The following is a 61527-nucleotide window of genomic DNA, read 5'->3' on the forward strand; positions in this document are numbered from 1 at the left end:
CAAAACATGTTACTCATAGGTTGGCATTTGTAAGAGCATATATAGGTATGGAAGAAGAAACTGTTTACACACCCCAACAACCCTCGTGTACTTGAATAAATTTACGAGGCTCCTAGGCAATGGCTTCTTAAGAACCAGGGCTCTTAAGACTGGATTTAGCCTTCTGGTGGAACCTCACTCCCTTCCTCAGTTGTATGGAAAACTGTCCTCCTAGGTTTGACAAATAATTATTAACTAAAGCTTTACAATATAAACAACCTTATGGTCCTGCTTCTGGAGGGGAAGGGAGCCAGGGGGTACAGGCTGCTCAGGATCATTGCATGTGTCAGAGTCTGACAGGTACGGTGGGCTGGACCTCTTTGAGTTTGGATTAAATGTGAAATTATTTTTAACCACATACTAAAAGTAGCATTTTCCTTCTACCTTTTTTCTGTGTATGATGCAAATACAGAACATCAAAGTGCATCCTTTTTACTGCGCTGTTGCATGTTATGCTTCTGACGCTGTCATGTTTTGATCTTTCCCTTTGTTTTGTTTCTTAGATCTCATAAGTAAATATCTGACTTAGCCATCCAGACACACAGCAAGCTTTTTCTCAACATGAGCCATAGTCACTGCTGGATGCCATGTTACAGTCATTTTTATTACACACTTGCTTCCAAAACACTCCTGTGGGGCTGGTTATAAACAGAGTGTGCATAGGAGAGTCTGTCTATGCAGTATATCAATCATCATCGCATATCTTACTCATTTCCCATGTCCCTAAAGTGTTGTCCTAAAATATGCCAAATTGGATCTATGTGAAAGTGTGTAAAAAAAATGTGGATTACATCCTGCAAGGAACAACTGATACTCCATGTACAGTGATGTATATGTAGTTTACTTAGGCACTCCTAACGCACCGCTGTGCGTTACTGACCCACAACAGTTCCATCTTTACTATGTTTATCTTTATAATGATATTTTTCTATCCCAGGAGTATTATGTGTTCCCTACAGACAGAAAGGGGATTGGTAAAGAGTGACTGAGGTTCATAGCTGCTGGTCTAAAGCCTGCCTTAGATGCCAGGAGATCCCAGTTTTGGCATTTCCCACTGGCTGCAAAGAGGCTGTCAGAAGCACCAAATCATTAACAAAACTCAGGCTTGGGAACATACATGAAAACTGTGTTGAATGAGTAGGTCTTCAGCGATTTTCCCAAACATGTATAAGAGTATGCAAATAAACAAAAAGGACAAACTAATGTTCTAGTACAAGCTGTGTGGTTTCCTCCTGCAGGAACTCTTACCAGCATCTCCCCAGATTCCTTACATGTAATTATGGCTTTACATTACATTTATTTTCCTGGTGATTCAGGAAAGAGCTCCAACACACACAGACTACATCCAAGTTCATCTGCTGATGTACATCCTGCATCCCAGTTGCCTATGCTGGATTGCCATCGGAGTGTGCTGTGGCTCCAGTCCAGCCAGTTTCTGGGTTTCCTTTCCACCAAGGTATGGGATCAGAGGGAAAGGAGGGCAGACTAAGGTCTTGCCCCAGGAGGGATCAGGGTGAGGGTAAATTCAGCCCCCGACCTGGGGACTTTGATGTTATTTTCATCCAATGAACCAGACGTAGCCACACACTCCATCTGTAGGTAGCTGACCCAACATTTTTCCAGGCACACCATCAGTCTTTTTTGGATTTTGTACATCTGCTCTTGCTGTCACTGGCACAGATGCTGTATGGAATGGGACCCACTTCATCTTCATAAACCCATTTGTGGAAACAGGGAGATGTTAAGATACTGGCTCCTCACTTGGGTCAGATTAGTCCACGTGCAAGACACAAGATGGAAATGACAGGTGGCCTCTAGCATCCTCTCTTGCCACTGATATAACTATCCATGTCCACACACATAGTAATTCTGAAATCTCTCTGTACAGTTCATGATCACAAAAAGTCAAGAGGGAGCTGTTACAGGGAGCAGAACGTGAATACTCAAACTGGTTTGGGGTTGGCCTACAGAGCACCAGTCCAGGTGGCCAAACCATGACAAAACTTGTTTGAAGAGCTGAAGGCAGATGTTGTATTATGTTGACTCAATTCTTTAGATAGGTACCAATCAACTCCTGTGCTGAAAAAACCATAAAGCAGATAATTTCCTTAGCCAAGGGCAAACAGTACTTTTTACTACAGATCTGTGGGGTTCCCAAGCATATAAGCTGTTCTTCTGCTGGAAAGGTTGTATTTTGACATAAGCATTACATAGTGGTTTTCCTGTCATTTAGAGGCAACACACATAGCTAACCATCACAGAGTGATTTAGAAACTTGATTAGACAGTTAGGCGGCTTGCATTTCCTTGGTGAAACGGAAGTTTCGTTGTCTCTCTCAGCATTGATGACTCTTGTTGCACAGCCCACTGCACAGCAAGTGTAAAGTAGCTCTTATCACCAGTCTTCATTTGCTGTTTTTTCCCAGGTAAAAGGGCAAAACCAGTAAATACTGGCTGGCCACTTCATGTCACATGAGCAAAGATGATAGTGCAGTAGGCTGGTTTCTAAATAATAGTTTAATGATTTGACAAATGGCAAGGCAAACAGCAGGCACTTTAAGGTTTAATCCTTACCCACACATGAAACAACTTTCCTTCTTATAACAGATGATAAGAACAGATGATAAGCAGCATGGGTCTGTGACTGCAGAAGCGAGTTTATCCCTGAGTGCTGGCCTCTGCTATCCTCACCTGGGGTTTTCACAGAGCTGTCACCCTCCTGTCCAGACAGCAAGTACCATACCTGTACTTCAACATCACAGAAACCTCAGGCCACATTCCCTCTCCTGCATCTCACAGCGTCTTGCTCAGAGGCAGAGGGAAATCACTAAAGGAATAAGGAAGCTGGTAAAATTCAGAGCTTCCATCTGCTTGTGTTGTTAAAATTATTACTTCAGACAATTTTAAAGTTGTATAAAAACGTACCATCACTGAGTGATGCATACACTCTACTCCCAGATTTGTTTGCTCATCTGCGCCTGAAAGCTGAAGTCTCTAAACATGGTTACTTAAACTGTGCTTTCAAATTTCTGTGTCACACAAAGGTGATTTGCAAATTAGTTTTTTTTAACCATGGAAATAATTCTTCCTACTATAATAAAAGGCTTGTGAGTTATTTTTGCTTTTTATGCTTTAATATTTCTCTGAAAATATCTGGATTGCCTTTTTTTTTTTTTTCATTGTTTTTCAGGAAGATTTCTCTAGGCAAAATAATCACAGTGAATGTTAAGACTAATCAAAGGGGAAAGATACTGGTTCTTCAACCAAAGTCTTTTCATTCCAAGACAGTAATTAGTCAATAAAGTTAAATATGTCAGGTTTTGTTATAACAGTTAATTATAAACCAAGCCCCTCTACAGTCTAAAGAAGCTTTTCCTTATCTCCACTCATCCTCATGGCTCTTGAGATGACCTCTGGAATTTTTCTTCTTTTCTCTCTCCGTAAATACTTCCATACTTCCATCCTAAGAATCAGATTAAATAAAAGCCTTTCACTGTTATTAAAAAGCAAAAATAGCCTGAGATTATTTTCCATGTCTTTTTTGAGCTATCTTTAAGATGTGAGATCAAAATTTCTCACCCTCTGAAATTCCTCATCTTTCCTTTTGGACAGTTCTCTCTCCTGTCTCAGGCTTTCTTTTGAAATGTAGGAAGGGAGGTGGAAGAATCAGGAACACTCATGCACAGCAAGCTATGCCACAGCTGAGGCTTTTCATACATGAAGGTGAGAGGAAGGTGTTTTAAAGCAGAAACTTCACTCTAACGTTTTTTATGTTTTATATAATCTATAATAATATATGATGATATAATGTATCATATATAACAACACGGTAATGTGTAATGTATCATTGCCAGTGGTGCACGGTAGGAGAGCAAAGACAAACCTCCCAATATATGATGTCCATATAATAGCCTCCTGGCATACGTCTGAAATAACACAAACAGAAGTTTCCCTCAGGACTGCTCTCCCCCTCACCCCAACATCCTCCTCCTCCCCTGCATTCACCCTGCAGAGCCTGCTCCTGCCGCATCTCACAGCTCCCCACTTGCTCCATCCCAAAAAACACAAGCACGCCCAGGTCCTCCCAGCCCCTGATTTTCGACCAGGCAACTTTATTATACTCAAGGACCGTATTTTCAAGCCCAAGTGCTTTTGTAGAGTGCAGCTGATCATAATGTCTCCATCAGCCACGTGAAGTTCCGTTTGTCCCCATCACCCCTCCGCACTACGGAGACCTCAAAGCACGGCCAGCCTTGCGGTTCAAGAAAGATCTCCCCGCAGCGAGTGTACTCAAGGGGAAAGCAGCCAAAGTGACGATGAAAACTTGGCCTGACAAAGGCAGGCTGCAAGAACCCAGCGTCTGCCACGGAGAGAGCGCAAGTCTCCCCACGAACCCACTTCAAAGGCGCAGCAAGGTGCCGTCGGAGCAGAACGGCACAAACTCTCCCCCGTGTCCCCGCGGGCGAGCGGCAGCAGCAGCCCCTCCCCAGCCTCTTCTGGCTGCTTTTCCAGCGACAGGCGGGGAGAGGCGAGGCGGGGCGTGCGGCCCGGCCCCGCCAAAGCCACCAGCCCGACCGGGGGGCGGCGACGGCTGCGGCGGACGGATGGCGGCGGAGCCGGGAGAGGGGCTGCGCATCTTCCGCGATGTGAGTACGCGGCACCCCTCTCGTGCACTCCTCCCTGCAGCAGCTGGGGGGTGCGTGTCGTGTGTGTCTTATTTTTTTATGTTTTGCTTTTTTCCCCCCTCCTTTCCTCCCTGGGGTGGAAGGGAGCGAAACACAGCAGAGCAGTGGGTCTTTCGCTTTCCCTTTCTTTCCTCCCTTCCTTTTTCTTTCCTTTCTCCCTTTCCCCTCCCTTTCTCTTTTCCCTTCTCCTTTCCTTCTCCTCTTCCCTTTCCCCTTCCTTTTCTTCTCATTCCTTTTCCTGTTTTACTTCCCCTTCGCTTTCCTTTTTGTCTTTTCTTTTCCCTTCCCCTTTTCCCTTCCCCTTTCCTTTTTGCCTTCCCCTTTTCCTTTTCCCTCTTCATTTTCCCTTTTCCCTTTTCCTTTTCATTTTCCCTTTCCCTTTTCATTTTCCCTTTCCCTTTTCCCTTTCCGTTTTCCCTTTCCCCCTTCCCCTTTCCCTTTTCCCTTTCCCTTTTCTCTTCCCCTTTCCTTTTGCCTTTCCCTTTTTCCTTTTCCTTTTCCTTTTCTTTTCCCCTTTCCCTTTTCCCTTTCCCTTTTCCTTCCTCTTTTCCCTTTCCCTTTTCCCTTTCACTTTTCCCTTTCCCTTTTCCCTTTCACTTTTCCCTTTTCCCTTCCCCTTTCCCTTTTCCCTTCCCCTTTCCCTTTTCCCTTCCCCTTTTCTCTTCCCCTTTCCTTTTTCCTTTCCCTTTTTCCGTTTGCTTTCCCTTTCCCCTTTCCTTTTTCCCTTTCCCTTTCCCTTCCTCTTTTCACTTCCCCTTCCCCTTTTCCCTTTTCCTTTTCCCTTTTCCTTTTCCCTTTCCCCTTCCCTTTTCCCTTTCCCTTTTCCCTTCACCTTTTCCCTTCCCCCTTTTCCCCCCTTTTCTCCCTTTCCCCCTTTTCCTTTTTCCTTTTTCCTTTTTCTCCTTTTCCCTTTCTCTTTTTCTCCTTCCCTTTTTAATGTTTTTAGCATTTAAAATGCTCATGAGGGGAATGAGTTTGGTTCCTCTGCTGGCGTGCATGTGGGAGGAGAGCCCGTTAGCACTTGGGAGCAGTTAGGAGAGGTGCTGGGTGAAAACACTGTCACATTTCAGAACACATTGCTTGGATTTCTGATAGTTTATTTTTTCTCTGGGCTCTTCACTGAAGCGTTGCTCACGCCGCAGGTGTTTTTCCCAAACTGTGCAGGTTCCCTCCCATCCCATTAGACCTGGATGGCTGACTGGCATGGGTGATACAGTTGTGGGGGTCTATTACAGACCTCCTGATCAGGACGAAGGAGTTGATGAGGCTTTCTACAGGCAACTGGAAGTAGCCTCGCGACTACATGCCTTAGTCGTCGTGGGGGACTTTAATTACCCCGATATTTGCTGGAAGACTCACACAGCCAGTCATTCACAGTCTAGGAGGTTCCTCGAGTGCATCGATGATAATTTCTTAATGCAAATGGTGGACGTACCAACTAGGGGAGCAGCGCTGCTAGATTTAGTACTCGCCAACAAGGAGGGTTTGGTTGAAGTGGTGTCGGTCAATGGCAGCCTTGGCTGCAGTGACCATGAAATGGTGGAGTTTAGGATCCTGTGTGGGAGGAATAGAATACCTAGCAAAGCCACAGTTCTGGATTTCCGAAGGGCCAACTTTGGCCTCTTCAGTCAACTGCTAAGGGAAGTCTCATGGGAAAGTGTACTAGGCGGTAAAGGGGCTCAAGATAGTTGGTTAGCATTCAAGGACCGCTTCTTCCAAGCTCAGGATCGGAGCGTCCCAATGAGTAGGAAGTCAAGTAAGGGATCTAGGAGACCGGCGTGGTTAAGCAAGGAGCTGCTGGGCAAACTCAAGTGGAAAAGGAGAATCTATGGATTATGGAAGGAGGGGCTGGCCGCTTGGGAGGAATATAGGACAGTTGTTAGAGGATGTAGGGAGGCAATTAGGACAGCTAAGGCCTCCTTGGAACTCAATCTTGCTAGTCGGGTTAAAGACAATAGAAAGGGCTTCTTCAAATACATAGCAAATAAAACTAAAACAAGAGGCAATATAGGCCCACTGCTGAACGAAGTGGGTGCCCTGGAGACAGAGGATATAAAGAAGGCAGAGGTGCTGAATGCCTTCTTTGCCTCTGTCTTTACTCCTGCAGACTCTCCCCGAGGGCCCCGGATTTCTATAGCCCCAGAAGGAGTCAGGACAAAGGAGGAGTTTGCTTTGGTAGATGAGGATTGGGTTAGGGATCAGCTATGCAAACTGGACATCTGTAAATCGATGGGTCCGGATGGAATGCACCCACGGGTGCTGAGGGAGCTGGCGGAGGTCATTGCTAGGCCACTTTCCATCATCTTTGGTAAGTCGTGGGAAATGGGCGAGGTGCCTGAGGATTGGCGGATGGCAAAGGTCACACCAATCTATAAGAAGGGCAAGAAGGAGGACCCGGGTAATTATAGACCGGTCAGCCTTACCTCCATCCCTGGAAAGATGATGGAACAACTTATTCTTGACTCCATCACTAGGCATATCAAGGATGAGGGGGTCATTAAGAACAGCCAACATGGTTTTATGAGGGGGAAGTCATGTATGACCAACCTTATAGCCTTCTATGAGGAAGTGACTAGGTGGAGGGATGATGGTAGAGCGGTAGATGTAGTTTTTCTTGATTTCAGTAAGGCATTTGATACTGTCTCCCACAGCATCCTCATAGATAAGCTAAGGAAGTGTGGGCTTGATGATCAAGTAGTGAGGTGGATCGAGAACTGGTTGAAAGGAAGAAGGCAGAGAGTTGTGGTCAATGGCGCAGAATCTAGCTGGAGGTCTGTGACTAGTGGAGTTCCTCAGGGGTCGGTGCTGGGACCGGTGCTGTTTAATATTTTCATCAATGACCTGGATGAGGGAACTGAGTGCACCCTCAGCAAGTTTGCTGATGACACAAAACTGGGAGGAGTGGCTGACACACCAGAAGGCTGTGCTGCCATTCAGCGAGACCTGGACAGGCTGGAGAGTTGGGCGGGGAGAAACTTGATGAAATTTAACAAGGGCAAGTGTAGAGTCTTGCATCTGGGGAAGAACAACCCCATGTACCAGTACAGGTTGGGGGTTGACCTGCTGGAAAGTAGTGAAGGGGAAAGGGACCTGGGGGTCCTGGTGGATAGGAGGATGACCATGAGCCAGCAATGTGCTCTTGTGGCCAAGAAGGCAAATGGCATCTTAGGGTGCATTAGAAAGGGAGTGGTTAGTAGGTCAAGAGAGGTTCTCCTCCCCCTCTACTCAGCCTTGGTGAGGCCGCATCTGGAATATTGCGTCCAGTTCTGGGCCCCTCTGTTCAAGAAGGACAGGGAATTGCTTGAAGGAGTCCAGCGCAGAGCCACAAAGATGATTAAGGGAGTGGAACATCTCCCTTATGAGGAGAGGCTGAGGGAGCTGGGTCTCTTTAGCTTGCAAAAGAGGAGACTGAGGGGTGACCTCATCAATGTTTACAAATATGTGAAGGGTAGGTGTCAGGATGATGGAGCTAGGCTTTTTTCAGTGATATCCAGTGATAGGACAAGGGGCAATGGGTGTAAACTGGAACATAGGAAGTTCCACGTTAACATCAGGAAGAACTTCTTTACTGTAAGAGTGACAGAGCACTGGAACAGGTTGCCCAGGGGGGTTGTGGAGTCTCCTACACTGGAGATATTCAAGGCCCGCCTGGACAAGTTCCTGTGTGATGTACTGTAGGTTACCCTGCTCTTGCAGGGGGGTTGGACTAGATGATCTTTTTAGGTCCCTTCCAACCCTTGGGATTCTGTGATTCTGTGATTCTGTGATTCGAGGTGCCCAGGGTTGATGTGCCTCTAAGCCCCTCAGCCGTTTGAGGGGTAGCCCAGCAAGGTGCCATCCTACCCCTCAGGAGTACTGGGCTAGACCACGACCAAGGGCTCAGCATCTCACAAGATGCAGCTGTGAAGTTTTGGTCTAAATATGCCCAGCTCAGAGCATGTCCTTGGTCTGAGGCAAGTCCTGAGAAAAGGCAAACTCCCACCCAAAGATTCCAAGGTATCCCCTGCATCTCACCTGTCCCTGGTGAGATCTATGTATGTTCAGACCAGCTCTACTACCAACTTAGATCTACTTAAGACCAACTCTTGTACCAGGGTTAGTCCACAATATCAGTACTATATTAAAGGATCCTTCATCTAGCTTCTCTAATGTGCCCACATTAACTTCCCCAACATTTTCCACAAATTATTTCAAGGAGCTCCCATCTGCTCATCTCCCAATTTCTCAAGACTCCATGAGAAAGCATTTAAATTAGACTCTTTGTTGCTTTTTATTTCCATTCAACTGTATAAGGAAAATGCAGCTTTTCTCAATGTAAATACCACTTGTAAGAGAAATCGGAGAATTACAGGCATCCATCAGAAAGACAGAAGAGAAACCAAAGTAGCCAGGAAAGACTTAAGAAACATTAGCTTGAGCCAACTCCCCAATTTAGCTCAGCACACTGGGTTAGGAAACTGCTCATTGTCAGAATATCTCCTCCCTGGTTTTGTGTCAAAATCCCTATCAAGTGCCCAAACGATTTTAACATCTTAATTTAAAAAAAAAAAAAAAAAAGGTTTTAAAAACAAATTATGAAAAATAATTAAAATTTAAGATAATGATAAATACATAAAAATTAATTAAAATTAATTTAAAAATAAAATCAAAAAACTACTTCTACAGAAACCTTTGCCACCTTTGACCCATATTTACGGAGCACTTCTAGTTGGTTGAAACTCAGCTGCTACGGCTGACCTAGTCCTGTCCACCCATAAGCCAAGCCAGAACAGCCAGCACTCTTGGTGATCTAGAAGCCTTGCACAGGGTGTGGGCTGCGTCACCTGGTGTGGCTGTATCACCCATGTGGCTCCTTGCTACTCATGGCACAAGTCACTGGTCATCTGTTAATATTGCTCAGGCCCATGCTGGGTATATTTATCTCCCTCCTAAAGCACACCTTGTTCTTTCCCATAGGACATAGTGGGCAGCTCAGCCCAGGCACCTGTGAGGCAAGGAGGACAGTTTCAGTGCTCGCATCTACCTGGGGGCACCTGCTGTTCCCTTTTGTTGAGTGTAACTGGGCAGAAGAAAGCTATCACATCTCAGAAGGAAACCAGGCTGCTTGCCAGTGAGATGGGAGAAAGACCAACAACAGTTCCCCCCAAGAATCCAGTCAAAATTGCCAGGAATGTGGGACTGTGTTTTACCTGTTAAGGATTATAGACAGGTTTTATTTTATTCAAATAATGCTTTTACTGGTCTTTCATTTGCTCTGCATTTAGTCTTTAGCTCTCATTAGGATAAAATTTCCATTTTAAGAGTAGAAGTTTGAAACCCCTAAATAGTCCAATCCTCATACTGAAAATTGAGCTGCATCTTAGTAACTTAATTTCATACTTTATGTGCTGTAAACTTGGTCCAGTGCAAAGTTCAGCTTAGAGACCATTAGTGAAGTCCTGGATATGGGTAACAGTTCTGTTAGCTCCCCAACAATTTTCCCCTATAGAACACAGTCACGAAGATGCTCTAACAGTGCTTGGCACCTCAGTCCTTGGGTTTCTCACTTGGTTTCACCTCTAGGAGCAGAGCAGTTATGGCACGTGCTGGAGAAGCTTTTTAAATAAAACTAGGAGTTTATCTTATACTAAGTGTTTCCACTGCTGTCAGCTCTCAAAAATATACGTGCCCATTTTGAAACTCTTTACTGATATTCGTAGCAACAATAGAAACTATATTTGGGAGATTTGCTTTCTTCCCTTGTGTAAACTGGGAGCATTGCCCAGACAACTCCCCACTGAAGTTCAGGCTGGAGTAGTGATGGAGTCTACATCCAGAGGCACAGCAGTGTGACAGCGGATGGCAACTGCACGTATCTGAAGTGCCACATGGTGACCCATGCCACCCCAGACCTACCTCATCTGGAGAGCAAAGAAACTGGAGGAGACCCCCTCTGTTGTTTCCACTCCCTGTGCCTGATCCCTTCTCCTAAGTGTGGACTAATGTCATGGTACCTGCAGTGGGACTGCAGCAGGGACTGGTGGGCATGCCAGCGTCTCACCAGCATAAGGCAAGGCAGTACACCTGCATACAATCCTGGGTGGGTTGTGGCTGCGTCCCGCCACCGATGGCAGGGCTGCTTGGAAGGCTTTGCAACCTCTGCTCACAGGGTGCACCCCTCGGCATCCTCTTCTCAGACTGCACAAGGAGTTGCAGACTGCCTGCATATTTAAATGGCTTCCCCAGCAGGTGCCATTTACAGTGGGGAGAAAAGGCAGCTTGCACACCATGAGGGTAAGCTGGCATCATGCACAGTTTTCATGGCAGAAGTATTGCAGGGAAGGATCTACAGCAGGCACCCTCATGCTCCTTTGCCTTCCCAGCTTATAAACCTCTGTGTTTTCCTTCTCCCCTTGCTTTTTCATCTGGTTTCTACTTGCTATCAGAGAAATTCTCACATCAGCTCTCACACATTTGATCTCGCTGCCTCCCACACTCAGTGTGATCCCTTAATGCCATCCGGCTCCTCTCCTGACTTACACCTTTGTTCCCTCCACCCACAAACCCCTGAGTCTTTCTCACCATCTCAGATGCTCAGCGCATCCTCCCAGCTCTCATCCTTACTCTGCTTCCTTAAGCCACTTTCTCAACCTTGAATTCAGTATCATGGTAGCCATACAGTATCAGGTTTTGTGCCTGAACATCATCCTTATAAGCCATGCACAAACTAGAAAATAAAAGCCAGCTCTGATTATGGTTCTGGTTTTCAGTGCACATAGCACAGGAGGGGTTAAGGAAAGCAGTGATCTGAAGGAAGGTTGACATCAAAGTACAGTTGCTCACTAAATTATATTGTGTGCTATTAACCCGTAAAAAAAAGAGTGATTCTGTTCTCTCTCTCTTTTTGTTTAGATATTAAGAAGAGCAGACAAGAATGGTAAGACTGTGTCTTCCTCTCTCCCTTTGGAAAAAAACCCGTCCATCATCGATTCAGCATTTTAAGTCATGCTTTAAACATCCTAACATGAAAACCAGACATCCCTCATGCAATGTATTCTGTTGTGCACTGATCCTCCCTATGAATTCTTTAAGGGCAGATCTTGTGCTTTCACAATTTGGTGTGTTTTTGATTTGCACTTTGGGTGGACGTGGGTGTTGTCTTAGTGACATTTTGTTCACAAGGTTTGAAATGCTTGTTAGTAGCTCCATCTCATGACATTTTAAGAACACCATAGGCTATATCCAGCAATCAGACTTGTTTCCTACATTTTGCAGTTATGTATTTGTTTGGCATATCAGTAGGCAGGATAAACCCTTGAGCTCAATATGTAACACAAAAGTTGTGAGTTTTTGTTATGTTCTTCGTCAGAAGTTTTGCCCACATACAGCACAGTACTGTAAGGCTTCACAGATGCTCCCATGCAGCAGGGAAAGGTCCTTGCTGTAAGGACAAGTGTAACTACTGGATTTTTTTGCTGTATACATGGTCATGGTCTGGAACATGACTGACTCCCTTTTTCCTCTCAGAATTGCTGCACAGTTTTGGACAAGTTGCATTTTTGGTTTTGTGCCACATACCCCAGCAGAGAAATGAAGCCTCTAGCCTGTCTCTGCATCACACAGACCACGAGATCTGGTATGTTTGAGGCTATGAAGAGCTTCTGTAGCTCTGCAGTTACCATAATAGTATTTATACTTCAATAACCAGAGTTAGCTCTTGCAGGGCAAGAAGGAAACACAAGTTTCCTTGTAATAAAAAGCAGTTATTTAGTACTGTAATACCAAAATACAGTTGCAGAAGCACTGGCTAGACTTTTGTCTTTTCCTGGAAGCATTGAACAGTGTTAAACCCACGTCTCAAACAGGTTTAACCCTGACAAGTAATCCCCAATCAATCCTCAGAAAACAGGTATTGTGCAGGTTCAATAAAGTGTACTCTCAGGTATTTGAAAGCATATGGACACCATTATGAAAATCAGAATAACTTTCAAGGGAGAACTATTGGACAGTAAGGGGCTTCTGTATGGTTTGGTAGTATGTCTGAGACTGTTGAATAGCTGTTTACTCCTGCTGAGAGGGCAGTCTCACCCGAACATCCCACCCCCAGTTGCCATTCCACCCCCAGCTCGTGCAGCAACTGGCACTTCCCACGAGAGGCTCCGTCAGAGAGTTCAGGAGCCACAAAATCCATCACTCTGGGAGTTTTTTTGGGAGTATTTTTGTTATTCCCCTCAGTCAGCTTGCCAGTGGCTTGCAAAGGCAGTGGTGGTACAAGCCGAATCCCAAGATGAGGGCTGGGATGGCAAGGAGAAAAGGGCCCCTACAGCTTCATGTTCATGCCCTGGAATTTGAGCTCATGCTCTGTTCCAGCTGCGGTGGATCCGCAGCACCTTCATGGTCAGGAAGACTTGCAGGCCTCACAGGGTTTACCCCACAGCTTATTACTTATACATTGCTATAAAAACTAGGGGAAACAGCTCACACAGTCAGTGACAAACATGCTTGTACCAGCACCGTTTGAAACCACATCAGCTGCCGAGACTTTGGTCACTGGCATTCGTACCTATATGTGGATGCGTTACAACATAGTGTTGGGAGAAAAGTGGCTAAGTTCAGCCACTTCAGTTCTGTTAATTTAAGTCCATGAACTTGAAATTGTTTCAGCTCTTACGTGCTTAATTGTGTTTGCTCAACTGCCAATTGCCCATGGGACTTCCACTTTGCTAATCCAGCACTGCACGGGCTTGTGCCACATTAATGGGAAGGAAGTTTAAGGCTGGGAAGTACCTTCTCTGAAAGGTTATTGGATATGAGAGGACTTGCCTAACATGTTTACACTGTTGTCAACACAGATTTCAAGCTTTTGGTAATGACTAGGATACATTTTCAGTGTCACGCTTCTGAGTAATGGGAAAACAAGTATTGGCTTACAGTAACAAATACTAAGTTACTGTCCATGACATGGCCCTGTTAAGCTCTCTCATACACTTTTAATAGGACTCTCTCAGTGCTGCTGTACTTTTTCTCTCTGTGAGATTAAAACAACCCAAAAAAAATTAGCACCAAAAACTTTACTATACACTTCCTTGACAGCATCCATCCAAAAAAATGACTTAAGCTGATAAATAAGAGTATTATAGGAGACAGGAATTTAGGGACTGTGGAACTTCAGGTTAGCCTTCCACAACAAAGGCAGACAGTGGTTCTGCAAAGACAATATAAAATAAGAGATCAAAAGAGCCAAGAAATCCTGCTGAATTGCTGTTACTTAAAAATACTACAGTGATTTATGACAGCAGGGTTTAATTGAGAAGCTCCTTTATCAGTCCCTGCCCTATTTGAAAGAAGCTGTACAAATGTTGTTTCTTTTGTGGTGGTGGCTTCTTTCTTTGCCAGCTCAGGTATGTAAATCATTCTGTTACCTTCCTGTTTCTGGAAATATCACTGTGCACAGCTTCCCAGAGGGTCTTCATACACTCAATCTATAGTTCTTATGTCATGGGTGATCAGCTCCGCACTGTATAGAGAAGATCCACACTCCTCACATAACTGAAAAGGTCGTGCAATTTTCTTGGAGGGAGCACAAGACACAGGGAAGGAATATCACATTTCTAAGAAATACATGGTGCATAATACTGACAAAAGCAGCAGAGAACCCCAAGGGGAAAGAAGTAATTTCATAAAGGTGAGATGTTGCACATTGGCCTTTTTGGAAAGGAGGAGTCTCAGGTTTGCATGTCAAAAGGTAATACTTGTCAGGTTTACTTTACAAAACTCCATGCATTCAAAGGAGAGCATGTGGATTTCACACAGAACTGCTGTGGAAAAATTCCAGCTAAACGCAAAGTTCTTAATTTATTTCATTGCTTTTGCTGTTTAAAACTAAATCAGACTCGTTAGATTCCTCTCAAAAAGTAAAACCTTGTCCCTAGCCTGCAAGGGGGGGAGCAAAGAAATACCAGAAACTGGAGCTACCAAATTCAGTCTTTTGTAATCAAGATTTTTTACCTCCCTGGTTTCATAGGCAGCAGCGGTTGCTATTTGCTTCCTGACCATCTGGATCTCTTGCAGGCACCACTCTGGATCCTGTTTCACAGCCCAGGCTCTGCTTTGGGTGGCATTCCCCATGCCACCTCCCTGGGTCCTTCAGGTGCTGCAGGGCTGGACTCTGTGCTCCAGATTCCAAAAAATTATTTCTATAAAGATCAAATGCCTGCTTTTAAACCTAAACCGTCTCCCTGTTCACTTAGTCTACCTGGGACCACTCGGTTGCATGTACTAAGCTTTCGCAGCATAACAGCTGCAGTAATGGATCAAAATTATTATTTCTGGTTTTATCAACACTTAATACAGACCAGAGTCAATAAAAGTTTAGTGCATTTGCCTAGAATCTTTAAAGCTTCAGTCTATGTCTGAGCCTTTTTTTATGCAACTTTTTATACCTGGGAACTAGTCACATGTTATAAGCATACTCTTTGGCACACTGAACCTTCTTATTTTGGCAGGTCTTCCTTGGTCTGATACCAGCCTATGTATCATATGCCAATGAATCAGGTGTTTTTCAGTGTTTTGTATCTGCTCCCATCCATTTGTGTCTGCTGTCCTCTGTGTGTCCCCACTGCTTCATTCTCTCTGTGTATAAGGCAACCGTAAGCCATTAAAAATGTGTCCTAGAGACTACTTGTGTTTCCGGAGCAGACTGGCTAGGGGATATCACTAGATCGTATTTTATGCATAAAACCATCTATTCAATAGAGAGGTGAGTTTTACAGAAATAAATGTAAGAATGCAATTGCTCCCCTAAAACAGTGTGTAAATATATTCCTAACCTTGCAAGCACTACATAGGGATATTCATTTGATCACTTATGATTTTATCTGCCAGTCAGGAGCGTTTGGCCCCAAGGAGAAGGGGCGACTGTGCTTGGTTTTGAAGAAACCCTGCTTTTGACAGACATCAGAGCAGACACACAGAAGCAAGCAAGAGCTGCAGAACAACTTCTTTGAGATAATGAGCTGAAGGCTGATTTGTCTGACGGATGCATGGCTTCAGAGAAGTCTGTCTTTCACGAATCATCTGTCCCGTCATTTTGCCACACAGGCACAGATTGAAGCATCTGTAATGGAGATTTCTGCTCAGCTGCTCTGAAACACTTAAACCAGGCAGGATTTATGTGGGTGCTCCGAGGGCAGTGAGGGGAAGCAGTGCTGAGGATATGTAATGCAGCCTTTAAAATAAAACCCATTCTTGACACCTGAAACAGAAAACTAGCTATGAAACATGTCTTCAATTACACAGCACAAGGAACATGTCTTAGGGGTTGGGTATGCACTTCATCTGAGCAGTGAGGAAGCACATGGGTGGCCTGAGCCATCAGCAGCCAAGTCCTCAGCTGCACTAGCAAAGCAGTTGCATTCATAGAAAATCAGAGAAATGCCCTGGAGAATCAGAGCTCTTTTTTGGTAAACATAACCATATGAAGTCTGCGTGTAACCAAATAGAATCAGAATAGTTAGGGTTGGAAGGGACCTCAAGATCATCTAGCTCCAACCCCCCTGCCATGGGCAGGGACACCTCACACTAAACCATGTCACCCAAGGCGCTGTCCAACCTCGCCTTGAACCCTGCCAGGGATGGAACATTCACAGCTTCCCTGGGCAACCCATTCCAGTGCCTCACCACCCTCACAAGAAAGAATTTCCTCCTTATATCCAATCTAAACTTCCCCTGTTTAAGTTTTAACCCATTACCCCTTGTCCTGTCACTACAGTCCCTAATGAAGAGTCCATCCCCAGCATCCCTATAGGCCCCCTTCAGGTACTGGAAGGCTGCTATGAGGTCTCCACGCAGCCTTCTCTTCTCCAGGCTGAACAGCCCCAACTTCCTCAACCTATCTTCATACGGGAGGTGCTCCAGTCCCCTGATCATCCTCGTGGCCCTCCTCTGGACTTGTTCCAGCAGTTCCATGTCCAGACATGACACCAGAACTGCACACAATACTCCAGGTGAGGTCTCACAAGAGCAGAGTAGAGGGGCAGGATCACCTCCTTTGACCTGTTGGTCACACTCCTTTTGATGCAGCCCAGGATACGGTTGGCTTTCTGGGCTGCGAGCTCACACTGAAGCTGGCTCATGTTCATTTTCTCATTGACCAACACCCCCAGGTCCTTCTCTGCAGGGCTGCTCTGAATCTCTTCTTTGCCCAGTCTGTAGCTGTGCCTGGGATTGCTCCGACCCAGGTGTAGGACCCTGCACTTGTCGTGGTTGAACTTCATAAGGCTGGCATCAGCCCACCTCACAAGCGTGTCAAGGTCCCTCTGGATGGCATCCTTTCCCTCCAGCGTATCAACCAAACCACACAGCTTGGTGTCATCGGCAAACTTGCTGAGGGCGCACTCAATCCCACTGTCCATGTCAGCAACAAAGATGTTGAACAAGGCCGGTCCCAACACCGATCCCTAAGGGACACCACTTGTTACTGGTCTCCAGCCGGACATCGAGCCATTGATCACAACTCTTTGTGTGCGGCCATCCAGCCAGTTTTTTATCCACTGAGTGGTCCATCCATCAAATTGATGTCTCTCCGATTTAGAGACAAGGATGTTGTGTGGGACAGCGTCAAACGCTTTGCACAAGTCCAGGTAGATGACATCAACTGCTCTACCCCTGTCCATCAGTTCTGTAGCCCCATCACAGAAGGCCTCCAAATTGTTCAGGCAGGATTTCCCCTTAGTGAAGCCGTGCTGGCTGTCACCAAGCACCTTGTTGTTTTTCATGTACCTTAGCATGCCTTCCAGGAGAATCTTCTCCAAGATTTTGCCAGGCACAGAGTTGACACTGACTGTCTGCAATTCCCCAGGCATCCATTTTCCCCTTCTTGAAAATGGGGGATATATTTCCCTTTTTCCAGTCATCAAATAGGTTCAAACCTCCTTGGGTTTTGACAGCCACAGGCTCAGTGATGTGTCAGTCAGTGTTGATAACATTCAAAATGTTATTGAGATTAAATAGCAATGAAGCAAAAGTCAGTGTCTGCTCTTGGATGGTAAAATGTAAAGAAAATAGCTAAAGTGTCCAACCTGTCTGTTGCAGATTATTAGTTTTCTGGGTTGATGTAAAGCAAATGATCCTGAAGAAGAGAGACAGACAGATTTTTTAGGGTTTGTGTCATACCCAGACTGTTCTATGAACAAAATCATAATATGTTCATCTCAGGAAAGTCGTCAAAAAATCACTAGTTTCTTCAGTATGTGTGTAACTTCCATGCAAATCACTAATTCCCAGCAAAGGCTAAAGCTGCAGAGGCAGTTTGATTAAACAATCAATTGTATCTGTATGAATCAAAGGAAACAGAGCTATGAAAAGAAGCTCGTTTCAACAAGCTCAGTGTTTGATATTCTTTCTTCGTAGCCAGTGCCAAGCAGCAAATGTATTTGGATTTTCAATTAGGTAGTCACGGCAGTATTGTGCTGTCCTTGGTTTTAGCTCTTGTACATCTTGACGTTTTATTTTGATCATAATGATGATTACCTCCAGCTACAATCTGTCTTTTCGTATTGAACATTTCAAAATGTTTTGGTGAAGCAGACAGTTAGTTTGTACAGTTTTCAAACCCCTTGAAGATTACGTATGTGAAGCCATATATTCAAGTCAAAGAAATGATGAAATAATAGCAAGTAAAAGAGTGAAGAAACCCCTGAGCTCTACTCTTCAAATCTGCATGCTGTAGTATAGCATATAGTTACAGGATTCAGATACTGACTTTATAATAGATTCTTCACCACTATGAAATTAGGCCACAATATGTTGTAGATTAGTCTAGTGCTTAGGATATCTTTATCTTACCCTTTACAGTTGTTTAGTGCCCTATGAGGGTTTCAGTATATTACTGAAGGAAGAGAAAGAGACATGTGAACTTAAATTTAGTGCTACCTAAAACAGAGTTATAAGGTGTTAGGCTTTTAGAATTTTCTTTATGCTTCATGAGGCTCAGTCAATTTAAATAAATTATTACTTATCTACCCTTTAACCATTTAAATTTCTTCTAAATAAAAGCAAAAGATGGATCTTTTTTTTTTTTTTTGGCTTTTGTTTGCTGATTATCAGTCTTGCTTTTAAAACTCACTACATTAGTCAGTGATCTTCCATGAAGATGTGAGGACATGGGCAGGGACTGAGTAAGGAAAGCATATGGCAGGATGGGGAGAGGAGACAATGAATGGGATCTGGGCAAAGATAGGACTATATTCGTGCATTTGTCAATAAAAACTTACCAACACCAAACTAACTTTGCCTGAAGGATAAGAAGGAAGAAGAGATACCAGGCAAATTGAGAACTCTGATGCAACAGCTGACACAACAGCACTTAGCATCATGTTCTTCATGTGTCTTGATCAAATATGTGAATTTTCTACATTTAGTCTGAAGAGCTAGAGGTTTTTAATAGTTTCCTCTTGTATTGTGTGAAATAAACAAGCAAAACTATAAACAAAATAAAGGCACTTTCCATTTCTTCATTGTTTCAGATGATGGAAAACTCTCCTTTGACGAATTCAAAGCTTACTTTGCTGATGGAATTCTGAGTGGAGAAGAACTACATGAACTTTTTCACACCATTGATACACACAACAATGAGTAAGTGCTCCTTGTTTAAAATTACAGTGCTACTCTCTGTACCTGAGAATGGAAAAAAGACATCAGGCTGATTTTAGAAAACAAGTCTGAGAAGAATGCTGCATGAGGGAAGCTAGGCTGTGGCATATGGCTCTGAACTGTACAAGTGACATGTTTCTAAACCTTGTAGAAATACCTGTATGTTCCAATAAATGTGATTTAGGTCCTGAAAACACATGTTAGAATGCAACAAAGACAGAGAAAGGGTTTCCCAGATAAACAGACAACACACGAGAAGCAGCAATGTAAATGAGATGTCCCTCCTGATAAGAACAGAAGGCTGTTACTATTTCCCTTGTTTCCCATAGTTTTATAATTTATCAAAAGTGCTTATGTGCTATAAATTCAAAGCACAAGATAGCTAAATAAATAGGTACCCTGTACAGAATAAATAAGTGTAACATTTTTATTTCCTCAGGTTTCTTAAAATCAGTGGCAAAGACTGAGAAACAAGTATGATCTTCAGTAAATACAAAGCATGCAGTCTGTCTAATCCTAGCAAAATGAACAGTGCTTATTAGAACAGCATGAGAATTTGCTTAGCAGATTAAGGGCCTCCATGCAAATTTTTAATGCAAACACTCATTTCAGAGCTGTTTCATACAGCTTTGGTCTTCCTCCTGTGTACCACATATGTGCATGAAAGTGGTTTTATTTTACCATGATTCCATTTGTCTGCATTTGTCAGGAAGCATCCTGACAAGGGCAGATATACTCGATGACTATGTGACATTTATATAAAAAAAAAAAAAGTTCTACATTTATTTTTCCTTTCATTTGATTTGTAAAGCTTTTTTTTTTTTTCATTTGTAAAATATTTTTATTTCTAAACCTTTTTCTCTTTAGCAGAGAATATCTGGATCTGAACAATATGTGGAAAAGTGAGAATAACATTAATGTTTCTTTTTGTCGGAGAGATAGGCATACCTGAAGAATAGGTGTGACTTCATTGAATGCTACAGTGTCCTGGGTTCAGTTGTAAAAGTTATTTTTTCTCCTTCTTAGTAGCTGGTGCAGTGCTGTGTTTTCAACTTTAGTCTGAGAACAATACTGATAACACACCAATGTTTTTAGTTGTTGCTAAGTAATGTTTACCCACATCAAGGACTTTTTCAGTAATACGTATGTAATTACTTACAGTTATTAGCTGAGAACAGGTAATGAAAGTGGCACACCAGCCATTTGAGATAGAGGTCATTTGCCAGGAAAAGCCTGGCAAAAAGCAGGGCACGAAAATCACAGAGAATAAGTACTGTGAAGGGTGTATTTCAGGGAAATGAACAGGTGGAAGGAAAAAAAAAATAAAAAAAAAACAAACCCCAAAAAACCCACACAACTTACAAAATTGCATTTTCCATCCAGAAGAAAGTGTGCTTTGTATTATATATAATACATATATATATATATGCTCCACCCCTGGCAGTGTTCAAGGCCAGGTTGGATGAAGCTTTGTGTGGGATGGTTTAGTGTGAGGTGTCCCTGCCCATGGCAGGGGGGTTGGAACTAGATGATCTTGAGGTCCTTTCCAACCCTAACTATTCTATGATTCTATGATTCTGTAATAAGCTTCTTGAGTTTGGGTTGTTTGGGTTTTTTTTATTAAGTCTTTAACTAATAAAAGGGTTAGTGCCTGACTTTGCAGCTGAAAAGTATTCTGCACTGCTTGATCTTGCTCATTAACAGAGGTAAACAGTCTTTGAAGGCTTTACGTTATTACTTTTGAAAGCTTTTGAGAACCCTGTCATCGGGCAAACAGCAAGATGGCACATGTCAAATATCAGATGGACATAGCAAAGAGGGTAAGAATAGAATAGAATAGAATAGAATAGAATAGAATCAGATTAGCTGGGGTTGGAAAGGGCCTCAAGGTCATCTAGTTCCAACCCCCCTGCCATGGACAGGGACACCTCACACTAAACCATCCCACCCAAGGCTTCGTCCAACCTGGCCTTGAACACTACCAGGGATGGAGCACTCACAACCTCCCTGAGCAACCCATTCCAGTGCCTCACCACCCTAACAGGAAAGAACTTCCTCCTTATGTCCAATCTAAATTTCCCAATATAAATTTCTTGTTAATATAGCTTTCCAGCAAAAATCACATGAAGCAGATATAATAAGGAGGCAAAAACTTTACTCACTGGCATTTGCTGAAAAGGGCAGGTTATGTAAAATGTCTCAAATTAACCATCTGGTTAAGAAAAGTAGCAAAATGTTCATTGAACCTTGGAAAGTTTTGTAACGTAGACATCAGGAGAATCATGTGCATATCAAACAATCCCCAAACCACTTATTTCATGATAGTTTTACTTGCAAATTACCCTAGGGAATGAAATGAGAATCATGGTTTGTGCCTATAAATCTCAAGTAGTTTGTGGGTGGGTTTTGGTAGGGGAGGGTGAGAAATTCTACCCATTTGTGATTCTAGTAGGAGAAGATTTGCACAGACTATTTTGTTTCTCTTACCCAGTTTAAATACAGATTCTGTCAAATTCTGGGCAAATCATTTATCTTCTCTTTGCTTCACTATTTACAAAATGCAGACTGTAGTTCCCTATCCCTGAAATATTTTGTAAGCATTGAGATTACACAATGATTTATGCTACATGTAAATGCTTAGGACAGATGGCTAGGGAAGCATGTCATGATCCACTAGACCATTTCTTGGAGTATCTCAAGATTTCATACTCATCTTGTCACAAGACCAAACAGGTTGTTTCCACCTGCACTAAGTCTTATAGCTCTGCCAGCATTCAAAACCTCGCTGTCTGCTGTGTGCATGAGTCTTTGTTCTTCAAAGCCTGAAGATAAAAAAGGACAGGTTGCCTTGAGATGATATTGATGGGCCACAAGCTCAGTCAGTCTGAGTTCTCAGCTCTGCTGCAGCAATCTTTCAAAAAAATATTCAAAGCATATAAAACTTACACCGGCTTAACACTTTTTGAACTCCCTGTTACAAGGGTCCTAATGTCAATCTTGTTGAAGAGAGACTTACTTACTTAGAAGATTATTAACTTTGAAAAAGACCAAGCCAGTCTAAGGTCATACCTGTTACAAAGCATATGGAAACTACGGAAGCCTATGGAAGACTGCTAAAATAAGCAATTACCATTTTGAGTGTGACAGCGGGGCAAATAATAGAGGGTTTAACTTCCCAGTAATTGAGGTTGTGTCTGCCTAACTGACTATGATCTCTGCACCTTACTGTTTGGTACAGTGACCATAATCACCAGGAAAAGAGACCAGTAGGAGTTTCACCACTTGAAGTTTCCAAGTTGAACAGGAATTCATTATGCCAGGATGAATTTATATTTGCAGTTTGTCTAGAGCCTGAAGTGCAGGTTATTCATTTGGGGCAGATCATTGCTTTTACTGAAAATTTGCATTATCTAAGGATCTTTCCTCAGTACAGCATTTGGACATATATTCTGCAATTTATGAATGTGCTTACATGTAGACTTCTTTGTGGCTATTTTTTTTTTCTAATTCATAAAATCTGTATTACCTTTGCATGAAACCTAAATATTAAACTAGTACCAGTAAAGACATGCCATACAAATGGATTGCCTGATTTTTTAATGTCCATTCATTTTTCCTTGTAATACCACCAGAAACAAATGTATACTGGGCATGATATTGATGCTATCACTATGCAGACAACCAAATTAGGTGAAGTACTGTGTCCATGTAAAAAGGAAGGGTTTTATTTTACCCATATTTTAGTACCGCTACAATGTTTTACGTCCAGCGCAGAGCCACAAGGATGATTAGGGGAGTGGAACATCTCCCTTATGAGGAGAGGCTGAGGGAGCTGGGTCTCTTTAGCTTGCAAAAGAGGAGACTGAGGGGTGACCTCATCAATGTTTACAAATATGTAAAGGGTAGGTGTCAGGATGATGGAGCTAGGCTTTTTTCAGTGATATCCAGTGATAGGACAAGGGGCAATGGGTGTAAACTGGAGCATAGGAAGTTCCACGTTAACATCAGGAAGAACTTCTTTACTGTAAGAGTGACAGAGCACTGGAACAGGTTGCCCAGGGGGGTTGTGGAGTCTCCTACACTGGAGATATTCAAGGCCCGCCTGGACAAGTTCCTGTGTGATGTACTGTAGGTTACCCTGCTCTTGCAGGGGGGTTGGACTAGATGATCTTTTTAGGTCCCTTCCAACCCTTGGGATTCTGTGATTCCTTGAAGGTCTTTTAATATAAAAATTACATTTGTAAGAACTATCAATCAAAAAGGTAAATTCTAAACAATTACATCTGGGGTGAGGTCTTCCATCCACTGAGCCATAAGCCAATATAATTATTAGTTTGTAGGCCAACTAAACATAGAATTACACAGAAATTTCCCTCATGGGCAGACCAGCTCATACCTGTTCACAAGGCCTTAATATAAGTTGTTGGTTTTTTAAAAGCCTCCAGTGACCACAAAGAAACAAGAGGACACTGGACCAAGGGCCATTTTGGTGACCCAGTGAATGCCAGTCTCCTGTTTTTTAATGAAGGCAAGGGAGATAATACCGAGATTAATTAATACATTAAATTTTAATATTTTTCACTAAAACAAGCAACTTCTGATTATTCAGAGATACTGTGCTTCAAAAGCTACATAAAGAGGCAGTAGAACACTTTCATTAGGCCTTACAACTAACATTCCTGACATCTAAGTAGCACAAGGTAACTGCTTTAGGGGAGTAGCTTTAAACTAGTCTTCCTTCAGTGAAGTTTCCAGTATTGTCATTACTTCAAATTAAAGCTGAAAGCCAATTAGGCATTTGGCTTCCACTGAAAGTCACTTCTATTTCTGCTTTCCAGGATCTCATGAAACCTTTGGGCAATCAGTATTCAATCACATGCCATTAAATAGTATAAATAAGCTGTTATGGAGGGCCCTACTCAGATGCCCTCACTCTGTCAGTGTAAAAAAAGGCTTTGCATTGAAGCAGCAGTGATTAGGTCTGAGCTGTTACAGCCAGGTCTCCAGGTTCTCGTTTTCTAGCATGCACTTAGCACTTGGATCTACTGCAAAGCAGTGTCTTGTATTTAAAGATCTTTAAAAAGTATAGGCAAGAAATCAAGAGCAGTATTAAAGACTTAAGCTTCAACCTAGAGTTGTACCAATGATCCTTCTCCCCTTATTCATAATGGTTTAAGGGTTTTGCAGACAGCCCAGAAATAACCACAATAAAAGCAAGATCTTAAGATCTGTTGAAGGTATCAGAAGGCCAAGATAGATTCTGACAGTGTGTTGAGCAGGAGTCAAGCCCCCACGATATGACTTAGATCAACATGAGGGCACGGCTATGCGCAAGAGGAATTGCTCATCTTTGCCTCCTGATTCGACATACATTTGATATGAGGAAGCAAATGCAGGTGCTGTAAAGGCACCAGAAGTCTTTCCTGGGGCTGAGAGGGAAGGTGACAAAACACAGCTCATGGAAGATATGGTCTACAGGTCATGTCTGAAGTAATTTTGAGGCTGAAGGCCTGCATGTTCTGCTGTCTTGAGGCATCCCAGTTACTAACTCCTCTGTCAAAGTGAACATGAAACACTTATTTTGGCTGCTTAGCAATTAGTACTATAATGACACAAGTATAAGTCAATATACACAGCTCAAGCCAAAGGCTATCAGGGACTGAAGCTCAAAGCCACCTGAAGATAGAAGCGAGCTAATGATGTTAACTACAAGAAACATTTTATGTTTTCAGAAATTGCAGACTGTTACAAAGGCAATATCCGAGAAGTGTAAGGTAGAGTAAAGTTGTCTTGCAACCTTAAGCATTATGTTTCTTAACATACTCTCCTAAGTGCTATTTTTAGGAGCAGGTTGGAGCACAAGATTATTTTGCAGATTAAATAGGAAGATTAATAGGTGACTAGGTTTGCTGACTTTCCATTTGAAAAATAAAGACGACTTTTTTAGTGTTATTTCCACTGCTTTTTCACTTCAGGTTTGGTATGTCTATCTTTGCAGGTTTGTTATGTCTATCAACATGTGCGTTTCCAAGGAGTTTAATAAACAAAATAAACATTTTGTATATCAATAAATAATTTTGTATAATAATAAATGATTTAAACACAGTTAAAAATTAATAATTGGGGATAGAGCTAGAATTTGAAACATCAGCTTCTACAGGGTGAAAACTCTGAAATTTGCTCCTTGTGGCAAAAAGAACGACCATGGTATTGCCTCACATCTCCTCAAAAATCGTAGCTCTGCAGCCCTTGTACAGCTATCTACAGATTTTATCATGCACTGCAACTTTTCATAGTATCATTAAGATACTTTTAGCAACACAGAGACTGTTACAGCTTGGATGATTAAGGTGGCTAGCCAGCTATGTAGTCATCACATCCCTGTGAATCACTGCCTATCAAAGGACTAGTTTTGGGTTTCTTTTTCAGATAAATTGTTAGTCAGGAAAAAAAAAACCAAACCTTTATTCTGTTCTGTAGTCCTGCCACACACAAAGCATGTCACGGCCCAGAGAGCCAAGCTGGTTGCTGCCTTTAGAAGCCCAGAAGCTGCAGAGCCCAGCTAGCCCTGGGGTTGAAGAGCAGAGGTGTCCTCAGGGCAGCAGCAAGTCTGGTTTCCCAAGGACCAGTCCCGGGAGCTCTCTCCCACTTTTACCTCTTCTTCCTCCTCTCCCTTTTCTAGTGTTGGGGCACATGTCTCATTTTGCTGACTTGAAGTGGGATGGTATACAGGCTCTCTTGTTGCAAAGAGCTTACATCTTTTTGGCTGAGATTTTCCATGCATGTCTATTCAGTTGCACAGTCTAAGTAACATTTAATTCCTTTCAGTTACAAATTATATGCTTCTACTTAACAATAGGAGATACCAGCCTTGAACTTTCCTCCCTGAAACCAAATTTAGCAAAAAGATGTGCAAATGGGACCCAAAAAAAAAGGGTTGGTTTAAGCCTCTGAAATAAGTCTCTCATATCTGAGAATGAAGAGAGATCTGAAGAAGAAAGTGCTATCCTTCTCCAGCTATGATACTCATGGCAATAAATTTGCTAAATTAAGTTAGTTCAGAAAGTCTTTCATATATTGGATTCCTCAATAAAATAACTTCTTTAGACACTAGAGTCCATGATTTATATATAATTCCTGTATTGAAGAGATGCCTCTTCTTGTGGTCCAGAGAAAATATACAGATCTTCTGCTGCTACCTCTGCGTAGAGGTGCCTTTTCTTCCAGAGAACAGTATCTGTCAGGTCAGTGGATGGGGCTGTGGACTGGTGAATTCACACCAGTGGATGGGTGGAATAGCTTTAACTTTCCCTCCTCCCTGGCTGGCCACAGTTCACACCTGACTGGGGTGGGCAGAACAAGAGCATGATCACAGCTGCTTTAAACTTCTACATTTTGAGCGTCTTCCAGAGGTATCACAAATAGGCACTTCTGCCATGGTTCATTGAAGTGAATTTGCTTAAAGCTTCTGTCACTGAGCGACAGGTATGATCAACATTGCAGTGATCAGGACTGCTCAGTGGAATATTTACAACAGTACTCTAAAAATAGCTCATGTTAGGTAGAAAACATTTTTTGACACAAAGCCAGACATGCAAAATGGCTGCATTTAGTACTCAGGAAGCAAACTGAGAGCACAAGTTTGAAAAATTATCACATTGTCATGACGTGAATGCATTTGGCCGTACCCTCTGCCTCAGGTGCTTATCGTGAGTGGAGTGCTGGCATCTGGATGTGAGTCATCCAGCAAATACTGCAAATAACATGTTCAGCATTACCAGATTATAGGTCTAAGCAGAAGCATCCTTGGCATACACACCCACTGAAATGATTAACAGGTGCCAACTATAAACCTGAGTACTGAGAAGCAGAAACAGCCCTCTGGTGTGCACCTTACTGCTGTACTATTAAATATATTTCAAACTTCTTCAATTATTTCTGTAGCATACTGCAGGGAGCTCAAAATTGTTTGTATACAGAAAAAGAACTCCTAGGTTTGTTCATGACTCTGTTTAAAGCAGCATGTTATTATTTCTGAGTAAATGAAATAATCAGTGACAAGAAATTATAGTTTTCCTGCCTAGATGAGCATTCTTTTCAAACGGAATGTCAAGAACAATGGAGCCTCAGAGGGTGTTTGTAATAGAGAAGGAAATACTATGTTAGACTGAAATCCATGCTCTTTATGTCATTTCTACGTTCTGTCACAGGCTTCTTGAAAGCTGCTGCATAAATCACATTGAACAATAATTTTCTCACTATTCAGGTGCCCATTTCTAACTGAAAATAAATTCAGCAGCTAAATACTTTACCATTTTCACTTGTAGTCCATTTGCAGCTGTGTTGCTCATGTCAATAGGAATAACAGCAATGTTCTCATGACCACAACATTGAAAGCCTCTGAACCACTCCCTTACTATATCACTGCCACACTGCTGAGGATACTGCAGAAAAACAAGGACCAGAATGGATTTCAATATGAATTTTGAAAAGAGAACATGAATTCAACTTGCTAAGCAGTATGAAAGGCTGTTTAAAACACAGTTATCAAGCTGTCCATTAAGAGAGAATGACCTAGGGCAGATGATGTGAAGGGGCAAAAAATGGAGGGACAATGAGAAAGAGTAGGCATTATAACAAGGAATTCTGTCATTTAACGTTATTCTGTCACTGCCTTTGACTCAGGCAATTTTCCACCTTTCAGGGTTTCAGTTTGCATTCAAAAAGTGAATGTCTGGACTGTTCCAAAAATGACTGCTGAACTGTAGAAGTGGTTGAAGAGACACATTTGATAATGGATGCAGCAGTGATGTTTGGGGAACAGCCTTGAGGAGTCGCAGACACTTTTCCCCATCACATACTTTGTTGGTCCAAGAGTTAAGTTTTTCAGCTTCAGCACCAGTTCTTACAGACCATGAATTATACCTGCCACCAGGGCCCCTGGAAAAATCAGATGCAAGACTCATTTGCAGCCATTCAGCTTGGCCTGTTCAAATGCAGATAAGGTCACCTTCAATTAGTAAGAGTTGTAGGAAATTCTCATTTACATAATCAGTTAAAAGTGTTCAGAAGTCTTTATAGCCCTGAGTATGCAAGTTCTGTCTGTTTCTCTCTCTCATGAAATAAAAGCCAGATGTATGGGAGTTAACATTGTTGAAACTGACTTTAAGATAACACTGTGTCATCATTTTATTAAAAGGTCAATAAAAAAATCCCATTAAAAAGACAAGTGAAAAAATCCTAAGTGCAATAAACCATTCAGTATTCACCCCTCAGCAAGATTCAAGAAGGACGTTCATGCTTTTAAGTTTCTTTAATAATCAGTTTCTTCTCCTCCTTGGAAGAGAGTCAATGTGCTAACTTTCAGAACCGAGCTGTAGGTCAGATGTTTTTTCTTTTGACTGTTAAGGCCTCAAAGAGAAAATACTGCTTAAGAGTTAGAGTTGATCAAGATGAAGTCTGTTTCAAGTGAACAGCTTTGAATTGTATAAGATACTTGAATGTATTTATGTATTTTAATAATGTTGGCATGAGAATATGGCAGTACAGCTATGCTTTTCACATCACTAATTTTGCTGTAGTACTGATGAAATGGTTTTCTATGTCCAGAAATTCTTAGGAACTATGTATGCTGATGGGCTATGTCTGATTTTATCCTCCTACTGTACTGTCTCTCCAATGGAACCCTATTGCAGAGTGCAGATTGTAAACAGGAGAAAGTTACTAAGTCTTCCCTCATTTAGCATGGAGAATTAAGCTCTCTGAGCCATGCTGTCCATCACGACAACAACAGAAAAGGAGTATGGGCAGAAAGATGGGGGGGGGGGGGAGATGGGGGGCGGGGGGGGGGGGGTGTGTGTAAACATCCCCAAACTTTCTGGTGTTTAGATGGATTTCTGTCAGCACTGGTAGCAACTGTGTAAAGCCTGAGGAGCAATGACTCTGCACCATGATTCACAAAGCCTAGGGGAGGAACCCCAAAGAGGGTTGTTGGTGAGTAGGAAGGTGCCAGTGGGAACATGCACCCTGATCTAGTGGAAGGTGTCCCTGCCCATGGCAGGGGTTGGAACTGGATGATCTTAAGGCCCTTTCCAACCCAAACAAGTCTATGATTGGGAAGGGAGACTGTACCTGCAGCCACCTTCAGAAAAGCTGCAGCACAGCTATTGCCTTCAGCTTAGGACAGGTCAGAAGGCAGAAGAGCAAGGCCAGCAAGAGCCAGGCACTCACATCTCCTACTACAGCCCAGGCAGGGAGGCTGATCCTTGAGTCAGGCTAATCTTTAAGTCCTACTGTTTACCAGTCCAACAAAAATAAATTACTAAGCTTACTAACCTTCTATACTCTTATCTTTCCAGCAACCTTGACACGGAAGAGCTTTGCGGTAAGTTCCTTTTTGGGCAAGAACACATTATCTATGTGTTCTAGAATAATCTATGCCTTTGGCAGCCCTGCACAAGTGAACATATAATGTGATACGATTTTTTTTCCCCATTTAATCTTTGTAGCTCAAACAGAAAATAGTTTCAGTTGAAAGAACTCCTGGGAAAATGAAGATGACTTGCAACCTTTGTACACTCTGTCATCCATTACTTGCAGAAGTTACTTTGAAAATGTTTTACCTAATCAATACTTCACATTCTCTGAGCTTCAAGATCTGCTCTGATAGATAGATAGCTTTTATCTTATTTCCCTTTCATGTGAGATATTTTTTCTAGCTGGTTTATCACTTTCAAAGGCATGCTTTGTCAATTTTGAAAGAGGTTGTCATATTAGTAACCCATGGAAGAAAATTCCTTGTGTCCCTCCAACTTGAGCCAGTGATAACAGCAGGTTGACAAGTTCTATTATCCTTCCCCACAAGGAAAAAACCCTCTTGCAAGGCCCAGTTACCCATTTCTGTACCACATTCTGAGCTGTAATTTCACCCAAACCCTGTTTGCTCTCTAGCTGATCGTACAGCACCTGATTTAGGAGTGCTGTTTGCAGAAGAAAACAATCCACAGAGAATTTCTGTAAGTCCTCCCACAAAACATCCAAAAAAATCCAGTTATGCTTGTTAAAACCAGACTATTTCTGAGGGAAGGATGACAGCCTGGTAACTATTCCATTGGCCAGTGATGTTAAAGACTTATAAAAGCTGAAAATACTGTTCAAGTTCAATGCCAGCTCACTTACTCGCACACACAATGACTCGACCTATGGCCAAGAACCTACTTAGACTGTGGCTTGTAAATATATGACAAGAGATTCAGGTGAAGTGACTTGGGTTGTGATGACTTCTGGTTGAACATCTTGCCAAAATTATATAAAACTGGCCAAGGAAGGCTTGGTGGCCTTGCTCCACCAGAGTTTTACTGCTTTTGATGTGTTACTGTGTTGCTCAGAACCTAACCCTGCAGACTAGCCAAAGGGCTAGGGCCGGGGCCAGAGCTGGGACTGGAGCTTGGGGTGTCTGCCTAATGGTCATTCTGGTTTTGTTAAACATGGGCTACTTCAGCTGCCTTTTATATCTTTCATAGGTTGCCAAGCAGGGTATTTCTCGTCTGTGAACCTGGTACTAAGTTTACTGAACACGTGTTTAACCTAGTGATTATACAGCTCTTTCTGAGTTACTTGAGGTGTCAGAAATGAAGATTCATTTCCAGGATACCAATTCACGATACATTTTCCTTCTATATCATTTCATTCAATCTTTCAGCGATACCAGGTTATGTTTCAGTGTCCTGAAACCTTATGTTTCATGACTCCCTCAAGAAGTCCATGCTGACCTCTAAAAAGCCTCAAAGTATTGCTATTTATTATTTCAGAAAGCTCCTATCTAATCTTGTTCTTCCTGTCTGCCATTTAGTTGTTGTTTTTCATGCTCTTCCAGGTGATTTGATGTCCAAGTGCCTTGTCTAACACAGTCTCTAGCTTTAACGTTATTTTTTTCCTTCTTTTTCATGCTTTTTCCCCTCTGTGCCTCTCCCTATTGTGTTTCATCACATTGGCCAAATGCAAACTTGGGTCATGATTTCCCACGTTTGCTTCCTCCTCTCACTGTAATGCCTCTGAGTTATGCACCCTGATTTTACATCAGCTCTTTCTGTTTGAGCACCTTTGCTTTGAGCACCTATGCAAGGATATCCCACAACTTATGATGTTATTTCCATGATTTTTGTTAAAAGCATTTTGCATACATTGTGATTGGTGAAAATATCATCATAGTACCTGGGACTAGAAGCTTATCTGGCCAGCTCATGGTCTCTTAATTTCTGACTCAACCCCAAATCACAGCAGACACCCCTTGATCATATGTCCTCTAAGGACTTTACGAGAATTACTCATTTTTGTATGGAAATAATCAGATTTAGTACATGCACATGAAAACTTCATTTCCTGCTAGTAACTGTAGTAAACTATTAGACTGGAAATCCAGTTTGGAAAGAAAATGCAGACATTTTGTCGGTCTGTTTCAGCTCTTAAACTGACATTTTAAATTTTTGTCAATTTGTCAAATCATTTATTGAAGGAAAATGTTTTTAAACACTGCTTATGGTATTTTTAAGTACTCTGGGAATGATTTTGAAGGAAAAAAAAATCATCATTTTCATTGTAACTCTTGTTCATTTTGTATGTTTAGATAGCTAATAACACCATAACTGAATTCAGACATGATAAAATTGGTATTTCATGAAACATTGATTTTTCAGGTCATTAATAGCTGGCATGGGTTTTCTTCCTTTAGAATACTTTTCCCAGCACTTAGGAGAGTATGAAAATGTTTTATCAGTCTTGGAAGACTTAAACATAACCATACTGAAGGCAATGGACAAAACAAAGAAAGTGAGTAAAAATTGCGGCGTTTTTTTTACATTTTATATTTTGTTTACTTGAATGTGTATCCAGTATTTTCCTTATGTAGGTCAAGTTACTAATTCATATTTAAGTTCTTCCAAATATGCATGTTTGTAGCAAAAGTCCAATAGGAAAAGGCTTCTCTAAATGGCTGCATTTCAAAGCTGTAAAGCTCTGTTTGCACAGTATTACAGTTTGCATATAACTACAATTATCTTTGCAAAATATCTGAAGAACATTCTTCAAATTGTACCAAGAGAGGGTTCCATATCCAGATGTGGGTAAATGTTATCAGCATATCAACATCTGGAAATAGTTTGAAGAAAATAACTGTGGTGTGTTGACCCTGCTTGGGCACCAGGTGCTCACCAGAGCTGCTCTAGCCCTCCCACTACTGTGATAGGGCTAGGGGTGCAACAAAAGGAGTTAGCATATTGGGATATCATGGATAAATGATGCACATCACCACCGACACACAAGATGTGATGTAGCTCCTACTTTAAGTTAACTCCCCAGCATAAACAAGCGGGTCCTCAGAAATGGGTGGTCTGGTTATGAATGGACATCAGCATGAATCCAGAGCAAGGCCTGGGTTTCCTCTCCCAGTGCAAAATGAAGTTTTGTCACTGCTCTGCCACTGTAGTCACCTGGTCCTTTGAGTAGTCACTGAGTAATGGGAGCATTTGTTACTATCTTCTAAGCCAACATCTAGTTTGAAAATTCATATACAGGAAAGGGAAAAAAACCCAACAAACCAGAATTGAAGACTTACACTTTGAGAGCTACAAAGACATGCTGTGTTTATGTACAGGAGCTGAGTCTGTTTCCAATGGCCAGGACCAAATTATCGTATTAAAAATGAAAAGTAGAAACTTCTGAGACTGAACCTGAACTCCACTCTGCAGAGTGTGGGGCTGATTACAGATTATCAGTCCTCAGGGTTGCTGTGAGGTTTCCATCCCCTCTGACTTTTTGTGGGTTAGAGAAAGCTCAGCACCTCTGAGTCGCTGCTAAACTTTCCCAGAGTGCATGCCACTTCAGGTAAGCAGCTCCTTCAGTCTTAAATATTTGAGAGGAAAAGGGAGCAACGTGGAAAAACGATCATTTCATTTATCCAGCTTAGAGTCCGATAAACAATCACCACTCAGTCCTTCCTATAGAAAGTCTGTGTTCTCCTACTAATTCAAGTTGCCCATACTCAGTAGATACTGTGCATGAGGGGGGCAGCTGTTGAATTGAAGCCCTAGCAAAATTTTTCAGCTTCAGTTTCCAAGGAAACCCCAGAGAAGATGTCAGGTTTGAATGAAAAGCTGAACAGTGGGTTGGCATGTCTGAAAAATTTAAATCCAATCTATAAACCCACCTTATTCCAGATGCAGACAGAGATACAGATGAAAACCCCATAAAATGTACCCCCCACCCAAACTTTACCACACAAACCCAATATAATCTTCCACCAAGAGCAACCGGAGTTTGGCTTGGCTGTAGATTCCTGGATTTAAATCAAGATCAACCAAATTGTCCCCATCACTCCAAATCATTTCCACATATAGATACTTTTAATGCAACTGTCATGGTTTAAACCCAACCACAAACCTCGTCCACTCACTCCCCCCACTTCTTGCCCTCCCCCTGCTCCTGGAGGGACGGAGAGGAGAATCAAAAAGAATGCAACTCCCACGGGTTGAGATAAGAACAGTTTAGTAACTAAGGTATAACATAGATCACTACTGCTACCACCAATAATAATAATGATAAAGGAAATAACAAGAGGAAAGAATACAATACCTCAACACCAGCCGACCAATAACTCACCCCACTCCCCCCAGCCAAGCACCGACCGATACCTCCTCCAACCCTGCAGTCCCTCTAGCCCTTCCGGCGTAACTCCCCGTTACATCCTGGGCATGACGTGCTGTGGTATGGAATACCTCTTTGGTCAGCTTGGGTCAGGTGTCCTGTCTCTTCTCCCTCCCAGCCTCCCCTCCTCCCTGGCAGAGCATGAGGCTCAGAAAGTCCTTGGCCACACCAAACATTCGAGCAGCAACTGAAAACATCGGCGTTATCACCACTGCTCCAAGGCCAAAAGATCAAAGCACAGCACTGTACTAGCTCCTAAGAAGGAGAAAACTGACTGCTGCTGCTCAAACCAGGACAGCAACACATTAGCAAATAACTGATTCCTGCAAGGTAATTGCAGGATAATTTCTATGTACTTTATTGCCCTCTGTGTTTTGAAAGGGTTGTCAGCACAGCTTTATTGAACTGAGCTTTTCTCCATTATTCCAGCCCTGTGCTATCTGAAAGCAGACATACCAAGTCATATATGGGAGAAAACGTTCCAGTGTGTTAGCAGGTTCAAGAAACTTTCAAACCAGACTTCCTTACACCATTCTGGGGCTTGATGGGAAAGTCTTAATCTAAAAATGCAGAGAAATAGATATAGCAAGGAACATACTTCAGCACAAAAACCACAGAGTTGCATTGCAAGCAACACACTTTGAATACAAAAAACAGCTTACCAGAGGGTGCTTGGAGAGCTACAGACCTTCCATTTTGCTACTGCTCTCCTCGTGTTTCATCTTTACACAAGGAAAGGAAACACATATCTGAGGATTTTAAAAGGGATTTGTGGCATTTGATATTTGATCATTTTTCTCATATGTCAAGAGTCTGTGTGAGTTGCTTACGCAGGAGTGCTGAGGACAGATTAATCAGTAGTGTCAGTTATTTTCTTGTACCTGCCTGATTGATATTTTCCTGATGAAAGTACAAGCTGGTGTCGTTCTGTTTATCTCATTTCTTCTTCATCTTATATACAGGAAGCATTACAAATTAGACTCAGCAAAACTTCACAAAGGCATTAGAGGGCTTGCTTCTTTAAGCCTTTTTTTCCTGACATGTTTTATAGCAAAACACAGAAGCATATGTAACTAAAATATTGAATCTCATGGGGCTTTATTATCCAAATAAACATAACATTTTCAGCAAGCTGCATGTTTAGTAGCTTGCAGTCACATATAAATACAATAAAGAGAAATTTTGCAACTCAGAGCACAGAGAATCTGTCACTGAGTAATGATGCAAATAGATAAAAATAAACCAGTTTTTTTAAGGTGCTTGATATCTTGGTTCTGTTGACTTGTGAATGCTGAAAATCAGGAACTTAGAGACAAAAGAACGTCTTCCTTTAGGTATCAAGCCATAAAATTGTTGCTATTTGTCACTTATTCAGTAGGAACAAGTTTTTCTCTATTTCTGGTATTGCTATAGCTTATTGGAAATGCAGCCTGCTGGTGGTGGTGGGCTATTCTGTTCTCAGCAAACTGGAAAAACCTCATTTAATCACTATAAATGTAATTTCTGTATACAATGAAGTTGACAATACAGAAATATTCAGGGGTTTAATCAAGCATCTAGTGGTATTTTAGAGAATCTGTATTCAGGGATGTCCAACGTGTCTGCACAGGCCTGACAAATACACACGGGCTCTCTGGAGACCCAGGGGCAGAACGAGACCCCCGTCTGAGGCAACAGCTGGAAACTGGGGGTCTCTGTAGGGCACAAGACTCAAGTTTAGGTGCTTGAATAGCTCTGAGGTCTGAAGGGTGTTTGCTCAGAGGAGCTGTCTCACAAAGGAAGACCTGGTGATGGCTTACCCTGATCTGACAGTGCCTTTTATCAAAGTTGTAACACCCATTTAAAGTTCACATTTTTTCACTAGCTGAAGAGCACTCTCCTGCTTTCTGCCTTCCATTTTGCCAATGGCACGGGGCCATTTTCCAGCCAGGATGTACCCCCATGGCACCTGCACAGTGATGGCTGGCAGCAGAGGCCTGTGCAGAAGCAGGGACCATTTCAGATGATTTTAAACCCCCTGCTCCTGAGGGCAGCTTATACTGCAGTGTTAGTGAAAGTTTAACCACAGCTGGCTGGTGGCCAAGTGATGAGGGGGGTTCCAGGATGGGACATGCTTCCTGCTCCAGCATATCAGTGACTTGGGTTGAGCAGGACTTTTACACACCCAATAGAAAACATTTATGAATAGCAAAAAGAGGAATTCAAATCTAAAGTAAAGGGAACATTGAAATAAGCAAGAAGGACTGTCAGTAGGAAACTGCTTTGCAGGGACTTTCTTCTCTCCTTTGCAGCTTTTTAATGAAGGACAGCAAATACGCTTTCTGTGATAGCTGGGGACCACACTTGGTGAACTAGCAACCACCACATAAGCAGCAGTAACCACAACTGGTTTATACCCAGCATTTAAATATGAAAAACATAATATTAAGTTTAGGATGGAAATGAAAGATAATTTTTATTCAATAATCAAATTCTGGAATATCCTTCTAAGCATTTGGGGGCAAAAAAAAAATAACTACTTTTTACTTTTTACATGTTGCTTGCAAAAAGATAGGGCAGTATGTGGTGTGCAACAGCACGATGCTGGATTTGGGGACTGATAGTGCATGTCTTATTCTTTGCTGCTATGAAATCAGTCATTTTTCTGCTTTGCTCAAAAAAACCAGTCTAAGTGAAGTTAATGCAGTGTTGTTATTACTGGAAAACTTCTTGAATAATCTAAAAATAGGAGCTAGTCAAAGTAAAAGAGAAGATTATAGGAGCCGAAAGAGTAACACAGGGACATGCAATTTAGTTACTGATGGTGCATTTATAGTAATTATGTAAACAGCTGCACTGTGGAGGGTTGATACCCATTATAAACCAGAATACCAAGATTTTTTTAATTGCATATTTGAGTAATAGTAACAGTAGTGATTATGTAAATTATATTGCAAAACAAAATAACTGGAAAAAGGCAAAAAAGCTAGATAAGCATATGTCTACAACAGAGTTCCACAGCTAACGTTCTGTTTGAGGAAAAATGGAGCTTCAAATTGTAGTTTTGTTTTCACATAATCTGTGTTAAATCGGCTAGCACCAGATTGGGCATGTGAGCAGAATTTAACATTTTTCATAGAATCTAATCTTGTTCTCTTTGAAATTGCACTTTTTACAAATGCACCTTTCACAGAATGAATGTAATGAATAGCTACTGTGTAAGAATAACCTAAGGCAAGTATTACTCTGTTTATCCTGGTTATTAAGTTTCATGCATTGGCTTTGAATCCACTTCATCTGTTCCTTTATCACAAAGTTTTTTCAGGTCAGTGTCAATCTAAAATCATAGAATTGTTTAGAGTGAAAAAGACCTTTAAGATCATCAGATCCAACTGTTAACCCAGCACTGCCAAGTCCACCACTAAACCATGTGCCTAAACACCCCATCTACACATCTTTTAAATACCTCCATGGGTGGTGACCCACCGCTTCCCTGGGCAGCCTGTTCCTGTGCTTGACACCCCTTCTGTGAAGAAATTTTCCCTAATATCCAATCTAAACCACGCGTGTCCTTGGCAGCTTGAGGCTATTTCTTCTTTTCCTATTACTTGTTATCTGGGAAAGAGACTAACCCAAGCCTCACTCCATTCTCCTTTCAGGTAGTTGTAGACAGCCATAGGGTTTCCCCTGAGCCTTCTCTTCTCCAGAGTAAACACCCCCAGTTCCCTCAGTCATTCCTCATCACACTTGTGCTCCAGACCCTTCAACAGGTTTTTGCCCTTCTCTGGACCCACTCTAACACCTCAATGTCTCCCTCGCGGTGAGGGGCCAGAACGGAACACAGGATCTGAGGTGCAGCCTCACCAAGTACAGAAGGATGATCACGTACTTAGTCCTGCTGGCTACGCTATTTCTGATACAGGCCAGGATGCCGCTGGCCTTCTTGGCCACCTGGGCACAAGCTGGCCCATGTTCAGCTCAGTCAATCAGCATCCCCAGGTCTTTTTCCACTGGCAGCTTTCCAACCACTCTTCCCCAAGCCTGGAGTGTTCCATGGGGTTGTTGTGGCCCCAGTGCAGGACCCGGTGCTTTGCCTTGTTGAACGTCATACTATTGGTCACAGCCCATTGATCCAGCCTGTCCAGATCCTTTTGTAGAACCTTCCTATCCTTCAGCAGATCAACACTCCTGCTTTCAACTTGGTGTCATCTGCAAAGTTATTGAGGGTGCACTCGATCCCCTCATCCAGATCACTGGCAAAGATACTAAACAGAACTGCCCCGAATACTGAGTCCTGGGAACACCACTTGTGAGAGAAGAATGCTGGTGATAGGGCTAAATATATCACCAGCTGCACCCCGCTAAAGGCAGAGATGACCCTATGAATAAACAGCTAATTTTAGCTAGAGACATTAATAAATGAGGCTTTAGAATTTAATTTCATAGGATTTTCTATCTATGAAATTTATTTAAGATTGTGACTATTAGGGCATGGTTCTCCTTCTAGCTCCTTATCAGAGTAATGAAAATTCTTCGGATCTTCTTTGATCTTTTTCGTGAAGTCTTATACCTACCGGGTGAGAAGGAGGCAATGCTCAAAATTCTGCTAGTAGAAGAGAAGATGTGTTAAATAGTCAGAACTTACAAGCAAACAACCAATCAAAACCAAACCAAACCCCTTAATTAAGTTACTATCCATACCTTTAAACATAGAAGTGTATAGAATGAACTTCAGAGCAGAAAAAGAAACATTTAACCTAGCCTTTCTCCTGTCGATACCTATCAAAACACCACCAACAGCTTTGATGTTTTCCTTGCAATCCTTACAAACTTCTCCCAGGAGCAATGGCATTACACATATCCCTGCTACCTGCTGATATAAAACACAGTTTCTTGTCTCAAGCTGTGTGATGCACTTAATAGCAGTTAAATACAAGTTATTTTTTTATCCATACATGAATTTCGTACGTGCTATTACTGCAGTAGGAGTATATTACTTCTTCAGTAATCCCAGTAGAGTGATAGACTATGTGATTCTGATGCATGCTATTCCAATTATACATCAATATTCTCCTATAATCGCCCATGATTACCTTTTTTTTTTCCTTGCTCTTACGTCAGCACTGCAAGTGGTTAGCAGAGATTGTCACTGTTCCAATTCTGTAGGCAGAACTGAAATATGTATTTTATTCCAAATAAAATACTTTGATAAACTTGGAACGCTTGTGCCGCACTCAAAACCTGAAGCTGAATCTATGTAATAGTTTGGCATGCTATGCTTTTTCATTTTTACAATGAGGATGCTGTAAAAGTCAACACAGTGAGCATCTCTGGATCTGCCTTCTGGTGAATTTATGATTTTACTCTTGACTTTACTCTTCTGATACAGTCTGAAGAACTAGATCTTAGGGAATTAAATCAAAACGCTTGATTTTTTTTTTGATTTTTTTTCCTGTGGGCATATGAAAAATTCACACCAGCATACCAGTTATCCTGACCTATTTTATATCCTCAATTTAAAGTTGTAACACATGGCATTGTCCCACTAATTCAGGATAAACACACAGGGCACGAGACATCCCATGGTCAAGGGAAATTTAAATAGATTATTCCTCGCTGAGTCTTTGTCAATTATAACTACTTTTCAGTCACCTTGGGGGTATTTTCTGTAAAGATAAGCATAAATATCTTTTATGAAATTATTTTTCTATGACATAAAATAGGAAACAGAAAATTGCAAAGTAAGAAACAGTAATAACTATTGTAACTAATTTTACAAATAAAGTACAATAAATAGTTACAAAGTGCTATATAACATAATGTGCTACACAGTAGAATAGCAATACAGGAAGGAGAGGCCAAGGGGACTAGGTTTGTTCAGCCTGGAGAAGAGGCTGTGGGAAGATGTAATTCTGCTGTCTAAAGGGGAGTTGCAGTGAAGACAAAACAACATCATCTCTTTCAGGGGTGCACAGCAAAAGCACAAGAGGCAATGTCTGCAGGTTGTGGAAGGGAAGAGACAAATGGAAAATTCTTTCTGCAGAGAAATGGAGTAATCTCCATGCTTGGAGATGTCCCAGACTGAGCTGGACATCGCCCTGAGCAGCCTGCACTAGCTTTGAAGTTGGCCCTGCTCTGAAAAGGGGCTTGGACTAGATGACAGCCAGATGTCCTTTCCCACTATTTTTGTGGAACTTTTGCCTAAGCTCCCACCCCTTCTGAGAGATTTCAGAGTTTCTTCCCCCAACCAAATTTAGTTTGCATGTCCCCAGTCAGTGAACACAGGTCTCTCTCTCCTTTACATCTCAAGGAGCTGCTCTTGCGATAAGTGGGTAAGTGTGGTGTCAGGTCACTGGCTGGCACCAGGACTTGAGAGGATCAAGAGGGTGACTGAACCTGTGGTGGCCCTGAGATGTGGACTCCTGCGATGTGGATACCTAAGCCCCACCACCTCCATCATTATAAAAGGAGAACCTCTTCTGAACCTTTTAACACAGCTGTAAGCAAGATTTAAAGGCCACAGTGACCTTTTCCAGAGAATCACCCAATTATGTGTATTTTCAGTTGCATTAATGGGAACTCAAAACTTAGCTGCTTACAAAGGTCACAGTTGTCTCTTGATGAGGTAGATGTGGAAAATTACCCTCATTCACTCACAATCAGTAAAACTAACAAGCAGAGTGATATGTTAACACAGACTTATTTCATGCAGACTACTCAAACTGCTGTGCAGTATAATGTATATGCTAGTAAATGGTAATTTGCAGCTAATGAAATTAAGTCATTTTTCTAATTTATATATAGACACCATCAGTGGGTCCTATTATTAATTGGTGGCACGATACACTAACAATACAAATGCTGGGCATGCCACTTATGCTGATTTTAATATAATAGACACTTAATAAATTGATACACGTTTTTCTTAATTCAGAAATAACAATGTCTTTCTCCTAATGAAATCTTGTACCATTGTGCCTCTAGTGAAATGCAAATGAAAGCATTTTTCTGTATGAAGTAGAGCGGTGAAATGATAACAAAGCATGTAATTCCTCATTGCTGAGAGCTGGAGTTGAGGTTTAAGTTGAATTGTAATGGCTAATCTTTTTCCCTCCATGAATTATAATATAATAAATTATAATAATGCTGACAATTTATATATGCTGAATAGCTTTGTCCATGACCTTTGAAGAATTTTAGAAGGACAGGTAGACATAGTTGTCTTTCAGTGGGCAGGAGTCAAAGCTGTCCAACATTGCTGTGAGCTCAGATTTGCTGGCTTGGAGCCGTTACTTAAAGAAAAACACTGAGTAGCCATTTACCCATTAAAAGAGTTAAGTCTTCTGTATAGAAGAGTTGTAAGCACTACTGTTTGGGTAAAATGTACATAAGGAAAGAGTCTTTGATAATTCTAGACTCACACAGATATGTTAGCAACCTGCCTGCATGGGCCATCTTTAGAAAAAATCTCTGTGTACCTGTAACTGTAAGCTGTATTTATAGATCACAAGGACCTTTCCAATAGGTCTTTTCCAAGTATAGAACTTGTGGAACAACAGAACAGGAATCAAAAACAGACTAAATCCTGGTGCAATGCACAAACCTGTAGTGGTTCTGATGGGGAAAAAAAAAACCTGAAATCATAATGATTTTCAGGTGCAGGTAATATTTCTAAAGGAGTCAAAAAGCAGCCAGCCTCAGAGAGCAGCAACTATTACAGAGCTGATGTTTGTATGATCCCTTCCCATCAGCAAGGGCCCACCTGAGCATTAAGCAAAATGAAACAGGATGGATGTACATTTTAAGTTGTAATTCAGCATACCGGTATCAGATTTACAATGACTACAAGCAGGAAACTATATGGAGGCATCTGTAGCACTTGCTTTTTGGATGCCCAGGATTTTGAAACACTTTGATTATTCTACTCTTGTGAGATCGCCTCGGTATTCAAAAACTTACAAGAAGTGGTCGGTTCTGTCATCACTTATTTCCAAGAGTACTGGTGGAAGGTGAAAAATTGTAACATACCCTGGATTTCTTCTGCAGGGCTTGATTTAACTGCCCATACTACACATGTTGTTCTAACATGCCCCAGAGAACCAAAGTTCTTTGAAATTAAATGATGTCTGCCAGGTGCACCAGTTTTAAATCAGTTGCAATGAAGACAATGTAGAAGAAGAAGAAAATAAGCTTTGCTATTGCATAAGTTATACTAATCATAAAGGTTGCCATAAATGTTACTTGTAGGACTGGTGTGAGCCTAAGGTATTCATTCAACAGGTGGACAATCTCCCATGAAAATCTATTTTAAAAAAGTATAAATGAGAAATTATTTGTTGGAGAGTGGCTTACACCTGATTCATCTGAAGACAGAACTAAATATAGAAGTTGCTTCTGGCAACATGAGTAAGTTCCGATGACTCATGAGTGGTTTAACATCTGAGATCTCTCTAGCAGAAGTCTTCCATCAAGAACTAAGTTAATAACATATTGTGAATCAACTGCTCTCACTTGAGAGCAAAATGCTTTTAAAGCTATTAACTTAGTCCTTTTATTTTATATTTAAGTTTCAAAACGTCCCACATTTGTGTTCTGATTGCAAACACATACATGCAAAATTTCCAAGAGAAGTCTAAAAGTCAAAAAGGCATTTCATATTGAGAAGAACAGGGAAGAGCTTGAAAATACTCATGCATTGCCAAAAATACTCAAATGGGTTGTCAGCTCGAGTAGGAGGCAACGACATTCAAATGACAGTTTTTTTTTAAAGCTTGGAGATTACAGACCGTCAACCCATCTTCAAATGTGGTGACTAGAGAAATCTTTTATTCAATGTACCTCATGTTTTATGAAACCATTTTAGATGGAATTGTAGCCAAAGGCTTTCAGGATCAGCTGAATGGGATTTCTGCACACATAAGCAGACTTGAGGCATATGAAAAATGCACACCACCATACTTTCATCAGAGTAGGACCCAACAAATTCATTCAGAGTTAGAAATGGAAGTCCATTTTCCTTCCCTTTTCCAGATGGGAGCTCTACACAGTAAGCAGAGGCTATAGGGGTCTATCGTCTCTATTTATTAATGAGAAAACCACAAAGAGGTTTTTTATATTATGCTAAATATAAGTGCAAACTTTAAGCCAAGCTCTAACTCAAGGAACTTCTGGATGCATTTAGTGTAATTGTGAAATATATTGATACATGGTTTCAAAAATAATTAAACAAATTATAGGAACAAAAATCAGTTAAAGACTGTTAAGTTCAGAAGGCAATCTCCCTGGCACAGGCAGTCCTCCAGCCAAACTGCTGGTGGAGTTTTTCGGGGAGTATCACTAAGTATGTGCCTTGCTCAAAGACTATTCCCATAATCACTGTCAGAGACAGGCCAGTGGGCTCAATAAACTTCTTTCACAAGTGTGGAGCTGAATAAAAGCTATTTCTGCACTTGTCAATCATATCTTGGCTTTTCCACACTTAAGAAGTAATGTGGTACTGCCACCAACTGCAGTTAAGAAATGTAAGGAAAAGGGGGTTTTTTGGAGGTGGAAATGATGCTGAGACACTTTCTCAGCTTTGGTGGGGTCAGCATTTAAACCTGGAAATGTAGAGGTCTTTTGGTCCCAAAATGTAAAGATAGGTTGCTTATGTGGTTCGCATGTATAGGCATGAAAATATCCAAGCTGCTTCCTTTCTGAATTAAATCTGAATCTTTCCTCATGCATTTCCAACCTAGTAGGCAAATCCTTACTTTATTTTTTTATTTTTTTTTAGGACTATCAGGAAGCTTCTAATTTGGAGCAGTTTGTGACTCGCTTTCTTTTGAAGGAAACACTGAACCAGCTTCAGTCCCTCCAGAGCTCCGTGGAGTGTGCCATAGAAACCACAGAGGAGCAGACTCGGCAGGAGAGGTGAGCAAACCTCCTGCCCAGCTACAGTGAAGGGTGTGAGCAGAGGGGTCACCATGAACGTCCAACACCATTTTACGTTTCACCCCGCAAACTGAAGGAATATAGGAGTAGCAATGGAAAAGCCAGGTGAACTCAGCATTTCAACTACAGCTATTTTGGAGAAAATGAGTTAGTTCCTAGTGCAGATGCCCCAGTCCCTACGTAAAATCATCTACAATTATGCTTAACCCAGAGCCAGACTGTCTGAATCAAAATCCCACTAACACATTCCTAAACTAATTTAAGGATGCTCACAGTCCCAGAAATGTATCTGTTCTCCATCCAGTATTAGCTAATTCTCATCAGTTTTCCTTCCTTATTATCAGATACATGTTACTGTTTACCTTTTCAATCTTTAAGTTGAAGGGGTCAACATTTAAAGTTCATATCTCACTTTTAGCTGTTCTTGTGACCCCAGTTCTTCCGCAGAGATGTCGTGAAACTCATGCGAATGAGGGAACGGTGTGAATGGTTCATTAGGTCAGGTCAGAGCCATATCACAAACACCAACTTTGAGCTTTCTCTCCCTAAAAGATAGGTTTACACCAGCTTAACCTTCCTTTTTTCACTTTATAAAGTCTGCTGTTTCTGTGCAGACAAGATCCAGCAAAACCAGAAGTGCTCTCAGTTCCGTGGCCAGGAAAACGCTCAGCTCGAAGGCTGCAGAGGAATAACAGCCTGTCACCAAACAGCCCTCGTTTTAGCACAGGTATGGCATTTCACATTTTAAAGATATTTAAAACATGCATACACACACATATACAGAAAAAATATACTAGACAAGATCTGTGTTTGTCTCAGCACTTGGTCTTCCTCCTTACTGCCTGCTACCCATGTGCACAGTAACAATGCAGGTGCGTGTGCGTGCTCAACTCTCAAGCAAGCACTTCTTTAGCCTTTGTACTTGTTCAGGCAAAGCCACACTCTGCCTCCTCTACGTATCACACCCATGGTACATCCCAAGTATTAAGATTTCTTTGTTTGGTCAAAACGTAAGTCCAAGTGCCACAGGAACTCTCGGCTGGAAAATGAGCAAGTTACTGAATTTGCATATCAAGAGCATGTGTTGAAAAATCTTCAGTTTCTGATAAATAACCTTTCTCTGTCTTTAGAGCAATCACTGCCATACACATTCACACTGTGGGTGATGCCAGCAACTGCTCTCATCATGCACATATGTGTTTCCTTGAGCATTTTCTTGAGGCTTTAGCAAAGCAAAATTTTCCAGAGACTTTAGAGAGGCTCAGAGATGCTTGTGCCTTTGCAGAACATTTTCTGGCTTGACGTTTGCTCTATGATATCAGATCATTATACAGTTATAAATATGGTTGCAGTAGAGATGGGGAGCTAGGAAGTCTTCTAAAAAGAGCATGTCTTATCTATATAAAGAGACAAGACACAGTGTCTTTAGTCTTTCCTCTGCTGCTAACTTCCATGACTTGGGAGAAAAAGATATGAAAGTTATTATGACAAACATAATCGATCTTGAATCGGTCAAAATTTGCAGTCACCACAGGCATAAATTGCGCATCTCAAACCCAAAATCTCATTCTAGGAGAATCTAGTGGAGGATGGATCAATCCTAATAAAAAATATTGCTGAAATTCATCAAGCACCTAGGGATGCTGTTTGGTTGGAAAGGTGGAGAAGGGTCATTAGCTGCAAGGACATCAAGTTAATGTTACTAAATTAGCTACAGGGTCAACCACAAGGTTATACCATAATTAGTGGATACATGAAAGCCCTAAAGACAGCATATTGCAGGTAACTACTAAAAAGCTGAAAACCCCTCAGAGTTTAAGTATGAAAACAGCTGTAGCAGCTAAATGACCCTTCTCTGAATAAAGAAAAGGCCCTTTATTCCCAATGCATACAAGCCATTCTACAATTATTTTAGGAGGCTCCTTCAGGAATCCCTCAATATCAGGATTCCTCAACATGCCATGCCAGAAACCTAGACCACTTAGCTGCAGATGTACACCCAATTAATTCTTTTCTACTGTTCATGAGAATGATGTGTTTTGGTTTGGTTTGGTTTTTTTGGAAAGAACATTCATACTCTTAACCTTTGAATAATCCTGGACTTCTGCTGGAAGCACTGTATCAGGACCCTAAGAACAGCAACAGACTGACTATGGCAATGTCCTTGCAGTCAGGTTCCTACAGCAGCTCTGATGTCTCTTTGCAGGAGGAAGTAAGATCCTGTCACCAGAGCTGTATTACCCACGCCAGGGTGTTTCAGACATTCTTAACTGCCTTTCTTTCACTTTCACGGGTGCTCTCAGGGGAAAGAGGAACTGCAGTCAGGACACACACATGGTCCCTCCGTGGGATGTAACTGAAAGGAATCCCAAAGACACGCTTGCTATGCAGCAGAAGAGCTGAATCCTGCTCTTAGAGAAACCTTTACGTAAAGAAGGTGAAGAAATGGCAAACTAAGAAAAATATTAAGACAGAGAAAACCTTAACACACGCATACGCACACACACGGCCCAGATGATTTATGAATTTTGCGCAGAAGGTACTCAGGTAATGAGCTGGTTACATCCGCAGAGGAGAGTACTTCTTTCTTGAGGTACCAGCATGATTTCAAAAGCACCTGAATGTACTAATCTAGAATGTGGTTTTCATTACGTATTGGATTTCAGTTACATCTTAAAGAAAATAATTCATATAGTCAAAATCATGCTTTCCTGTAGTTACACCTAAATGAACATGGAACTAGTTGCAGCACAATCTTCAAGAAGCAAAATGAATTGCCAGCTAAGCCAAACATTTTTATAAAATAAATGAATATGCTGTATTCCAGTATTGAGTAACATTTGATAAAAGTTCATTATTTATGTTTTCCAAAGGTTGGATGGAGGAAAATGGCCAGTGGATGACCCAGATAAACAGACTGCAAAACCTGATTGACAGGCTGGAAAAGAAGGTGTGTGTTTCTTTTGACCTGTTTGTCTCTCAGTAAAGAAATCCTTAAACCATAACTGCTTTCCGTGTCTCAGTCACAGCCTTTCCAATCAGTGAGTGAAACATCACCTAAGAGAGCTAACACCCATTAAATCCCTAGTTTTCCTTCCACCTTCTTTCCTGCTTCATCAGAGTATGACATGGTTTTTTTATATGTTTTCCTTTCCCCTTTCCATCATCACAGATACAGCTGTTCATCAAGAATTAAAGAGTCACATTATGACTGGAGGATTCTGTTGTATTTAGTTATGCTTGTTTTGGGGAACATGGGACAAGCCTCTCTATTTAGGATCTTTTTTTTTTCCTCTTCCTCTAAGCTTTCCCACTAAAGCTTGACATAAAGTTGTTTCCTCCTTCCCCACCAGAGAAAACTGATTTATAAAGGTTAGAACACTCTTCATAATAAGTACAGTTCAACCAAAATCTAATGCAAATCTTATCATCCTGCCTGGGAGGTGGTTGCACCAGCTCCCAGAGCCCGGAGACTGCCTGCAGTTCCCATGCCAAAGCGCAGCCATCTGGGCATCTGATGAATGACGCATCTGATCCAATGAAACCAGGGCTTCCAGGGCCTTGTAAAAACCTGAATAACGTCTGTAGAGAAAGTACCTGTTTCTTTTTTCTTTCAATGAGATTGAATGCTACCCTAGCTTTTAAAATTTGGGTTATGTCTATGTGCGATGACTTCTTCTTTTTGAAGAAGAAAACAGGGTTTTAAGTAAGGTTTTAAATTCCTGTGTTGTTCTCTACATGAAGTGTCCCTGTTGAAGGACAGACAGTCATGTTGGATAGATGCTAAGGGAGTATCTGTATTCAAGGATTTGGGACTCGGGATTTCTTCCTCCTGGTCTACTAGAGGTGAGGTTTTAGCTTGAATTGCTCGCAGACCCAGGAGTTGCTCCAGTCCCAGTCGGGCTGATGCTGCTCCTCCGTGCAGGTCAGTGCTCACCAGCAGTGAGGCTGTGCACATACTCCAAAGACACTGATCAAAGCACAGCAGCACAGATACCTTCACCAGCACTCTCAGACAAGCATCACTTGCAGAAACATGAATATGCAGCAGCCTGATCCTTCTTCCCAGCTGAGCAGGATGGATGCTCCCCTGTGAACATCATCATGGGCTTTAAGTCTATCTAGTGTTTGTGGCTGTATCCATGCCCCTTGGCCAGGCACCGGCTCAGACCTTGGGTCCTGGCAGACAAGTGTCTCCTCCTTCTCACCTGCTAGTCCAGCTTGAGTTCAGTAGCAAATTATACACACAGAAAAGAAGTTAAGTGAAGGATTAGACAAAAAGCCAGAATAAACGGTGGTGATGCAGCACAGGGCTCAGCAAGATGAACATACTGACCTTTCTCTGCCATTGCTCCCTCCCAAATGAACAAACTGCCCCTAATTACTTTTACCCTTTGGTCCCACTTTGGGATCAAAATTTGGTGTTTCAGTTATCTCAGCTTTATAACCGATTAGCTGCATGACTGATGCAGTCACCCCTGGCACTCCTGGCCATGTAAGGCTGCTCTCCAAAAGGCCAGTACTTCCTTCGGTTGTCCCTGAGGTCTGACAGTGTCTCGCATCATTTCTCCTTAACCAGCTGTGAAATTTGGTCGTTCCTTGGGGCACTGTCTGTAACTTCTGTCAGCTGCTCACTCTGCTCCTTGCCGTGCTCAGCAGCTCCTCACGGTCTGCTCACTCCAATAAGCCTCTGGCCAGGGCATACCCATCCACCTGCACACAGCAGCTTCCTCCCAGAGGTCATTTCTGCATGAGGAAAGCAATTACACAGCAGTTGCCACATTACTGACATTTTAGTAGCAACTTGTTTTTTTCTGAATAGATCAAAGTTGGATTTTGAAATGTCAAAGTCCATCATGAAACACAACTCACGCCTTTGCTCCAGCTTTACTCCCAGCTCTGCTTTGGAAACAGCAGCTCCCTGTCCTGCCACAGCTGCCTCCTGACAGGGACTGATGCCAAAAGGAGTTCAAGGAAACTTAACATTTAAAAGAACGTGACAAAAAAAGAGACCAGGCATACAGCACTAATGCTGGAGGATGTTTAACAAGGATGTTAGAAAATGATCAAATCTGCTACAGATAAATTCTTCAATAAAATCTTCAGCATCAGCCTGAAAAGGATCTCAGTGCCAAAGGGAAACAGTGGCAGGGCATAGACTTTTAAAACTTCTTAAGGGGACTGGCAAGTTATCCATATGTGTTTCCTACCTGGTGAAGGATTTAGTATTGTATTAGTATTTATTATTAGTATTTAGTATTGTATTAGTATTTAGTATTAGTATTGTCTAATTCTTCTGCTGTCTTCTGTCAAAGGTGAATTTAACCATGAATCAGTCTCATAAGTTGTTTTTTTCCCTCAAATATTTATTTTTTTTCTACATTCATATTTTCTGGAAAAAAATGGAATGCTTTTCTTGCTATCTTAGTAGAGAGTGTCCAGTACAACTTGAGTCATTCCTTCCCTCTCTTTTTCCATTTGTTTCCCCTAGAAATAAAAGGCACTGTAAGTATAAAAGAGCCGCAGGAATATGCATTTTCCCTCAGGGTTTTTAGCTGAAGTGTCTGCACTGACAAATGAGCTATCAAAAGCTGAGTTTTCTTCCTTCCAGTCACGCATGTCATGCCCTTCTATGCACATTCTACAGAAGTAAAGCTATACTGGACTTAGCGTGATTGCAACTTCATTCCTGCCTTGCTCTGCTACCTGCTGCTGGTGTGGGTCCCCTGGTTATTTGGATTCTACCTGCACACCTCTTCTTGGTTTTTAAATGAGTACAGTATTTGTGCTGGCAAAACACTTGCTCCTTGAGGTTAACCAATCCTCACCCAGCGGGAAGCAGAATGTTTTTGTCTTTCTCACACAAGAATTGCGTGCAGTAGGACGTGAAACACCACTAACAAAGAGCGCATCTTGCTCCAGCTGCTTACTGCAAATCAGTCTGCTTTTTGTCAGGCATATGGATATTTTTCAGAATATCCATATGGCAGTGGGCTTGAAGGTACTGCATGTGCCTGGCATGTAAATGCTCATTGTGTGTGCGTTACTAGACGGTTGTTTGCATGAATCACCGATTCATGAAGTGTGCATCCAGTCTGTGTGCCAAGCAAGCATACTGCTGCCTTCCAGATGCATCTGTTTGCTGCTGCCCTGCCTGTCCTCAGAAGCAAGTGCAGTAGTTCAGAAACCTGACTTGGAGCAATGCTGAAAAACAGTCCCTTGCAGCCTTTAACCCCTGCAGGGAAGTTTCTTCTGTGTAAAGTTTTATGATTGCAGAATGGTAGCTGATAGTTCATTTCAAATGAGGTTGAGGGTACTGGGGTTTTTTAGTCTGGAGAAAAGAAGGCTCACGGGGGACCTTATCGATCTCTACAACAACCTGAAAGGAGGTAATAATGAAGTGGGGTCAGTCTCGAGTGATAAGACATCAAGCTGCGCCAGGGGAGGTTTAGACTGGATGTTAGGAAAAATCTCATTGAGAGCGTGGTCAGGCATTGGAACAGGCTGCCCAGGGAAGTAGTGGAATCACCGTCCCTGGAAGTGTTCAGAAACTGTGTATATGAGGCCCTTAGTGACATGGTTTAATGGTGGTCCTGGCAGTGCTGGGGTAATGGTTGGACTTGATGATCTTAAAGGTAATTTCCAACCTAGCTGATTCTGTAATTCAAATCACCATCCGTGCTCATCTCCATAGTCCACATGACAACTTCAGAAGGTATCTGTCTTACACATTTGTGAACAAGTGGATTTCTTACAAATGAAATATCACCTGATCAGTATTATAAAGAAAACTACAAACAGCTTAGGTTGGATTTAACCACTGAAGCGTGCAAGATACTGCAAACAATGCTTCTATTTGACTTACAGCTAATAAAGAAGGGACTTAATTATAACTTCTGGAGATTAAACAGAACCTAGCTATTGGAATAGTTTGTTAAAAAGGTAAGAGCAGACTACAGATGTAGTACAGATATATCTGTAGTACAGATGTATTGCCTCATATATTTCTATTTTCTTTTCAACTGCCTCAAAGGACCTAAAGCTCGAGCCATTTGAAGAGGAGGTTCTGGAAGAAAATGCAAGATCTGTAAGTGCTTTTCAAGATAATGATTTTGACATTTGCTTTTGCATGCCAGGTATTGAGACAACAATCTCACCTGATCTCTTTTGTGGAAAACTAATTTAGAAAATCACCATCCTCACTTTTTCCAGCAATAAGGAACCATTTTAGTTAGCAGGATACATTGTGCAAGAGGCAACAAAAGAATATGTGGGCAAAACTTTTATATTAATTTTTGGATCATTTTCAAAGGATGCAGTAGCCAAAACCTCAACTCACATAAGGAGGGAGAGGTACCATTAATAAGATTTACCAGTCTGGCAAGAGTGTTTAAGGGGTGATAGCTTCTCTGCTCCTAATCACCTAATGCTGAATGCGTGCTTTAAATCGCTGTTGTATGGCCTTCTCCCCTTCCTTCCTCCCTCCCTCCTTTCCAAAACTGCTACAGGAAACCTTATCAGGAAAGACGGGAGATCATCTAGTACTAAGCAATACTCAGTATTGCAACTTACAAAACCAAAATCATGACCAACAATAAACTTACTGTTAAGTACACTTATGTCCCAAGATCAAGCTCATTTTTTTCTGATATACTAGCATTCGTACATTCAGGGCTTTGGACACAGCAAAATGTGAATCAAATACGCATGAAAAAATAAGCAGAAGAGGTGATCCATCAAATTCCTTCTTTCATCACAGGAATTTATTAATTTTCTTTTTTTAAAATTATATTATACAATATTGCTAGACAGGAAATCTCTGTTCATCATTTAACATGGGCTACCTTAGGCATCTCATTCAGGTGTGAGTCATAGCTCTAAAAGACTGTAAGAGCACCTCAATGAAAGTAACACTGCATCCGGTGCAGACTGTGGGAATACAGTCTTATGTCAGATCTCACACCTGGCTGCATCCAGATTCATCCAAGGAAACATGCTGACTTTATTACTGAACATTTCAAAGATCAACATTTGCTTCACATAGTTACTCTCTTATCCAGGGTTCAGACAACTCTTGTTTTCTCTAAGGTGGACACTCATTTGGGTGTTCCTATTCTGTGCCTCACCTTGCCCAGACGTAAAAGCCACATATGAGCATTTATACTTCTCCACTCCAGAGCACTAGAACAGAGACTGCAAACTGTGTTTTTTATTGTTTTATGGTAGACTTGTCTGAGTTTAAAGCACAAGGAACTCAAGATGATATGACAGTAATAATGTTGTGTTCTTGTATCAGCACATCATGCTTGTCCAACGTCAAATGTCTGTGATAGAAGAAGAAATTGAGGAATTCCGGCTTGCTCTGAAGCAGTATGTAGAATCCGCTTCTACTCAGGGTGGCTGCTTGCAGTAAGTACAGTGTTATTGTGCTTGGGCTGAAGGAAGGAATGCAGCCTAATTTCTTGAATACCTTTTAAGTTGAGCTGGATTATTTATGAAGAGAGAACTTGTAACATCCTCTTTCCTGGCATGTGTGTAAGGCAGAGCTTTTCACAAACAACTAAAACCACAAAGATGTCAAAGTGTATGTGCAGGCTAAGTAGTATCTCAAAATGTCAACACATACTATCTCAAAGATGCTAAACAGTTTTCTAAGGCTTCTCAGCTCTGCAGGTCATTAATTCATGGCTTCTGCAAGATCCTAGGCTGACACGCTATATTGGAAAACTCACTTGCCATCCTTCATTTGCACTCACTTGGCAAGTGAACAACTTACCACCATGTTTGCCAGTTCTCTGCTTGGAAGCTTTCAGAATCTTTCAGAATCTTCCCTTTAAGCTACAATTTTAAAATTTTCATTCATAATAATGGGAAAAAATAAAAAGCAAATTTTTCAACTAATCGGGGTATTTCTGCTTTGCTCCTTTTAGAATTAAAGAAAACATTAGCACTGTGTTAAGAATAAATTTTAATGACTCACTAGTGTACTGAGTTTCTTAATTGAGCATGCTGGAGAAAGATGCTATTTTACACACTACAGAACATTCTGGAAGAAATGCGTTCATAATGTGTGCACAATACAGGATCTTCCTGTATCTTCAAAGGCTTCCAAAGCTGACTGTCACATCCCTAATTTGTGAGCCTTGTGGTTATTTGTCACACAGGACTGTATCAGCAGTGTTCACCCAGGCCAGAAAAAAGTAAAATTAGCTGGAAGAAGGAAAGAGTGACCTATTTGCAGTGGTGAGGCACTGGCACAGGTTGCCCAGAGGAGCTGTGGCTGCCCCATCCCTGGCAGTGTTCAAGGCCAGGCTGCATGTGGCTTTGAGCAACCTGGTCTAATGGAAAGTGTCCCTGCCCATGGCAAGGGGGTTGGAACAAGATGATCTTTAAGGTCCCTTCCAACCCAAACCATTCTATGATTCTATGAAAATAAAACTCTCTTCTGGACCAAAAGCTGGAAAAAAAAAAAATGAGAAGCTGCCCAGCCCTCCCCCAAAAACAAACATCCAGCAAAACACTGCAATGACTGCAACCCTGTCAGGGGAGAGAGCTTACATGACTTAAGAACCCAACTTAACAAATGACGGCAAAAAGTGACTTTCTTTCCTAGGTTTACAGGCATTTGGTAAGTCTGTAGAGCCACCTACTGGTTGAGTTTTACTGTAGCTGCATATGACTTTTCCAACAGTTCTTGGTATTTTTGCTAATTTACAATGTGTTTTCACATACAACAGGAGAAAGACAATAAATCGTACCAATTTTTGCTTCTCACAGAGTGAAATATAATCTGAGACCAGTTTTCAAGGCCATCAGTAGTAAGATTGGCAGTCTCACACTTGGGCACTCTGAGAAATACATATATATACTTTTTACGCTACACATCTAAACATCAGTTTGAGTGGCATCTCTACTCATGCCAGGGGCTTGGAACTAGATGATCTTAAGGTCCTTTCCAACCCTAACCATTCTGTGATTTTGTGATTCTATGGTACACTGTATCAGCCAATTTTCTCTGAACCACAGTTGTTTGATTAATTTTCTCTATTACTGATTACCAGTTCTTTAGATAAATTACACTTCTGGAGCAATATGAAAAAGGAGCTTCATAAATGGGTCCATCATAAGTGCAGTAGAATAAAACGTTTATTTTAAAAAGCCATTAAAATATTCAAGACATTTTTTAGAAAAAAAAAAACAAACTCATAATTTGCAGTGTGTAATCACTTTTTTTTTTTTTTTTTTACATTTATTATTTGGGTTGGTTTTTTTTTTAGTTTTGTTTTGGGTTTTTTTCCCCCAAAGCACTGCATTTGGTGCTACTCTTAAGCAGTTTGGAATAAGATGTGTATGTCCAATAACTCTGCCATGTTTCTTTAAATTCTACAATTTCTACTCTACAATTCTTAGTGTTTCCATACAGAAGCTTCCAAGTGATTCCCGCTTCATTGTTTATGAGTTCTGGGAGAACAGCAATGTCTGGAATAGGTAAGTTTTGGGGGTTTGGTTTGACTTGGGTTTGTAATACCATTTTGAAGATTAGAAAGCAATCATGTAGAAAGACTGAATAAAAATTACTTTAAATATGGCTAAGTGATCTCTTGCTAAATATATCACAATACTTCAGAACAATATTTTGGTTGCTAAAGACTTAAATATACTAACGTATGTAAAGAAAAATGTCAGAAAGACAAAGCTAATTTGAATGGAAGTTGTAGTGATTAAAAGTCCTACCAGGTGAATTCTAGCCTGTGGGAGGCAGACAGCTGAGAAATTGAGACAGAAAGATATTCCTTAAGTAAATTTACTGTTAAAAACACCCAAACCCTACAATCCTAAACCTGTAGACAGAAACTATTCTGAAGGAAGAAGTCTCTTGAAGCTTAGTTGCTTTCATTTTGAACAAAACCCCAGTTCAAAGTTTACTTTCACTAAGACTCAATAAAACTTGTAACACATGTTAACACTACACTGGCTCGCAATCAGTTAACACTACACTGGCTCACAACCAGTTACCCAGTACCTCAGAGTGGCAGTTAACCACACAGAAATTAACCTGCGTTTAATAAAACATGAAAGCCCTTCACAGCTTATCTGGTCTCATCTCCTATTATCATCATTGCTAAAGTTTTGAGGCACAATATTTCTGATACAGCATTAATTACAAAATTTCTAATGCTCATTAAGAAAAAAAAAAATAGGCCCTTTAAAAAAGACTGATATATTCTTATTTTTTACAATTATTTAGCCACCTTCAAATGAACTACAGCAAGACATTCCAAAGAAGTAACGTGGACTTCTTGGAAACACCGGAGATCATGACAACAATGCTAGTCCCCGGTAAATACCAATATTTCACATTATTTTGTTTGTTCCATGTGAAGAATCCTGCTATGTTAGTGTGTTCTTTATGCAGGACTATTGCATAATATCACTGTTAGTCACATCATCTTTGGTGAAGTATGGACGAGAGGAACTCCAAATGATTTTAAGCATAGAAATGTAAAGTGCATCAGCAAGAATGAGACTTACAATGCTTTATTTTATATAGTGCAAAGTTATGCTAGCATATACTATTTAAGAAAATACCTAAACAATAGTATTTGTGAATAGTAAAACACACCCTGTTTAAGATTTTCAGGAAAAATGCTGATGAAGATTTCATCAACTTAATACTTACATTGATTGAATAATTGACAATTACTAACCCCTATTTATTTTACATGCTTCCTGCTGTGTTTAAAGAAAAAAAATTGAAACAGCAAGGTATTAAAATATTATAAATTATTGTTTCTAATACAAACCAATAAGGTATGCAACATTATCTTTCTCAAAAGGGTGCAGGATGAAGCAAAGCAAGCATCAGTCCCATATTTACAGTGGGAGAACAGCAAATTTCTGTTAGGGAACACAGATCTATTACAATGAAATCCTAATTTCCCTATGTCTGACCACAGAATACATTTAAAGTAATAAAATCCCACCTCGAAAGAAAGCAGCCAACCCATTTTCAGACCTCATGAGCCTGATCTGGACACACAATTATATGCCAAGGATTCCCGCAGTAGCAGGAGATTGCACTTAATGAACCAAGAATCTATTAAAATCTTCTGTCTTACTGGGAAACTGCTGGATTTAAGACAAACTTGGATGAAGGAAACAATGCAGTTTTTTCCCTAACTCTTGGTGTCCAAGAGCTAAAGTGAACATAACCCAGGAATGTTCCAGGGGTGGTTCATTCCCAGCTAAAGTACAATTAATATAAAATGAAATGTAAACATAATTTTTAAATGCCTAAATAGATATGAGTACCTGAAACTGAACTCAAAATGCTCATTAAAGCATCGACTCTGCCTGCTAAGAGGATTTCAGTCTGCAGCACAGTTGCCATAGAAACAGCATTTCTCACTGTGCACTCCTTGCTGGGGGGCAGTGGGGAGTATGGCGTTCAGTGCTTTTTCTACAGCTCTATAGATTACCTATAATTTCGAAATCTGCTCAAAGATTTGAACTTTTGTTTCATGGAAAGTACTTCCCATGTTTGATCTATACAAATTATATTTGTATTTGAAAAACAGAAAATTATTTTGAAGTAAAAAATGATGGCTGCAATCCTACAAGTATGCTTTATGAAGAAATTTTAGACACTATAAAGTGGTACCATTGTAAAATCAGGGAGAAATACCCTTCTGCAACTAATACATAGACAGGCTCTATTTTAAAAACAAATTTACTCTAGCTATGACACATCCCCACGTTTTCATACATCTGGGCAACTAAGAACTGAAAAACTTCTAATCTGAATCTGATTCAATCAAAGATTACAACTCAAGAGTCTCTACTCCACCAATTAATTAAAATAAATAAATGTGCACTTATGCAGCTACGAATAAGTCAGGAAGACAAGAGTCTTCAACAGTGTTAAGATCCAGTATCATCCTAAAGCAAATTAATTTACCATCGGTTAACAGGAACCTCAACCTATTACGATCACTCACACACCTGTTAACCAACCAAGTTGCTTAAGGGCAATCTACCAGGGTGGCATGATTCAGGTCATCTTCAGTGACTGCACAGTTTTTCTGTAAGATCTGGACTTCAGGACACTAGAGAACCTTTTGGTGAAGAAAAGAAAAGCTAGGGAAAACTGTTGAACACTTATTGACACTATAATCCATGAAATAAACTCTCCAATTGGCATTTTTTTTTCCAAAATTCATTAATACACTGATGTGTTGGAGACTAGTAGGCTTTCTTATCACTACGTCAGGATGATTCTTAAGTATCTTCTCACCATTCCTCACGAATAACATTTTTCATGAAAACAGAATTAACTGACAAATTTATGGACATTCAGAAAAACAACTGCGTTAATGAATTTAATCCCCAAACTGTGTAGTGCAAAACCTACTGAGCCTAGTACACTCTTCCACTGAGGGAACTGGGCATCTCACATAGAGTCATGATTCCTTTCCTCCCATCCTGTCTCTCTCCATAAATCTTAAAGTTCCTCTGCAGAAAATTCAATTTCCAAAGGCCAAAGGGTCAGGATCTGGAGAAGTACAGATGTATTTCACTCCAGCTCCGTCTATAATCTGGTGTTTACAGATCTTCTTTTACAGGAATGACACTTTACAAGTCTATCTTGCTTCTGGGACAAAACACTCTTAAGCCCTAGAGCTGTGTGAAAAGAACACCAGCTTTGAATAATGTCACCAGGAAAGACATTAAAGACATCACAGCCACCCAGGGAACACAGTGCTTGGCTTAAAAACTGAGACACACAGCAGAACAGGAGGGAGGATTTATGTGGTTTGCTCTCTGGGTTCTGGGTGCTTAATTCTATGCAACTGCGCCTATGACATACTGATGCTTCTTTGGATGTTATCAAAAGGACATATAAATTTTTGTGCTGAAGCCATACCCCAATCAATTAAGATTCAGCTCTCTTAGTATTTTAAGTACTCTTACCCTGCCTGGAGAGGTTTTGTCCTTGATGGTATGCAGCTTTCAAATAAAGTAGTATTAGCTTTTTCTTTATATATGTTATATTTTATTTAGGGTATTTATAAGAGGTGGAAAAAGAAATACTGTTTATGTTTAACAACTGAATATATAAATTCCCTTCTCTTTCAGCATCGTGGTGGGTCCTCAATAACAACTAGAAGCTATGGTTCCAAGTAATGTTAAAGTTGCATTGTCTTTCATTGAAGTAACATTCATATAGTAGTGTCCAGGTGTGCCTGGTTATGAATTTATGATGTGATACTGTTTCTTATTTTGGACGTGATCTTTTCCATTTTAAAATATGGAAAACTGCACATGTATGACCTTCTTGTGGCTACTTCAGTGAAATGATGCATCCTAAAGGCTGAAATAAGACAACTGTGCTGTTTACTGTATATATTCAGTGAAAACTGTCACAGAAAAGTTCATCTTGGTTGGTATGACTAAATATTTGTGAAAAGTTTTAGTCTTGCATTAATAAACAGTTGTCACTTAATCCTGATGTCTTCTCCTTTTACAGAAGAAAACAGGTATAAACATAAACATGCATGAACACGAACACACATTTTCATACATGTCTTATGCTTCAGAGGAGTTGTTACGTCATTAATTAGGAGAGTAAACATAGGGACAACTTTCTGTGTTCACAGAACTTCACTCATACAGGATATTTTCTGCCTAGAACAAGACAAGGCAGTACCATTTTCTGTTCAGCCTCTAGCCCTTCACCTCACAAGAGGAAACATATCTGCCTGTTTGTCAAGCCGTTATAGATCCACAGACTTAACATCTCATGACCAGTTTGCTTTGAACCCTATACCCTTACCACTCAGAAAATATTTTCATTAGATTACTGAATCAAACCCTTTGCCAATGAAGTCAATGGACCCTGAATTCTTGACACAAATGTGGGTGTCACAAAATGACAGGTGCCCATGTTAACGACAAATTTCACCTGTAAATCTTCTTGCAGTAACTCAGCAAAAGTGAATGCTTTTAGTATTGAAGTCCAAAGCTTTCCCAGATTATGATCCAACTACAGATCTGTTAATTTTTTTAAAAGGCACCCAAATAGCCATATTGTACTCACAAAATGATATACCAGTGGAAGTTTAAAAGTTTCTTGTCTTTAGCAAAGTAAAACTACTCATACTCAAGATCTGGCCGGCTTTTATCCTATCAAAGATGCTATCTACTGTATGGCATGTTTTCTTTTGTCATTACTGATCTATAGACAAATGAAATACACTGATATGTGACTGCTGCAGAGTAAATCTGTAAGTGAAAGCAGACACACTACACTGAGTACACTGAGGTTTATGGCATTTTTCCTTTCCACTGGAAAAACCATATTAAAATTATTCTTAAAGAACCTGCTTTAGAATTCCATATCAGTTAGGTGTTGGGGGAACGAAAGTCCTAGTAGGCCATATCTCCTTCTAATAGTTATTCTGCTTTGTATATTGACTAGTAAATATCCTGGTTTCAGCTGAGATAGTTATTTCTCTGTGCTGGGCATCAGTCAGTGGTGGTAAGCAATTTATTGAGTTTTTTGAATTTTCATTTTTTGTTGTTCCCTATTATTACTATTGTTAATATTGTTATCACTATTCCTATTATCACTACATTTTACTTTAGTTATTGAACTGTTCTTATCTCAACCCACAGGTTTTACATTCTTCTAGTTCTTCTCCCCATCCTGCCTGGGGAGAGAGAAGCAGGGAGGTGAGTGAGTGGCTTCCTGGTACTTAGTTGCTGGCAGGGCTTAAACCATGACAGTAAACAAACACTTTGATGAACCATACACCAGAACACATTTGAGACATTTCACTTAAGGGTTTTAAGAGCTACACAAAGAAATTGCCTTCAACACATACTGCAGAAAAAGATCCATAGGACTTACAAATCTCCCAGGGATAAAAACCAACCAATCAACCAACCAACAATTTCAGCTCTCTATAACATTACTTGTAAACAACATACAAGTAATAGAATATACTTGCAACTTTAACTGACTATGTGCTACTAAACATCAAAAAATCCCTGAACTGAAACAAGTTTATTTGAGTAGTTCAGGGAAAGAAATCTAGTGTCTATCAAATGCAACTTGAAAGTTTTCTGCACTTTTATGATTACCAGTCAATACATTCTGATTTAGCTTCGTTATCATTTGTGACAGATACTAGAAAATTGCCTTCAGTGCCCAGATGATGCTGTTGTGGGTGTAAGGGTTTTGAGGGCAACTGTATTCCCACAAATATCTATTATTGACACTTGTCATCTGAAGGATGCTTTCAAAACATCCTTCCCATATAAAACATCCTTACCCATATAAAACATGATTAAAATCTGTCTTGTTCCTCAGTCTTGTCCATTACTTCCACTTTTCAAAGACAAAACCACTGGTCAATTATTTTCAAAGAACTTCAAAGAATGTAAAACATAGGCAGTTCTCTTGCTCTGATCTGATGTCTCAGTGACATGGACAGTGGGACTGAGTGCACCCTCAGCAAGTTTGCCAATGACACTAAACTGTGTGGTTCAGTTGATACGCTGGAGGGAAGGAATGCCATCCAGAGGGACCTTGACACGCTTGTGAGGTGGGCTGATGCCAACCTTATGAAGTTTAACCATGATGAATGCAAGGTCCTACACCTGGGTCAGAGCAATCCCAGGCACAGCTACAGGGTGGCAGAGAAGAGATTCAGAGCAGCCCTGTGGAGAAGGACTTGGGGGTGTTGGTCGATGAGAAAATGAACATGAACCGGCTTCAGTGTGAGCTCGCAGCCGAGAAAGCCAACTGTATCCTGGGCTGCACCAAAAGGAGCGTGACCAGCAGGTTGAAGGAGGTGATCCTGCCCCTCTGCTCTGCTCTCGTGAGACCTCACCTGGAGTATTGTGTGCAGTTCTGATGTCCTCACCATAAAAAAGGACATGGAACTGCTGGAACAAGTCCAGAGGAGGGCCACGAGGATGATCAGGGGACTGGAGCACCTCCCGTATGAAGACAGGCTGAGAAAGTTGGGGCTGTTCATCCTGGAGAAGAGAAAGCTGCGTGGATACCTCACAGCAGCCTTCCAGTACCTGAAGGGGTCCTATAAGGATGCTGTGGAGGGACTCTTCATTAGGGACTGTAATGACAGGACAAGGAGTAATGGGTTAAAACTTAAACAGGGGAAGTTTAGATTGGATATAAGGAATGAATTCTTTCCTGTGAGGGTGGTGAGGCACCGGAATGAGTTGCCCAGGGAGGTTGTGAGTGCTCCATCCCTGGCAGTGTTCAAGGCCAGGCTGGACAGAGCTTTGGGTGACACGGTTTAGTGTTTGATGTCCCTGCCCATGGCAGGGGGTTTGGAACTAGATGATCTTAAGGTCCTTTCCAACCCAAACTATTCTATGATTATATGATCCATAATGAGATAGATTTCATGTTTTAGTGAAACTTAGTAGCAAGAGACTTTGTAATTTGAAAGAAGGTACGTATCCATAAAATACTAAGGATGTACTAACTTGTGTCAAGTTGGAGATTTCAAATTAAGAAAGAAACCAGTGAA

General features: G+C 41.2%; 1 protein-coding gene across 1 annotated transcript; it reads left to right on the forward strand.

Annotated features, from left to right (window-relative positions):
- The first annotated feature begins 4612 nt into the window (after positions 1–4612).
- NECAB1 (N-terminal EF-hand calcium binding protein 1) lies at positions 4613–58414 on the forward strand. The gene is made up of 13 exons (XM_065669415.1): positions 4613–4684; positions 11615–11639; positions 19228–19336; positions 29713–29738; positions 32085–32182; positions 43809–43945; positions 44581–44693; positions 46840–46916; positions 51000–51053; positions 52263–52375; positions 54377–54454; positions 55215–55306; positions 58103–58414. Exons 1-13 carry the CDS (start codon positions 4643–4645, stop codon positions 58129–58131), a joined length of 993 nt encoding a protein of 330 aa, XP_065525487.1. The 5' UTR covers positions 4613–4642; the 3' UTR covers positions 58132–58414.
- The last annotated feature ends 3113 nt before the right edge of the window (positions 58415–61527 follow it).

The sequence above is a fragment of the Lathamus discolor genome, chromosome 2 (genome assembly GCF_037157495.1).
Source record: "Lathamus discolor isolate bLatDis1 chromosome 2, bLatDis1.hap1, whole genome shotgun sequence".
Taxonomy (NCBI): Eukaryota; Metazoa; Chordata; class Aves; order Psittaciformes; family Psittacidae; genus Lathamus; species Lathamus discolor.

What these genes read in the sequence shown, in the direction of transcription:
- NECAB1 (XM_065669415.1), top strand. Translation starts at nt 4,643, where the DNA reads ATGGCGGCGGAGCCGGGAGAGGGGCTGCGCATCTTCCGCGAT. An exon ending in TTGACAGGCTGGAAAAGAAG is followed by an intron (nt 46,917 to 50,999) that starts GTGTGTGTTTCT and finishes ACTGCCTCAAAG; the next exon opens with GACCTAAAGCTCGAGCCATT. An exon ending in AACAGCAATGTCTGGAATAG is followed by an intron (nt 54,455 to 55,214) that starts GTAAGTTTTGGG and finishes ACAATTATTTAG; the next exon opens with CCACCTTCAAATGAACTACA.